Source organism: Coregonus clupeaformis, chromosome 7 (assembly GCF_020615455.1).
Source record: "Coregonus clupeaformis isolate EN_2021a chromosome 7, ASM2061545v1, whole genome shotgun sequence".
Classification (NCBI taxonomy): domain Eukaryota; kingdom Metazoa; phylum Chordata; class Actinopteri; order Salmoniformes; family Salmonidae; genus Coregonus; species Coregonus clupeaformis.
In genome coordinates this window covers 7,611,192-7,683,280 of record NC_059198.1, presented here as the reverse complement: position 1 = coordinate 7,683,280, position 72,089 = coordinate 7,611,192, and the positions used below count along the sequence as shown (strand labels likewise).

The window sequence follows — 72,089 nt, the reverse complement described above, 5'->3', positions numbered from 1 at the left end:
TCTCTCGCTCGCTCTATCGCTCTCTCTCTATCGCTCTCTCTCTATCGCTCTCTCTCTATCGCTCTCTCTCTATCGCTCTCTCTATCGCTCTCTCTCTATCGCTCTCTCTCTATCGCTCTCTCTCTCTCTCTCTCTCTCTCTCTCTCTCTCTCTCTCTCTCTCTCTCTCTCTCTATCGCTCTATCTATCTATCTATCTATCTATCTAAAATAATTTGGTGCACAGTTTGCTTTATTTTTATAATATATTACATTTGATCTTTCTTGAATAAGTTTCTCCATTTCTTTTTGTTTTTCCTCTAATTTATTCTGAGCCTCTATGTTACAGTTTTTATTGCTATCTATCTGTTCTGTTAGACCTTCTATTTCATTTGTTTTGGAGAATCTCTTATAAAATGGGTTAAAATCATGTATAGTAACCCTAGGTGTAAAATAGTAAATAATGGCTATTTCTCCGAAAGTTTTAAACTGTCAAGGGGAGTGAAACAAGGTTGTCCACTATCGGCATATCTATTTATTATGGCCATCGAAATGTTAGCTATTAAAATCAGATCCAACAATAATATCAAGGGATTAGAAATCCAGGGCTTAAAAACAAAGGTGTCATTGTACGCTGATGATTCATGTTTTCTTTTAAATCCACAACTTGAATCCCTCCACAGCCTCATAGAAGATCTAGATACATTTTCTAACCTCTCTGGATTACAACCAAATTATGATAAATGTACTATATTACGTATTGGATCACAAAAAAATATAATCTTTACATTACCATGTAGTTTACCAATAAAATGGTCTGATGGTGATGTGGATATACTAGGAATACATATCCCAAATGAAATAAATGATCTCACTCCAATACATTTTAATAGAAAGTTAGCAAAAATAGATAAGATCATACTACCATGGAAAGGAAAATACCTGTCAATTTGTGGAAAAATCACCCTGATTAACTCTTTAGTATTATCCCAGTTTACCTATTTGCTTATGGTCTTGCCTATGCCTAGCGAACAGTTTTTGAAATGATATGAGAAAAGAATATTCCATTTTATTTGGAACGGCAAGCCTGACAAAATTAAATGGGCCTATTTATATAATGAATTTATGACCTATCACTAAAAGCTTCAGTCATACAAAAGTTATAGTTAAATCCGAACTGGTTCTCTAGCAAATTAGTAAGATTGTCTCACCCAATGTTCAAGAAAGACCTTTTTCCCTTTATTCAGATTACAACCTCTCAATTTCAGTTATTTGAAAAGGAAATCATCTCCCAAATATCACTATTTCTAAAACAAGCCATAGAAAGTTGGTTGCAATTTCAATTTAATCCTCCAGAAACGACTGAACAAATAATGCAACAACTATTGTGGTTAAACTTAATAATTGATAAAAAAACTATTTTTTGAAAAAATGTTTTAAAAAGGTATAATCTTCGTAAATGATATCATAGGTAGGACTGGTGGAGTTATGTCGCACATGCAGCTAACAAAAACATATGGAAATGTCTGCTCTACCCAAAATTACAATCAAATAATTGCAGCATTACCGCAAAAATGGAAGAGGAAAGTGGAAGGGGGAAAAAGTAAGGAACTTGTCCGTTGGCACTGCATTAAAGAACATAATTGGTTAAAGAAAATTGTGATAAATAAAAAAGTATACCAGTTTCATTTAGGGACCAAAGGATTGACAGCCGTCCCATATAGATTGCAAAATAGTTGGGAAGAGATTTTTGACATACCGATTCCATGGCATAGTGTTTATGAACTGATGCGCAAAACGACACCGGATTCAAAACTTAGAATTGTTCAATTTAAATGATTATATAAAATTATTGCTACCAATAGAATGTTGTTTATATGGGGGATACAATCTTCCCAGCTCTGCAGATTTTTCTGCGAAGAGACAGAATCATTAGATCATTGTAGTCCCCTGTAGCTCAGTTGGTAGAGCATGGAGCTTGCAACGCCAGGGTTGTGGGTTAGTTTCCCACGGGGGGCCAGTATGAAAATGTATGCACTCACTAACTGTAAGTCGCTCTGGATAACAGCATCTGCTAAATGACTTAAATGTAAAATCATTTGTTTTGGTACTGTCCATTTGTAGCTTGTTTTTGGACACAGGTCCAGGAATGGCTAAAGGATTGCAATATTTACCTTGAACTAACCCTGCAGCTAGCACTACTGGGTGATCTGAAAAGTCATAGTCAATCGATCAATAATATAATATTACTTTTAGCAAGAATGTTTATTTTCAATTTACAATCTGTAGAAACAATGAGAATAGAAGGGTTCAGAACTTTTGTAAAACATCACAGTACAGTTGAAAAATATATGGCAAATAGAAATCCAATATGGATGGTGTTAAGAGATAGATGGGTGGTGTTGAATGGAGTTGAAGGATGGGACTAATAACAACTAATAACAACAATATAATTAATGTAAAGCATACTGTGTCCATAATAAGTATATAGGTTATTGGCTGAGAGCTTTTGTGAAAGAGCACAGTTAGAAAGATATGGCATATAGAAGCAAACCGGATGGACATCATGAAAATGATCGGAGAGGTTGAGGGTAGAGGAAGTTCATGAGTAAAAACAAACAAAATAGAATTATTGTCAAATTGACTGTGTCCATAAAATGTGTATAGTATGTATAAGCTGGAAGTAGAGGCCTAAGCATTGTTGTTCACTAGTTTGCTCCAATTAAGGAAGGGGTGGTGGGGTTGGAAAGTAATAAAGGGAAATATATTTGTAAAAAAAGGATATGTATATATACACTGCTCAAAAAAATTAAGGGAACACTAAAATAACACATCCTAGATCTGAATGAATGAAATAATCTTATTAAATACTTTTTTCTTTACATAGTTGAATGTGCTGTCATCAAAATCACACAACAATTATCAATGGAAATCAAATTTATCAACCCATGGAGGTCTGGATTTGGAGTCACCCTCAAAATGAAAGTGGTAAACCACACTACAGGCTGATCCAACTTTGATGTAATGTCCTTAAAACAAGTAAAAATGAGGCTCAGTAGTGTGTGTGGCCTCCATGTGCCTGTATGACCTCCCTACAATGCCTGGGCATGCTCCTGATGAGGTGGCGGATGGTCTCCTGAGGGATCTCCTCCCAGACCTGGACTAAAGCATCCGCCAACTCCTGGACTGTCTGTGGTGCAACGTGGCGTTGATGGATGGAGCGAGACATGATGTCCCAGATGTGCTCAATTGGATTCAGGTCTGGGTAACAGGCGGGCCAGTCCATAGCATCAATGCCTTCCTCTTGCAGGAACTGCTGACACACTCCAGCCACATGAGGTCTAGCATTGTCTTGCATTAGGAGGAACCCAGGGCCAACCGCAACAGCATATGGTCTCACAAGGGGTCTGAGGATCTCATCTCGGTACCTAATGGCAGTCAGGCTACCTCTGGCGAGTACATGGAGGGCTGTGCGGCCCCCCAAAGAAATGCCACCCCACACCATGACTGACCCACCGCCAAACCGGTCATGCTGGAGGATGTTGCAGGCAGCAGAACGTTCTCCACGGCGTCTCCAGACTCTGTCACATCTGTCACGTGCTCAGTGTGAACCTGCTTTCATCTGTGAAGAGCACAGGGCGCCAGTGGCGAATTTGCCAATCTTGGTGTTCTCTGGCAAATGCCAAACGTCCTGCACGGTGTTGGGCTGTAAGCACACCCCCCACCTGTGGACGTCGGGCCCTCATACCACCCTCATGGAGTCTGTTTCTGACCGTTTGAGCAGACACATGCACATTTGTAGCCTGCTGGAGGTCATTTTGCAGGGCTCTGGCAGTGCTCCTCCTGCTCCTCCTTGCACAAAGGCGGAGATAGCAGTCCTGCTGCTGGGTTGTTGCCCTCCTACAGCCTCCTCCACGTCTCCTGATGTACTGGCCTGTCTCCTGGTAGCGCCTCCATGCTCTGGACACTACGCTGACAGACACAGCAAACCTTCTTGCCACAGCTCGCATTGATGTGCCATTCTGGATGAGCTGCACTACCTGAGCCACTTGTGTGGGTTGTAGACTCCGTCTCATGCTACCACTAGAGTGAAAGCACCACCAGCATTCAAAAGTGACCAAAACATCAGCCAGGAAGCATAGGAACTGAGAAGTGGTCTGTGGTCACCACCTGCAAAACCAGTCCTTTATTGGGGGTGTCTTGCTAATTGCCTATAATTTCCACCTGTTGTCTATTCCATTTGCACAACAGCATGTGACATTTATTGTCAATCAGTGTTGCTTCCTAAGTGGACAGTTTGATTTCACAGAAGTGTGATTGACTTGTAGTTACATTGTGTTGTTTAAGTGTTCCCTTTATTTTTTTGAGCAGTGTATGTATGTATATGTATTTTTATGTATGTATGTGCATATGTATGTGTATGTGTATGTATATGTACATATATATATATATATATGCGAGAAAAAAACATGGGGGATTGGAAGTGATGCAGACAATTACATTGATGGAAGTTGCAATCTATCTGCAATATTAAAGCTGATCTACCCCCTAAAAAAAAAAAGGATCTGCTGTAGGCCCTCCTTGGTTGGGGCAGAAGCACCAGATCATCAGCAAACAGTAGACATTTGACTTAAGATTGTAGTAGGGTGAGGCCGGATGCTGCAGACGGTTCTAGTGCCGTCGCCAATTCGTTGATATATATGTTGAAGAGTGTCGGGCTTAAGCTGCGTTTTTTTTCCAATTTTAACCGCACACTTGTTGTTTGTGTATATGGATTTTATAATGTCACAGGTTTTTCCCCCAACACCACTTTCCATCAATTTGTATAGCAGACCCTCGTGCCAAATTGAGTCTCTCTCTCTCTCTCTCTCTCTCTCTCTCTCTCTCTCTCTCTCTCACTCTCTCCCTCTCTCTCTCTCTCTCTCTCTCTCAATTCAATTATCTCTCTCTCTGTCTCTCTCTCTGTATCTCTGTCTGTCTGTCTGTCTCTCTCTCTCTCTCTCTCTCTCTCTCTCTCTCTCTCTCTCTCTCGCTCTCTCTCTCTCGCTCTCTCTCTCTCTCCATGGACCACACTAACATTATCTCTGTCTACTCAGCTCTTTCCTCTGTTCTGGTTTGGTTGTACTTCTTCTATGGTTTTGGTGTTTGTTTTATCTGATCCATCTTTGCGGTCATCTTTGTCTACTTATTTTTGTTCCTACATTATCAGAGTTATGTGTAGTCTGTCGGTCTGTCTCCTTGGTAAAGTTAAACCTCTGATGGATATAGCTTTTATACCTGGTCTTTTCCACAGTTATCTCATTTAGTGAAGTCAGTATGCAATGTGACTGTGGTGCATCACAGTATCTTCTCAGAGACATAGAAGAGAATAACAGTGATAGGCCTACATGACTAAGAGATAGCAGGGTAGCAATGTGTTAGCAAAGAACTGTAGCCTCTAGTATTGCAGGCCTGGCCTGCTAACCCACTGACCGGCCTCTCTCCTCTCTGCTCCCCCCTGAGGGGGAAATGAAACTAATACCTATAAACGGCCCACCGCCATGTCACCGGCTGGGATGACCAGGGCGCTTAAATCAATTCCAGGCCCATCAATTAGACTGGTGATTTGTGTTGGACAGAAATCACTCGTGCACCGCCACTTGAACAGTCCCCCGCTTCTATCCCACAAACCCCAGGGGGCTCAGAGACTCATTGATTGGTTGAGCTTCCCACCCCCCAGACTGATCGATAACCGCCTTGCTCTCTCCCAGTGCTGTGGGAGGGGGAGCAGGGTGGGGGTGGAGGGGGAAGTCAGGGGAGATCTCGGGGAGCACGGAGAGTGATTAGCCCGTTCCCATGGGAACTGCTCTGTGAACATGTGGGTGCCTGATACAGACTCCTCATAGGGAAAGATACTGGAGCCCTCCTCTGTGTTGGTTTAACACCTTGGTACTGGAGCCCTCCTCTGTGTTGGTTTAACACCTTGGTACTGGAGCCCTCCTCTGTGTTGGTTTAACACCTTGGTACCTAATTGCTCCTGTAAGTCGCTCTGGATAAGAGCATCTGCTAAATGACTAAAATGTAAATGTAATACTGGAGCCCTCCTCTGTGTTGGTTTAACACCTTGGTACTGGAGCCCTCCTCTGTGTTGGTTTAACACCTTGGTACTGGAGCCCTCCTCTGTGTTGGTTTAACACCTTGGTACTGGAGCCCTCCTCTGTGTTGGTTTAACACCTTGGTACTGGAGCCCTCCTCTGTGTTGGTTTAACACCTTGGTACTGGAGCCCTCCTCTGTGTTGGTTTAACACCTTGGTACTGGAGCCCTCTTCTGAGTTGGTTTAACACCTTGGTTCTGGATCGTTTAACTCCCCACTAAAAGCCACTAGTAAAGACGAGTCAGGGAATAGAACTTCTGGAACTGTCTTAGTTGGCAGTATTGGACAGAAAACTTTGCTTTGTGACTATCCGGGCTGTCTGGCCTCTGTTTTCTGCCTTTCTGCAAGAAAACTATTAAATGGTAGGTTGCCAAAGTAATGCATTTCTCCTGATTGAAAAATTATTTTGGAGAGAGTGCGCTGAAAGCCTATTGATTTCCATTAAAGTGTAATCAAACTTTTCATGATGTTAGATGCGAGTGGGTATTTCTTCATTGTGAAAAACTCTTTGATTTGTATTTTTGGAGTGGCCTACACCACGACTCTACTCCAAGATATTTAGTCCTGAAGCATTTGAGTGATCATCCTCTGCTATAATAGATCTGAGTCCTGTGATCCATGAATCTCCTTCCAATATTGGTTGCTAATGGTCTAAACCATGAATTGCTAAAATATTGGCAGAGAATCGTTGAAACAATGAAACCGACCAAAGTTGCGACCTGTATGGTGTGAATTATCAATCTCTATACCAATATCCCTGAGCTGTCTGAAATATGAATCTCCCCTCAATATCAGCCCTGAAACATTTCAACCATGAATCTCTCTTCTATTAGACCTGCATGTCTGTCTGCTCCATGGCCATGTCTCCTCCCAGGAGTTATAGGGAGAGAGGGAGGAGGAGAGGAGGAGGTGGAGAGGAGGAGAGGAGGGGAGGAGGGGAGGGCTCTGGAACATGGAGGTACAGATGCTCTGTGTTTTTGGCAGAGTGACATGAGGGATGGTTATGTCTGTGAGGCCCTGCCCTCCTGTCCCGGCCTAGCGGACCCGACCGATCCGGTGGCTGTGTCTGCGGAGCAGGACCCATAAAGAGCATGGTGCGCCCCATGTTCAGGCCATAAAACTGAGTTAAAATATTAAATCTGTCAGGCCCTGTCCTCGTAAATAAAGTAACATATTACTCCATCCATATAAGTGAAAAAAGGTCTAGGGGTTTAACGAGTGGGAGAGGAGCGGGCCTATTTCGACTCTGATTGCCAACCCCCCCTCGCCATCACCCAACCCCTGTAGACAGAGCTAATTATTCAGAGCAGAGAGGGTGGATAGATAGATAGAGAGATGAAGGAGGGAGAGAGGGAGAAAGATAGAAGCAGAGATGGTTGAGAGATGGTCATGGTATGCAGGTACAGGATAAGTAAGGTGGGCTTGTTCCAGTGGTTCAGCACCATAGCAGAGGTTTGCAGTATAGGAGAAGTGGAATACTGTAAGTTGGCCAGGGTCTGGTTTGCCCAGGCAGTGTCCTACTATTAGCCCCTCCAGCACCCTCTCCCTCCAGCCCCCCCAGCCCCTTGCGCCCTTCAGTCCAGTCCCGGGGTCCCAGTAGTGAGCACAGTGATTAGCATTAGCAGGCGGTGGGTATGTTGGGCATGGTCGTCCACCTGCTCCTGTCCTGGGCAGCTGCTGCTGCTGCCCGCTCTACTAATTGGCTGGCAGGTGGCCGTGGCAACACTAGTGTGGCTCTGGGAGACAAAAAATAGGAGCACATCAAGTTTCCTGGTGTTCTGGACCAGAGATGTAAGTGTTGCTCAAGAATGCAGGCACTGCACATGTGCAAACAAACACACACATACACACACATGGATGTGCACACACACACACACACACACACACACACACACACACATAGTCACAGCCTCTCTCTCTCTCTCTCTCAGTATGGTGGGTAGAATAACATTGGTGCCAGCATGGTGCCTGCCTCACCAGTCTGAGAGATAGATGGTCCTCTGCAAAAGCTGGCACAGCTCCTCCTTATGTCTGTGTATTCTCTGCTCTCCTCCTTTCACTTCTCCCCTTTGCAATTTTCTCCTTCTCTTCTGTCCTCTCCTCTGTTCTCGTATCACCTCTATTTCCCTCTCTTTTTGCCTCATTCTTTTTTCACACTGTGTTACTCCTCTCCTCTCCTCTCCTCTCCTCTCCTCTCCTCTCCTCTCCTCTCCTCTCCTCTCCTCTCCTCTCCTCTCCTCTCCTCTCCTCTCCTCTCCTCTCCTCTCCTCTCCTCTCATATGCCAGTGTTAATGAGGATGTGGGGGAGCTGGTTGTCGGTTGAGTAAGCTCAGTATCAGATGATTAATTGCTGGAGGTGGGCATGGCGGCCCAGGGACAGTCTGGCGCGGGGACACAAGGTTGCAGCACGGTATACCCTCCTCTTTCTCTCTCTCCCTCTTTCTGTCTCCCTCAGTGACTTGCTCTCTATCTCTCTTTGTCTCTGTCTCGTTTACCCTCTCTGGTTCTCTCTCCACTCCCTCTCTTCTCCTTGTTGTTGACGTGTTGTGGAGCAGACTCCCCTGTCTGCTGTCTGACCTACACATGTACTGTAGCCAGCGAGAGCTGGGCTGGGGCGGGGCCGTGGTGTTCGGGATTGTGTTCCTGCACATATGTGTGCTGCTGTTAATTAAGATGAAAGGCCTCAGGAAGGTGAGCAGACCCACAACAGCTGTTCATCACTGTAATGATAATTACACGGGGGTCTGCAGTAGATGTGTTTGTCTGTGTGTGTTCTGTTCTGAGTGGTCAGAATGGGGCAGGATCTTGGCTGTGGTGGGTCAGCAGTAAGCCGACCTTGGCTCTCAGTGGCTGGAAGGTTGAAGCCTCTGACTGTGATTGGTTTGGAGAAAGACTGCCTTGCCCCTATCAGAAGTTACCAGGGCTTGGCTCTAATTAGCCAGAAGGGCAGTGTATCCTGTCTGTGATTGGTCCGGAGGCAGCAGGGCTCTTCTCTCTGTACCCAGCGATCGTGGCATCAGCAGGAGCAGGCGGGCGCAGGACTCTGCCTCTAAATTTAGATTAATGGAGGGAGAGCTGGGTACGTTTTGTAATTAATAGCAGTGACCTGAGGGGGCCAGCATATTACCAGAGCCTGAACAGAGCGGGAGCCCTGTCTGGCCCACACACACCTCACACACGCACTGCCTGGGGGAACTGAGACCTCATCTATTTCTCAGGGTCTGTTTTTATTTACCGCTTGTTTGACTTCATTTTCCCATCAGAAGCCTTGTTTCTGCTCCGACTATGGAGTGTGTTTCACTGCTCCTAACTTACCACTACTATTAGCTATAAAGGAGCCATATGGGGAGTAAAGTGAGGATGCAGCTCTTTGTGAGGATCTTTCTCTTTGTCCGTATTGTTGGTTCTTCTGCCAAACCCTTTGCTTGTTTTCATCGGTAATTGTACACTCTGTTGGCTACCTCTATCTGTCTTACTCGCTCTGTCTCGGTTTCTCCATTACTGCTGTACACTCCCTCCCTCCCCCTCTCTCTCTCTGTCATATTGAGCTGTCCGTCAGTGTGGGGTGGCTCTCTGGCGGTGTGATGGATGGGGAACACGTAGGAGGAGCAGCTGTCTTTAATAGACATGCGGATTGAAATGCTGGGGAAGTAAATGTTAAGGGCCTCATAAAACATCCACTTCCCCACCCTCACCTTCTTGCCCCCCCATACCAACCCCTCCACCCCCACCACCACCCCCTACCCAACCCTCTTCTACACACTGTGTTATCAGTTGCTCTGGTACTGGCAGTGTGTTTGTGTGCGTGCTTGCATTCGTGTGAGAGTGTGTTTGTACACGCTGTGCTTGTGTGTGTGCGTGTGATTGAATCACTGTGTTTCTGTGTATGAAATGTGACTGTGTCTCTCCTTGCACAATCCTTAACTGTTGCTGTGACGACAAGAGGTGGATGGAGTCAGGGGACAGAAGAGCACGTACCAACCCAATTAGGTGTGTAGGTCCCATACATCACATCCTAAATGAGGTATCAAGGATGATATGTTTTCTGTCACTGCACACATGACCCCATGGCAGCACCTCTGATGACCCCCTATAACCATCAGGTCCTAATGTTAGAGGGCTGGAGGAATGGGGGGTGCAGGCCAGGGTGATTTATTTCCCTAGCTGGGCTGTAGAAACAAACTAACAATATTAAAGAGGGTCCATCAATAAGCACTGTTCCAGCTGCAGGATTGTCTCCGTGGCAGGAAGGTAAGGTGGTAAAGTGATGGCTGCTGGGTGATGTCCACAGGGCCGAATAACTTAATCCCCACGGAGGAGAGGTCAAAAGCGGTCAAGGACAAAGGCCAGGCAGGGAGAGTGATTTTAGTGGCAGAGGAGTCTCTGTGTCTTATGTGAAGCATTGACCCTGCTCATAATTCCAATTGGCTAGCTTGTTTGATGCAGTCCCAAATCCCCTCAGTGTGAGAAGGGATTGGCTTTGCTTGAGCGGCTGGAACTGGCTGTGTGTGTGTCTGTGTGTGTGTGTGTGTGTGTGTGCGTGTGCATGTGTGTGCGTGTGTGTGTGTGCGCGCATATGAGCAGTCATACTGTATGTGTGTTTTATCGTGCAACTTTCTCTCCTTAGTTGCTCTTTACTGTATCTCTCTCTCTTCAAACCATCTCCCAATTTAACATTGCGTATCAGAGGGGTACATTTAAGCCAATGGTTTTTAGGTCTAAAAAGGAATCAAGTCAACTCAACGGGCCGCCCTGCACATTCAGCCATTAATCATAATAATTCTGTAGAAGTTCAACGATGAATTGGAATCCTGTGGTCCATGCGACCTCTACAACCCAATAAAAAATGCTAGTATTCTAAAATGCTAAAGGTAATGAGCAGACGCACACACTGTATCTGGACAAATACCACCAGGACCCCAGTCTCTCAGTATCCACAATGGAAGCACTTTATAGCCAGCATCAAGACTTTGTCACCAAGGTACAGTCAAGGTCATGGAGAGAGTTGAGGGCTATATGATAATATATAGACAGTATTGGGGCTATAGGATAATATATAGACAGTATTGGGGCTATAGGATAGTATGTAGATGGTATTAGGGCTATAGGATAGGAGGCCGTCATGGTGTGCCGGTGTCCAAAGATTGTATGAAGACATAAGCAATTCATATGAGCTGCAGATACCTGATGATGTATGAAGGTTTGGATGAGAGTGGCAATCATGACTAACGCCATGGTTATTGTTAGAGATAAGGTCTGTGAGACTGGAGACAAGTATGCTCAGGGTAATGAGCAGTAAAACATTTGCTGAACAGAGATATCTATCATGAAAATGAGCGGGCTGTCAGCACACTGTAACGCTCTGAAAATAGACACTGACAAAAGTCATCTTTCTGCCAGGACCGAGATCTAACAAGGATGGAAGCATTGGTCTTTGTTTGAGTGTTTTTTTATTGGGAAACAAAGAGCTACATGGTGATGGCTAGAGGCATGGTATTAGCTGCTGTGGTTAAAGGTAGGCCTGAGCTTTTCTAGGACTAGCTATGATGACAGACAGTAGCTCACAAGGGTTATAGGACACAACAATAGGGTTAGAGCAGTGGTATTCAAATTCGGGGTCACGACCCCACTGTAGTGGGGTGCCCCCGCCCAAATAGACTTTTGTTAAAATAAAAATAAAAAGTATGTACTTACTTTAATTAAGAGTACAGATTATTGTATGGGACAATATACAACAGTTTTTGAGAAAGATAATTTGACAAATTAAAGGTTGAGTAAATGCATTTATTGCTTTCTTTTCATTTTGATAAGAGATGAAAATGCAATGAATTGAAGGTTATTTGTTGATGTAAACATCAACATTTACAGATTTTAAGGTTGTGTCATTAGATTTGGGGTGGAGTGGGGTCGCAATAAATTATTGGGGAAAGAATGGGGTCCCCAGAAATCCTGGCAAATAAAATGGGGTCCCCTCTGAAAAAGTTTAATTACCACAGGGTTAGCGGATGAACCCATAGGCCCAGTGTTAGTGTTATGGCCTCAGTTCTACCAGGTCTGGCTTCAACCTCCTTGGGACCTGCAGGTTTCCTTTCACAAATCATACATATAGAGTAACTTCATGTCAAAAAGTAAACTATGAAGGACTCAAAAAGTCATTGCCTGTCACAGTAAAATAGGCCTCCCAATGATTTCCCCGCAACAATCTCCCTCTCTCTGGCTTTCTTCTTTTACTATGCTGTAAACGAGATGACCCAGGCACAAAATGCAATCCATTCACAGCAATAAAAGAGACAAGTCTGTCAGCAAGCTTTCTATTCAGCCATTTTATACAGGGAACATGGCCAAACTTCTCATCTTTACATCTAATGGAATTCCAATAATGTCCTAGCACTGCAAAAAGAAAAACTCCTCTTTCCTAAATTGTAGCTGGTTCTGTGGATGTGGCGTTTCATTAGTGTGTAATATTCATGATTGAAATGGTGCCTGTAGGGGGATATCTATGGATGATATCAGTATTCCTCCAGTGCTCAAGGCTTACTTTCTGTTTTACTAACAGTCAGCCCAGCAGGACACATGACTCAAACTACTTTTTAAACCTATTTTCTATTTTAGAAACTGTCCAGGGAGAAAATGTAACACTTTCTATTCTGTTTACTAAGAGTGTAAAACGAAAGGAACTAACGTTTCTCACTTGAGAAATCTGTGTCCCCTACCAAAAAAGGAGGAAAAGAGGCAAATGAAGATGGATTGAGGAGTGGCGAAGGGTGTTGCACGTTGACTGCAGCTGACTCTGCACATTGCCTGATGAAACCCATTCAGGGGTGCCGATAGTGATCCGAGCCCAACCCTCACACGGTGAGGGAAGGGAGGGGGAGGTACGAGGGGGGCGATCAGCCCCAAAGATACAACCACCAACCACCTGACTCCCCACATGACTCCTATCAAGAACCCCACAGTAGGCGGGACAGATTGTCAGCAGAAACACACCCAGAGAGGTGGGAGAGGGAGTCACAGAAAGACAAGAAGGAGGGAAAGTGGGAAAGAAAGGAAACATTTAGATTTTTTTTTGTCAAGCTGCAGTTTTTGAAGGACAGCTTCCCAATAAGAGTCTCATCCCATCAGGCCTTGGGCTGTAGTCTAGGTCTCAAATCGGACAGCACGTCCTCAGTAGATCATATCAAACCTGGTTCGCTTGGAGGTAAAAGAGGAAAAAAGATGGAAAGAGAGATGGAGGGCTGGAGAGGCTGAGACAGTGATGGAGCGGTAGAAAGCTAACCTTTACCAGTTCATGTCTCTCTCTTCCTCTCTCCCTCCTCCCTCTCTGTCTCTCGCTTGAGCTCTTTCTTTCTTAATCTCTCTCCCTCGCTCGCTTTCTCTCTCTCTCACTTTCTCTTTCTCTCTCTCTTTCTCTCTCTCTCTCTCTCACTTTCTCTTTCTCTCTCTCTTTCTCTCTCTCTCTCTCTAATGTCCTTATCTCACATTTATCACCCTATTAAAGGCCCTTAGCAAAGCTGTCTGTCGCGGCATTACTGAGTTTGACACAAACACTTCTCACATCTAGACTGAAAGAACAGATACTGTTACTTGTATTTCACATTTCATAAACACACCGCCTAAAAACTAAAGTCTCAAACTCAGACCCCCCCCTCACACACTCATACAGACAGGTGCACACACACACATACACACACACACACACACACACACACACACACACACACACACACACACACACACACACACACCTGACGGTCTTTTAGCGGAGTGAATAATTACCTTGCCAAAGGGCACCACTGTCATCCCTGGCTGGTATTTAAAGGCCTGTCACTGAATTTTAATCACACATTTCCTCAGCTTCCCTTAGTTAAGTGGAAATGTCCTCTTTGTTGGCTGATCCAGAGATCAGAGACCTGATGCCTTCATCATAGCCTACAGGTAACACTGTCTTATTGGCTAACGCAGACAGATATTATCCTTAATGTCACCACTGTGATGGACACATATCTCTCTTTGTTGTGCACATATGAACAGTTGACCCCATTGAGACACACTGGAGTGGGCTCATATTGTTGGCACAGTAACATTATGTATTTATTAATCATGGTGGTCATGGTGATAATAAGTTCGAGGACCTTTAGGTTTGCTGTGACACGTCCATGACCAGAACAGAAAGCCAACTGCATCCCAGATGACTGAGTGACATGAAATGTCCAATGGAAACGTTAAGCATGGACAACTATTATTTGAAACTGCATCTACAAGGTCAGTTGAAATGTAGCAGGATTATATAACTAGTGACTAGCCTAGTATGTGACCCCTGATTGTAGCTTCACTATATTGTTGATGGTAGTTCATGTTTCTATACTAATGGCTTTATTTTTCTCTTCACAAGAATAATAGGATAAAATAATGATTTACAGTGGTGTCACTTAATTGTCTGAAGCCATTGTGAAATGATTCTAATCTAATTAGTTGATTCAGTTTGACTCCACTGTATCCCCCAGGCTGTTCCTGTTCCTTTCCAGCAATCTCTCACTGCGTCACATACTCACACACACGCGCATGCACACACACACACAGTTTGAGTGTTTCTGTATCTTTCCATATCTGCATCTTTCCATTTGCTTTGTGGTCTTAGGGCAACATTGAAAATGAGACCATGGTCTAAATTGTGCTCCCCTGATTAAATAGAAGTTAATAAATAAAATACACTGAGTCTACAAAACATTAAGAGCACCTTCCTCGATTCGTCGGGACATGGACTCTACAAAATGTCGAAAGCAGACCACCGGGATGCTGGCCCATGTTGACTCCAATGCTTTCCACAGTTTCCTTTGGGTGGTGGACCATTCTTGATACACACGGTAAACTGTTGAGTGTGAACAATCCAGCAGCGTTGCAGTTCTTGACACAAACCGGTGCACCTGACACCTAGTACCATACCCCGTTCAAAGGCACTTAAATATTTTATCTTTCTCATTTACCCTCTGAATGGCAAACATACACAATCCATGTCTCAATTATCTCAAGGCTTAAAAATCCTTCTTTAACCCGTCTCCTCCCCTTCATCTACACTGATTGAAGTGGATTTAACAAGTGACGTCAAAAGGGATCATAGCTTTCACCTGGATTCAACTGGTCAGTCTGTCATGGAAAGAGTAGGTGTTCTTAATGTTTTGTACACTTAGTGTATACCAACCCCCCTGCCCTTATTGTTCAGTATCCCTTTCTCCACCCGTCTTTTCAACACAATGTATTTCCATCCCTCTCTCTCCCTCAGTGTCCTTCTGGCCTGTGCTCTCTCACAGCCTCTGTCACTGCCTGTGTAAGTGATGAATAGTGCATAAGGCCCAGTTAGTGTTCCATTAGGGGGGCATGGATACAGAGCTGGGGGCTCATGCAGACTCAGGCACAGAATCAGGCTGGCTATCTTAGCCTCTGTTTGTCCTTCCCCTCCATCATATGAACCAGCTACGAGGGCCTCTAATCTAACACACTGGGCTAATAACCTCCAGGCCCCACACACCCACTGCTCTGCATGATTGGCATGGCAGCCCAGAGAGACCATTAGAATGCTGGAACATGAAACCACTTACAGCATTTGTGTGCAGGGCCGGTCCTAGCTTTTTGGGAGCCCTAAGCGAGATTTGGTTTGGGGCCCCCCCCACTTACTGGGTTTTAAAAAATGGTGATCCCCCTCTTGACTGGGGAGGAAAAAATTGACATTTTAAAGTTAATTTCCTAAAGTTAATTTCCTGCAATTCTACGTGTTTTGCCATGCGGTGGAGAGAAAATGTTGCAGTTTTAAAACACATTTCAAGCAATACTACTCATTGTGCCATGGGGCGGACAGAACATTTCACAGTTTTAAAGGCAATTTCCTGGAATTCTACACATTTTGCCATGACTTATGTCATGTTCATTTGATATCTGAGTGAGAGTGACAAACAAAATCAATGGCGCCCTGGAGGTCAAGGCACCTGGGCACATGCCCTGCGTGCCTGGTCATTAATTCAGCCATGATTACTACAATTTGTAGATAGCAGAAGAATGTGTTTGTTTTCTATGACTGTATCTCTGTTTTTCTTTTCGTAGTGCATTGATGTGTGTCACACCCTGATCTGTTTCACCTGTCTTTGTGCTTGTCTCCACCCCCCTCCAGGTGTCGCCCATCTTCCCCATTATCCCCTGTGTATTTATACCTGTGTTCTCTGTTTGTCTGTTGCCAGTTCGTCTTGTCAAGCCTACAAGCGTGTTTTTTGTACACTTGTTTTCTTGAGCCGTTTTCTAGTTTTCCCGGTTTTGATCTTTCTGCCCTGACCCTGAGCCTGCCTGCCGTTCTGTACCGTTTGACACTGCCCTGGATTACTGACCTCTGCCTGCCCCGACCCTGAGTCTGCCTGCCGCTCTGTCCCTTACCGACTCTGCCCTTGACCTGTTATTTACCTGCCCCCTGTTTATATAATAAACGTCTGTTATTTGAACTGTCTGCCTCTGAGTCTTTTCCTGAGCCGTGATAGATGTGTATATTTTTGTAATTACAGGGCTCATCTGTAAAAGAGACTGTGGTCTCATCATGACTCCTTTTCAAAATAAAATAAAGGTTAAATAAATAGCTCGCTAGACTAACTTACCCAATTTGCTAATTGAGTGACTGTCAGTGATTGACATTACAAGAGAAAAACTGCTGATGCACAACCACATTTCGAAATTGCAAGTTGAGACCCCGATGGATTGGGGGCCCCTAGCAGCCCGGGGGCCCTAAGTGACTGCTTATATCGCTTATGCCCAGGGCCGGCCCTGTGTGTGTGTGCGTGCATGCGCTTGTGTGAGTGCGCACACAAACATAAAATATATTTGAATTCAATGACCACGGTTATGTTAATAACCGGCTTCTGAACAGGGTTGCTATCCAGGTACCTGTAGCCTAATGAACTTCCATAAGACTGGTGGTCTTCGAAGCCAAGCTACCAAGCTACCATGCATGGTGTGTGGAAATAGATCCTAGGGCCAAATAATGTCACAGCTCACAGATACATCCGCTGATTATAGAAAGGATAGTCTTGATATTGGTGTTAGTAAAGTGAATGGGATATAGAACCTGTAAATAAATGAACCTGTGATAGATTTAGTATTGTTGGGTAACATATACCTCTATGGAAGGATGATGTTGCAAATTGAGATACTACATTTGGGGTACTACAGTTGAGGCCATGTTCCTAGGCAGGTGAGGTACAGTATTCTGTTGTTGACTCAGACAATAATGGGCAATCAGTGATTAGCTGGTAATATTATGCGTATAGAGGGCATGTTGGGTATAATTAGGAGGTGGGCGGCTTATAGTACACATGCCCTGCAAATAATCTCTCTCTCTCATTTGCTCTTCATGTCTTGTCTGGCTCTTCGGACACACTTTTACAAAGCTCAAGGTTACTTGTGTGAATGTCTATTTATCACTTTTAGCTTTGCACGCCTCCTCCCGCCTCCTCATGCCATCACTAGTTATTTTCTCAGTTGACTATGGTCCTGTTCCCAATTACTCCTGCTGAAACACCACTTCCCCAACCAGATGCTCGCACTCGCTAATTGTTTTCTCTTCCCAGAGAGCCAAACGCCTCAGTCTGTGCCAGTACAACAACACTGGTGGCCGTTGTTTCTCTCTCTTTAGATTGTTCCATGTAAACCCTCCTCACTATATTCCCCTTCACCACCAGCAGCTTCCTCTCTCCCTGTGTGTCAGCCACTACATTGCTGTTATATAGATTTCACATTCACAAGAACCCTGGCTTCCAAAGGAGATGTTCTGTTCTTCTATCTTGTTGACTTCTTCCCTTTCCTTTCATCATCTCCATCAAGGTTATCCTGAGGCAGGCGGCGCTTTTATGGAAACAAGGGGGCGTTGGCAGCGGGATAGGGAGATGGAGGAGAGGAGAGGGGGATGGAGGAGAGGGGCTTTGCCGCCAGCCATGCCGTAATCGATCTTGTTTAAAGGGATGTAGTGAGCTGAATGTTTGAACTCATCTCCTCATTAACAGTTGTCTGGGATTTAATTAAGAAGCCAAACGGATTTAATGTCAATTACATTCCCAAAATGAAGGAGAGCGAAAAGTCACAAATAAAGAAAGAAAGAACGAGGCTCATTAAAGAAGGAGTTGTGTGCATGCATCATCCTAGTTGAAACATTACCCCCCTTTCTCCCTCACCCCCTTTTCTCTAGTTTAGTATTTCTCTTTTCTCTTTTCCTCTCTCTTGGTGTCTCTGTAAGGGCCATTAAGGGCCATTAGCACACATTGTCACATTCTTTCTTTGCCGTTGGCACACAATATGAGTATGAGCAAATTAGACAAAATAAAGATTTCATCGACATTGACACTTTCTGGCTCCCAGTGAATTTGTCAAGCGAAACAAGATATAAGACTGGAGCCTGTTTCTCTACAATTGAAGTGATAAGTTATTTTGTGTACTTTATTGATTTTTAGAATGTCGGAAACCACAATTAATGCCATCATATCATCAACATGACACTGAAACAAAAGAATGTGAAAAGAAAAGATAAAACAGACAACTCCACGGCATGACCCACATTAAATACAACTTTATTTAGGTCGGAGGACTTGTAGTTTGTATATTTATATAGATATCTGACGGTCAGTTCTGTTTCTATTCTGTGCTGAGCGGACAAGCATTGTCCTGTGGCCTGTGGAAGGCCAACTGTCCACAAGTCTGTTGGCACTCCATTGGACAACGATAAGACTGTCACCATAACAACACTGCCCCATCCTACAGCAACATTATCTCTTCTTCCAACCAGCAGCACCCTCTGTTTGAGCAGCCATAGAGGGGCACGGTGGAGTCTCAGTGATATATTGCTGTTAATTTGCGAGGATGGGGTGAGGATTGGAGCGAGGGACTGAGGAAGGGAGGGAGGGTGTACATATGACCCAGCAATCATAACAGTCCAGGCAGTGTCTCTGTTCGTTTCCTAGTTGGCAGGAGGGGGGTGGGGCTCCAACTCAATGCGTTTTACTCCTTATCTCCCCTGAAAGGTGTGTCCAGATGTCTTATCCAGATGTCCTACTGCAGGGCAGGGTGGAGGGGTGGAGGTATAGAGGTCAGTGGGGCGTCAGTAGGTCAGGCAGGTTGGCACACCTCTAGGCCTAAGCTTGCTTTCCAGGAAGTCTCCATGTCTTTAATCTGACAGATTGGAAGGAGGCTGAAGTAAGATACTTTGAACAGGGGGGGTAGGAGAAGGAGCACACATACCAACCTGTGCGTGTGCATGTCTGTGTGTGAGTGTGTTCTCACTGTGAGTGCTCAGTTGGCCCCACTGTTAAGCCGAGAGAGATTAGCCAGATGAGCTCCGAGCTGGACTCTGGCGGGCGGGGATAGAGGGATGGATGAGGACCTGCCCACAGTGGAGTTCAGCGGGGAGGTAGCCAGGACACAAGGACATGGGGACATGGAGGGTAGGGTAGCTGGCCAGGTCACAGTGAGAGGAGAGACACAGAGAGGATAGGAGGGCATGTTGTGGGTAGGGGAAAGAGAGCCCAGATGGGCAGAGAGGAGTAGGAAGAGGAGTGGGATGAGTTTGGGCCAATGGCACTAGTTGGTAAACCCCAACATTACAAACTGAGACATGAGGCCTATATACTAATAACTACTAATAATACTTCCCTGCATGCCAACTCTGAGATGGAGAGGGACAGGGTCTTGCCAGGCACTAGTTGCATCAGTTTACTGTGAGACAGGGACATACTATGCTTACATGCACAATTCTGTTGGGTATTCAGATGAACTATTCCTGTGGACCCCAGGAAGAGTAGCTGCAGCTTCTTCAAAAGCTAATGGGGATCCCAATCAACAAACAAATAAACTGCATTTGGACTCTAATATGTTCTGAATAACGTCTAGGCTGTTTGCATGCTTACTACTATTGATTATTCCATTGATGGTTGCATGAGGCATGCATTCCCAAAATGTAGGAAGCACTAACAACAAATGCAGAGCATTACATCATTTTCTGTTTTCAATCGCTTTCTTAAATGTATAATTTAGGTCCAAAACTGCCTCTTAACAAATGCAAATATTCAACAGAAAGCTGACATGCAAACAACAGTAATTTGAATGTAATGTTTACATGCCAAATACTAACTTAATAATTATCAAACACATTGTTTAGGAAAGGAGTACTGTACACTCGTTTCACTTGAAATTAGCTCATTGGGATTACTGGACTCTTCTTGTCCAATACGGGTGTTTATTCAGACAAATGTAATTAGTGTTATTTTAAACACAGCAGGTGTGACTATAAGGATTGACTGTGACACTAGTCATGAACCAGACAGATCTATTTTATAAACATCATCTCAACAAGGGAGAACCACCACAGCCAAACCACTGCATATTTTCTTTTCAAGTAAAACATTTGCTCAGAGAAAAAAAATAAACATCAGTAAGCATCAGAGGTCTGAAGAGTAGATTGGGGTTTATGCATCTGGATAAACAGTAATATCTTAAAAGATAATTTAGTCTTTGTGATGTTAGTGGTTAATGTTCCCTGCCGGCCCCTGCAGGGCTCTTCTAGCAGCAGCAGCAGAGAGAGAGAGAGGCAGTCTGAGAGAGGCAGCAACAGCAGAGAGAGAGAGAGGCAGTCTGAGAGAGGCAGCAGCAGAGAGAGAGAGAGGCAGTCTGAGAGAGGCAGCAGCAGCAGAGAGAGAGAGAGGCAGTCTGAGAGAGGCAGCAGCAGCAGAGAGAGAGAGAGGCAGTCTGAGAGAAGCAGCAACAGCAGAGAGAGAGGCAGTCTGAGAGAGGCAGCAACAGCAGAGAGAGAGGCAGTCTGAGAGAGGCAGCAACAGCAGAGAGAGAGAGAGGCAGTCTGAGAGAGGCAGCAACAGCAGAGAGAGAGAGAGGCAGTCTGAGAGAGGCAGCAACAGCAGAGAGAGAGGCAGTCTGAGAGAGGCAGCAACAGCAGAGAGAGAGAGAGGCAGTCTGAGAGAGGCAGCAGCAGCAGAGAGAGAGAGAGGCAGTCTGAGAGAGGCAGCAGCAGCAGAGAGAGAGAGAGGCAGTCTGAGAGAGGCAGCAACAGCAGAGAGAGAGGCAGTCTGAGAGAGGCAGCAGCAGCAGAGAGAGAGAGAGGCAGTCTGAGAGAGGCAGCAACAGCAGAGAGAGAGAGAGGCAGTCTGAGAGAGGCAGCAACAGCAGAGAGAGAGGCAGTCTGAGAGAGGCAGCAACAGCAGAGAGAGAGAGAGGCAGTCTGAGAGAAGCAGCAACCTGACAGAGATGTTGTGGTTATGGCCTCATAAAGACAGGAGCTACCCCCCTCTTTAACAGTAAATTAAACACCCAGACACTTTGATGTTCAGATCTACGGGCCACTCTCTCTCTCTCTCTCTCTCTCTCTCTCACTTACTTCCCATATATAGCCTTGTAAGTGAGTCTGTTTTCTCTCTTTTATTCTGTCTCTCTATTCTATTCTACCTCCAGTCAAATCGCTCCATCTCTGCCTGGCGTGATGCTCCCGTACCCCCCACAGGAGGAGGACTTTATAGTGAGTGGTTCCTGATGGTTTGCTCAGGACAGACTTGGTCTAGGTCACACACTGGCGTCCCAGGCTTCAGTGCTACAGAAACCTCACTAAGCTCTCTCCAGACCAATCAGAGCACAACAGTGCCAAAGGCCATGGGGTTCAATCACTTCTGTTACGTTGAGGTTTTTCCTTTTTACAAATACATTAGTAATACCATATATTATGCATTCAGTGTTCAAAGTATGACACCTAACGTTAGAAAATACATAGTCAGGAAATTAATACATAATCTTTATATAGGAGCTATGAATCTATTTCCAAACAGCCCATATTGTCAGTACAGAATCAGTTTTCACTAAATTAGATATATACAGTATTTTGTCTAGTGTTCAGCCAGCCAGTGGCTATTCATCTTGATGAGAGAGCTGTTAACTGGGGGCTAAGCTGCTGGGCCAGGGAACCATAATGGAACTATCCGCTATACTCCTCTCTGTGCTCCTCGCTCGCATCCTAATAACCCTAACTTGATTTCCAGGAATACATTTCGCCCTCTCTCGTTGAAGCCTTAATTAGTTGTATTTTAATTTATTCCAGATAACGATCAGACTTTAGTGAACACACAGCGTTTGTCAGGAGAGAGAAATCTCCCACACACAGCCAAAGTTATCAAAGCTTGAAATCAGGAATCCTGACGGCAACTAAATGTAATCTTTTTCATACAGAGGGGACAATAGAAGGAGCTGAATACTCTACATCTCCTTCTCTCTCCTCCACTTTAATTAAAAGAGCTCTTTGAATCTCTCATTTCTCTCTCTCTCTCTCTCTCTCTCTCTCTCTCTCTCTCTCTCTCTCTCTCCCTACCTCTCTCTCGTGTGGAGAATCAATTATTTATCTCACGTTGAACTTAAGCCCTGTCCCATATATTTGTCTGGCGATTGCTTTTGCTTTCTCTCTCTCTCTCTCTCTCTCTCTCTCTCTCTCTCTCTCTCTCTCTCTCTCTCTCTCTCTCTCTCTCTCTCTCTCTCTCTCTCTCCTCTCTCTCTCTCTCTCTCTCTCTCTCTCTCTCTCTCTCTCTCTCTCTCTCTCTCTCTCTCTCTCTCTCTCTCTCTCTCTCTCTCTCTCTCTCTCTCTCTCTCTCTCTCTCTCTCTCTCTCTCTCTCTCTCTCTCTCTCTCTCTCGCTCCCTTTCTTTCTCTCACTCTCTCTCTCAATCTCTCTTTTCTATGTCATTGAGGTGACATAATTCAGGGAAAGAGAGAGATGATGTTTGATAGAATGTCAGACCTTTAGAATAAACATTGGGTGGGATAGCCTATCGGGATGCTATAGAGGTGTGGAGAGAGAGAGGGTGGGGGAGAGGGTTGGGGTGGGATATGGGAGTATTGGGAAAGATGGGAGGAAGGGTCCATACAGAAACAAATGGAAGTTGCCCTTTTGAAAGTAGTGTTACCTCACCTGAATGACAGTGTGCAGTAGTTCACGAAAACATTCATAGATGTTTGTAGGTGTTTTCTGTATTTAGCGAAGTATTTAGCGAATTAGCGGTTTGAGTTGAGGTAAAAATGTGCGTGATGATGTTGGGCGTGCTAGTTACTACTGTTCCTGTCGAAGAATGCTTCATGACAGCACTCTAAATCTAAATGCCTCACTGTGTGCATACTGTATTTTTTGCATATATACGTTTTTACAGGGAACAGTAGTCTGGCTACAGCGAGGGGTTGTCTGGTGAGGTTTTGCAGCAAATGACAGAAAAAGTTTATCCAGCTCAATTTAGTGGCCCCTCACCCTACAAAGTCACTCCTCCCCTCATCCCTCCTCTGCCCCTCCTGTGTGCCCCTCTCTAGCCCGAGGGCAGGTAGGGCATCTCGTTGTGGTAGTTGTAGTCCGGGCAGACCTTCTGGACCAGGCGGTAGTCTGTACTGTAGAAGGAGATGTAGATACAGATTACCTTGAAGGGCTTGGAACAGATCCAGGAGACATGGCTCTGTGTCTGCTCCTGGAAGCAGGTCTTGGACGGGTCGTAGTTGCACAGTGACGTGCGCTTGCTGCGGTCCACCTTCTCATAGTCCACGCGGCAGTTGAAGATCTTGGAGTCCTTGGGGTAGACCACGCTCTGGCGCTCCAGGTCGAACTCCACCGCCTTGACCGGCGGCACCAGGCTGACTGAGATGTTGCCCTGGCCCGTGGAGTTGTGGCGGAAGTAGACGCTGAACGTTCCGTTGCCGTGGTCTACGATCTTGCCGGTGATCAGCAGGTTGAGGCGCACCGTCTTGATGTTAGAGTAAAAGTCTCCCCAGCCAAACATCTTCTTGAACTTGCCCGTCTTGACAATGGGCCGGCGTTTGACGCGGGAGGAAGAGGAGGTGTCTGGCTTCATCAGGTCACTACCCAGCATCTCCCAGAACTCCTGCTTGGAGAAGGGAATGGGTGAGCGGTAGGGCAGCTCCAGGGAGGTGGCATTGGCTGCCCGGCTTTTACTCTGGAGCATCCAGCGACTCAGGGGGGAAAGGGGAGTCTGGCTCCCCAGGAGACCCACCGTCTTAGAGGACGACCTGTCTGCTGAGGAGCTCTTGGGGCTTGGAGAGTCATCTTCTTGACCCAGGGCCAGCTGGAGATAAAGAGGGATAGAGAAAGGGAGAGAGCGAGAGAGAGAATGAGAGAGAGAAGGAAAGATAGCGAGAGGGGGAGAGGGTGAGAGACAGAGAAAGAGAGATGGAGAGCGAGCGAGCGAGAAAGAGAGGGGGAGAGGGTGTGTGTGAGAGAGAAAGAGAGTAAGAGAGTGAACGAAAGACAGAGGGAGAGAAGAGGGAGGGAGAGAGAGAGAGAGATGGAAAGAGGAGAAAAAATAGGAAAAGGGAGTTATTAGCAAGGGAGTTAGAAAACAGAAAAGGAATTCAAGATTTAATCGATACTTAATTTAGCTCCTGACACTATAGGTAGCAACTGTGACATTCTATCAATGTTGTAATAATAATAATAATAATATGCCATTTAGCAGACGCTTTTATCCAAAGCGACTTACAGTCACTCGTATAAATGAATGTTTGAGTATGCAGGTATATATACACTGCTCAAAAAAATAAAGGGAACACTTAAACAACACAATGTAACTCCAAGTCAATCACACTTCTGTGAAATCAAACTGTTCACTTAGGAAGCAACACTGATTGACAATACATTTCACATGCTGTTGTGCAAATGGAATAGACAACAGGTGGAAATTATAGGCAATTAGCAAGACACCCCCAATAAAGGACTGGTTTTGCAGTTGGTGACCACAGACCACTTCTCAGTTCCTATGCTTCCTGGCTGATGTTTTGGTCACTTTTGAATGCTGGCGGTGCTTTCACTCTAGTGGTAGCATGAGACAGAGTCTACAACCCACACAAGTGGCTCAGGTAGTGCAGCTCATCCAGGATGGCACATCAATGCGAGCTGTGGCAAGAAGGTTTGCTGTGTCTATCAGCGTAGTGTCCAGAGCATGGAGGCGCTACCAGGAGACAGGCCAGTACATCAGGAGACGTGGAGGAGGCCGTAGGAGGGCAACAACCCAGCAGCAGGACTGCTACCTCCGCCTTTGTGCAAGGAGGAGCAGGAGGAGCACTGCCAGAGCCCTGCAAAATGACCTCCAGCAGGCCACAAATGTGCATGTGTCTGCTCAAACGGTCAAAAACAGACTCCATGAGGCTTACAGCCCAACACCGTGCAGGACGTTTGGCATTTGCCAGAGAACACCAAGATTGGCAAATTCGCCACTGGCGCCCTGTGCTCTTCACAGATGAAAGCAGGTTCACACTGAGCACGTGACAGACGTGACAGAGTCTGGAGACGCCGTGGAGAACGTTCTGCTGCCTGCAACATCCTCCAGCATGACCGGTTTGACGGTGGGTCAGTCATGGTGTGGGGTGGCATTTCTTTGGGGGGCCGCACAGCCCTCCATGTGCTCGCCAGAGGTAGCCTGACTGCCATTAGGTACCGAGATGAGATCCTCAGACCCCTTGTGAGACCATATGCTGGTGCGGTTGGCCCTGGGTTCCTCCTAATGCAAGACAATGCTAGACCTCATGTGGCTGGAGTGTGTCAGCAGTTCCTGCAAGAGGAAGGCATTGATGCTATGGACTGGCCCGCCTGTTCCCCAGACCTGAATCCAATTGAGCACATCTGGGACATCATGTCTCGCTCCATCCACCAACGCCACGTTGCACCACAGACTGTCCATGAGTTGGCGGATGCTTTAGTCCAGGTCTGGGAGGAGATCCCTCAGGAGACCATCCGCCACCTCATCAGGAGCATGCCCAGGCGTTGTAGGGAGGTCATACAGGCACGTGGAGGCCACACACACTACTGAGCCTCATTTTGACTTGTTTTAAGGACATTACATCAAAGTTAGATCAGCCTGTAGTGTGGTTTTCCACTTTAATTTTGAGGGTGACTCCAAATCCAGACCTCCATGGGTTGATACATTTGATTTCCATTGATAATTTTTGCGTGATTTTGTTGTCAGCACATTCAACTATGTAAAGAAAAAAGTATTTCATAAGATTATTTCATTCATTCAGATCTAGGATGTGTTATTTTAGTGTTCCCTTTATTTTTTTGAGCAGTGTATATATATATATATATATATATATATATATATTGTGATGTCACGAGAGGCTACACAGCTTTCAGCGGGATTGCTCAAGTAGTGCAAGGAGACCAGGTTCAACCAAAACAAGGATTTTATTAAAGGTCTTGGGAAACTAACGAAAGTATAACACAATTCTGTTCTCTGGTGGCTCTTTAAGGGTTAACAGTTCAGGGATGTCTCTTCCACATCCAAAATCATAACTCTCCCTCGCTCGCTCAAATACTTTTCCCCAGTCTTACTGTATTCCACGTTGCAGCTAGTGGCCAACCCAGCAAAACGTCCTTCCAAATGTCCCACACGTATTTCCACAGGTGCATATATCCAAAGGTGAGTATTTCCCAAAGGTAAGTATCTCCAAATCCTTATATTTCTCATGGAAGTGGACGTGCAGCACTCTTGTCCTCCAGAGAGCCCAGCTTGGAGACCGTGTCTCTTCCCTTCAAAAAACCTTCAGCTCATCAGCTCCTGATTGGTTTCAGCTGCGTGGGAAGATTGGCCATAGAGGGTTGGAGTTCCCGACCATACCAGCAGATGGAGCCATAGCTGTCTGGGTTTGCAGCCATCTCAGGGGTATGAACATCCCTCCAGGACACAGCCTCTCGTGACATCACCAACATCCCCTCCTCGGGACCGACGTCCTCGTCGGGTAAAAGGCAGCGAAGAAGGCATCACGCCGGGAGAGGCGTCCGCCATTGCCGTGGTGCTTGCCAGCCTGCTCTCTCTTCAACTCCTCCAACTCTAGGACCAGGGACTCAGCCTCCTGTTGTCTCTCCTTGAGTTTCTTACTGAACCCATCAGCCTTGGTTTTAGCAGAGTTTAGCTTCTGTTGAGCAGCTTTCAGTTCCTTCTCTCTCTCTGCCTCCGCATTCTTCATCTTGTTCTCCAACACCTTGTACTTCTCCTCTGCCTTCTTCTGGACCTCCTTACTACTGCGCAGGGTCTCCTCACACTCCTCGATGGTCCTGCGCAGCCTCTCCAGCTCCTCCTGTTGCTTAGGAAGGAGCTCTGTTGGAGTTTAGCCTGGAGGATATCTAACTCTTCTGTCTTCATGTCTAACTGTTGCTTTAACAAACGATACCTCTCAGCGGTCCCCTTCAGACCAGACAGTTCTTTGTCCAGATTCTGTAGCTCCGTCTCTGTGTCGGTCTGGACACCTGCCATCCCTATCAGAGCCCGGGCGGGAGTGAGTAACTCGGCGGATTGCACCGGAGCCTTCCCAGGATGAGTCTTGCTTCTCCGTTTCCGAGGTACTCGGGTTATCCTCTCCTGAGACTCTCTCCAGAGTGGGTAAAAGGCTGGTCTCGTCCAATTAGGACAGGGACGGGAGGGAATCAACCACCCCCGCCGTCGTGTGTATGGTTCCCCTGTGCTGGTCATTGTAAGTTCAGTAATGGGGTATTCTCTGGTGTCCCCATGGACACAGGAAACTGGGAGGACTTTCCCCGGGGTCAGACACGTTGGGCCCACCCAAATCCTTACGCACCAGGGTGCCGGCCCAGAGTCCAGTAAGGCCTCCACATCATGGGTGATTCACAGTTACCGGGCAGGTGGGGGGTCGATCTGGGCCGCCATCTACGACTCCCAAGAGCGAGGCAAAGCGGTGTGTGGGTGCTGCGCTGGAGGACTCCGCAGTGGGCATAGGTTCATCGGCTGGTTTCCCACACTGCCAGGAGATATGTCCCATCTCCCCACACCGGACACACTGTCGGAGTTTCCCCCTCCTGGTGTACTCTTCTTGGACCCGCCTGGTTTCTGGCTCCCCCTGGAGCCGGGATGAGTCCTGGCTGCTGGGTTCGAGACCTTGGGGTCCTTTGGACGGGTTCTTCCCATTTGTGGTGGGGCCGCACTCCTGGGGTCTTTCCGGGAAGCATTCAGCATCTCCGCTGTGGCCTGGTACTTTTCCACAGCTTCCACGGTCAGATCAGCCGTGGTCAAGGCCTGTTGACTGATGAACCGTTTTGCCTCATAAGGCAGGGCGCGAAGGTAACGATCCACCACAACCGCTCCCCCTGCTGTATTCCTCTCGGATCCAGCCATTTCCTTGCGGTTCAGTCCGGTTCATGCATCTGCGCCCGAGGAGGTTGGTCTGGTTGGAAGGTCCAGCTGTGAAAGCGCTGGGCCATACCAAACTTTGTGAGTCCATATCTGCTGAGGATCTCAGACTTCAGGGCATCATAGTCAGTAACCTGGTCAGCCCGGTCCCGGACAGCATTCAGCGATTCCCCGGTTAGGAAGGGGGCTAACAGACCAACCCACTGTTGCTTGGGCCAGGCTTCCCTAGTGGCCGTGGCCTCAAATGCATGCAGGTATGCCTCAATGTCATCGGTAGCTCCCATCTTAGATATAAAGTCACTTGCCTTTATTGGGCGGGTATTTTGGACAACCATCTGTCTCTGCAACTGCAATTCCTCTGCCTTCAGAAGGTTGGCTTTCTTTTGCTCCTCCAAGAGAGCCACGTTTGCTTGCATCTGGGCTTGCTGGCCAGCAACAAGGGCTTTCAATATGTCCTCCATTTCAGTCGGGAGACCTACGGCCAACTTGGAAAACTGGGTGATCAAACCTTCGGTATCCTCCTCTGACATGCACTATTCAACGCTTGAGCGTGCCTGTATTCTCCACCATCTGTGATGTCACGAGAGGCTACACAGCTTTCAGCGGGATTGCTCAAGTAGTGCAAGGAGACCAGGTTCAACCAAAACAAGGATTTTATTAAAGGTCTTGGGAAACTAACGAAAGTATAACACAATTCTGTTCTCTGGTGGCTCTTTAAGGGTTAACAGTTCAGGGATGTCTCTTCCACATCCAAAATCATAACTCTCCCCCGCTCAAATAACTTTTCCCCAGTCTTACTGTATTCCACGTTGCAGCTAGTGGCCAACCAGAAAACGTCCCTTCCAAATGTCACACCGTATTTCCACAGGTGCATATATCCAAAGGTGAGTATTTCCCAAAGGTAAGTAATCTCCAAATCCTTATATTTCTCATGGAAGTGGACGTGCAGCACTCTTCTCCTCCAGAGAGCCCAGCTTGGAGACCGTGTCTCTTCCCTTCAAAAAACCTTCAGCTCATCAGCTCTGATTGGTTTCGCTGCGTGGAAAATTTGGCCATAGAGGGTTGGAGTTCCCGACCATACCAGCAGATGGAGCCTTGGCTGTCTGGGTTTGCAGCCATCTCAGGGGGATGTAACATCCCTCCAGGACACAGCCTCTCGTGACATCACAATATATATATTTCTGCTGTTACATTCTTGTGTCTATTCAAGTTGAGAGCAGATATACCTTTATGTCTGGTTTTCAGAGAAGCTACAGTGGGGAAAAAAAGTATTTAGTCAGCCACCAATTGTGCAAGTTCTCCCACTTAAAAAGATGAGAGAGGCCTGTAATTTTCATCATAGGTACACGTCAACTATGACAGACAAAAGGAGGAAATAAAATCCAGAAAATCACATTGTAGGATTTTTTATGAATTTATTTGCAAATTATGGTGGAAAATAAGTATTTCGTCAATAACAAAAAGTTTCTCAATACTTTGTTATATACCCTTTGTTGGCAATGACACAGGTCAAACGTTTTCTGTAAGTCTTCACAAGGTTTTCACACACTGTTGCTGGTATTTTGGCCCATTCCTCCATGCAGATCTCCTCTAGAGCAGTGATGTTTTGGGGCTGTCGCTGGGCAACACGGACTTTCAGCTCCCTCCAAAGATTTTCTATGGGGTTGAGATCTGGAGACTGGCTAGGCCACTCCAGGACCTTGAAATGCTTCTTACGAAGCCACTCCTCCGTTGCCCGGCGGTGTGTTTGGGATCATTGTCATGCTGAAAGACCCAGCCACATTTCATCTTCAATGCCCTTGCTGATGGGAGGAGGTTTTCACTCAAAATCTCACGATACATGGCCCCATTCATTCTTTCCTTTACACGGATCAGTTGACCTGGTCCCTTTGCAGAAAAACAGCCCCAAAGCATGATGTTTCCACCCCCATGCTTCACAGTAGGTATGGTGTTCTTTGGATGCAACTCAGCATTCTTTGTCCTCCAAACACGACGAGTTGAGTTTTTACCAAAAAGTTATATTTTGGTTTCATCTGACCATATGACATTCTCCCAATCCTCTTCTGGATCATCCAAATGCACTCTAGCAAATTTCAGACGGGCCTGGACATGTACTGGCTTAAGCAGTGGGACACGTCTGGCACTGCAGGATTTGAGTCCCTGGCGGCGTAGTGTGTTACTGATGGTAGGCTTTGTTACTTTGGTCCCAGCTCTCTGCAGGTCATTCACTAGGTCCCCCCGTGTGGTTCTGGGATTTTTGCTCACCGTTCTTGTGATCATTTTGACCCCACGGGATGAGATCTTGCGTGGAGCCCCAGATCGAGGGAGATTATCAGTGGTCTTGTATGTCTTCCATTTCCTAATAATTGCTCCCACAGTTGATTTCTTCAAACCAAGCTGCTTACCTATTGCAGATTCAGTCTTCCCAGCCTGGTGCAGGTCTACAATTTTGTTTCTGGTGTCCTTTGACAGCTCTTTGGTCTTGGCCATAGTGGAGTTTGGAGTGTGACTGTTTGAGGTTGTGGACAGGTGTCTTTTATACTGATAACAAGTTCAAACAGGTGCCATTAATACAGGTAACGAGTGGAGGACAGAGGATCCTCTTAAAGAAGAAGTTACAGGTCTGTGAGAGCCAGAAATCTTGCTTGTTTGTAGGTGACCAAATACTTATTTTCCACTATAATTTGCAAATAAAATCATAAAAAATCCTACAATGTGATTTTCTGGAGAAAAAAAATCTCAATTTGTCTGTCATAGTTGACGTGTACCTATGATGAAAATTACAGACCTCTCTCATCTTTTTAAGTGGGAGAACTTGCACAATTGGTGGCTGACTAAATACTTTTTTCCCCCACTGTATATTGCTCCCCAAGCAGCAGATGAAATAGAAATAGACTCCTATACCTTCAGCTACTTGAGAGGCCTTGGGGGGATGAAGGTAGAAACAATTATTGCTTTGGTGTGGAGGTGGAGGAGGGGTAGGCGAATAAACCTTGATGTGCAATTAAGGCACACACATCTGTATTGGCACACACACAAAGCTGTCAGATGTTAACAGTGAGTGAGGAGAAAGGAGAAAGGAGAGAGAGATAAGATAGTCGTGCTCTGCTCAGCTATGGCTTTGTGGAGTGTGTCAGTGTGTGTGAGAGCAGGCTGTAATGGGTAATTATTAGATGGTAATGATCTAATAACAGGTAGGTGCTGTCGGAGAGCCCAGAGTGCTCTTCTGTCCTTGTGATCTAACTGTGGAGAGGATGTGAGTCTGTTTGTGTCGCCGTTTCTTTGTTTGTGTTAGTGTCATTATAAAATGGATGGTTGCCGAAATGTGTGTGGACAGTACCCTATTAGCGATTGTGTGTGGGTGTGTGTATTTGTGTGTGTGTGTTTGTGTGCATGGTCTCTCTCTCTCTCTCTGCCAGATAGAGCAGGGTTTTTCCCAGTGATCCCACTGTTATACAGTGATACATAATGCATGCTGCTCTGTCTGTGCTCTGATCCATCCACTGTCTTGACTATCAAGGCTTCCTTATACCGGCTTAGTCAGGATTATTAAGTCTTACTCATTCTTACTCCATTTTATACAGATTTCTACAGGCTCACTCAGATTTGTTCTCTTGCATTTCAGACAGTCTTGTAATATTGATTTTCTGTCACTCTAAGACATGTATTTCCTTTCGTAACAACTTGCATCGCATTGTAGCAGTCTGTAGAGGATTCCCACTGATGTGGTTGTGTTGTGGTCTAGCTATGGACTCAGACTCTGGAGGAGATGAGGAGTCTCCAGACCTCAGCCTTTCTGTCTGGTCCCTGTAGGGCTGTTTGAGTTACCTGGGCTGGGCCACAGTCAACACTACACACTCCTGGTCTGGTTAGCTGGGCTGGGCCACAGTCAACACTACACACTCCTGGTCTGGTTAGCTGGGCTGGGCCACAGTCAACACTACACACCCCTGGTCTGGTTAGCTGGGCTGGGCCACAGTCAACACTACACACCCCTGGTCTGGTTAGCTGGGCTGGGCCACAGTCAACACTACACACCCCTGGTCTGGTTAGCTGGGCTGGGCCACAGTCAACACTACACACCCCTGGTCTGGTTAGCTGGGCTGGGCCACAGTCAACACTACACACCCCCTGGTCTGGTTACCTGGGCTGGGCCACAGTCAACACTACACACCCCTGGTCTGGTTAGCTGGGCTGGGCCACAGTCAACACTACACACCCCTGGTCTGGTTAGCTGGGCTGGGCCACAGTCAACACTACACACCCCTGGTCTGGTTAGCTGGGCTGGGCCACAGTCAACACTACACACCCCTGGTCTGGTTACCTGGGCTGGGCCACAGTCAACACTACACACCCCTGGTCTGGTTACCTGGGCTGGGCCACAGTCAACACTACACACCCCTGGTCTGGTTACCTGGGCTGGGCCACAGTCAACACTGTCCCCCATGTTTCCCACAGGGACTGGAGCTGACTCTCATTCAGACACAAACACATCAGCCTGACAAGGAACCCTGCCGGCTAAAATGTGATATTATTTGACATTTCTGATAGCGTCCCTGAGAATTCCTCCTTGGCTTCATTAATAATGAATAAAAAACAGGGAGCAGTAGACATATTGATTTTAATCTATTCAGACGCCTTCTCTTGCCTCGAGTGCGTGCCAGGCGCTGTGACTGTGATGACAAATACACTATTCCCCCTTGTCCCTGAATGATGTGCCACTTTGGGTTTGACTCCTTTCCCTTCATGGGATGATGTTTGGTGGGCAAAGAGCAGCACGCTGCCTGCCTGCCTGCCAGGCTCCATAGGTGGCACTGCAGAGTCTCAGTGGTGGCCATCACAGTGCCCTCCAGGGTTGTGTGGAATATACCACTGTATGAATCCTTATGATACTCTATGTCTCATACGTTTACATTGAGCTAATTTCCCAGACACTCAGTGGTTCAGTGACTCAGACAGTCAGTGCCGGCAAGGAGAAGAGCTGAACAACAAACACATTGTCCCCTCTATAATACAATCTCACTGAGCCATAACTTGCATGAGATGTGTTCGTTTAAGGAGCTGAATATGTGAACAGAGCATTCAGGGTGAGACAGAACAGGACGTGTGTGTTAGTTAGAGGTTAGGGAAGACATAGTGCTGCTGTGGAACAAACTATTGAAGCCTTTCTAACTGCTGGAGGTGTCAGAGGTGTCATTGAGCTCACAGCATCAGTGTGGGAGACATGTTAGAACGGGCTTAACGGATGATTACTGGGGTAATAAAACAATGAGGATGAGATCCCCTCGCTTTAGAGCAGATGGTTAACGGCTTGAAGGAACACTTCTGTAGAGTGAGTCACCGTGCTGAAGGTTATACACTGGACTGCTTATGTTGACTGATGTCTGAAGTGAAAGATGGAAAATTATATGAGGCTGAATAGTGCTGTATAAGACGGACATAGCATGGCACAGCAGTTTGAAGAAGCTGAATAGACCTGTTAAACAGCAGCTGTATTAGGCTGAGTTGTAATCCGAGGTACAATGTTGGTGTTAGGTTTCAAAGTACTTTATGAAGCTTCATAAAGAGCACTTATCAGCTGATCTGAGCTACATGAAGTTGAAATGCGGGCGAAGGTGCAATCAGGTCAGAGTCTAGGGTTGTTGGCGGGGGGTGATTTTGTTGTCTGTCTGTCATGTGTGCAGCTGTGTGAGTCAGTGAAATGGTTGGAGGGAATGTGGGAGGTCTGCAGGCTCCATCGCTGTGGTAATTGTGACGCATTAAGCGTTAGTGAGTACAGGCCTGGGGCCTTCCTCGCGGCAGGGGGTAGAGGAACGGGAGAGGATGAGAGGGAGGAAATGATCAACAAGAGCCGCCAGCTCCACAGGAAATATTCAGACTGTTAAAGTGACAGGTACACCATTTTACCCTCCCTTTCCCCTGGCGTCACCGGCACACAGTTGCTAAAATACAGAACAGAGATTAGGGAGAAAGTCAGCTCAAATCTCTGAACTAACTGTTCTGTTCTGTCACAGTGCTCAGGTGGTGATGAGAGGCCATAGTGTCAACTAGAGAAATACTGCTACTGAAAATAGATTTTTTGAGAGTTTCACCTATTCAGATGTGTCTTCTCATCAATATCCACATCTACAGAGACGTTGTATATGGTATTTGGTCATATAGAGCCACAAAGCAGGTGCTTATTAAAGCACATCCTTCTCCTGGGCAGCAGATGGCTTCAATAAGCTCTCCATTTTCCTCTGGCTGTTGAGTTGAAATCTTCATCTCCAATATGACATACATTTTTAATTAAAGGCTCGAGCGCCTGCTCAGATTTCCAAAGTGTTCACCGATGCTTTGTGGTTTTTTTTCCCTCCCACCAAACTCCAGACCTAATGTGCTCACTGTAGGAATATTCTCCTTCTGTTACATGATTAAAATCAGAGAGCGTCTGTGCCCTTATAACTAATTATTCCAATGGCTAGCGTGGAGGGGAGGGCCGGGGGAGGGAAAGGTAATTTCACAAGAAACAAGGCGTTTGACTCTTAATTAATAATTTACGTCGGCTTCAAGGGGGTCACCGGAGCTTAGCTCTGCGCTGGGTGGATGAATTCACTACGTTCAGCCTCTTTCTCTCTTTTTTGAGCTCCTTACTCATTTTGGACAAGTTCAGTTCTACCATCCCACTGGACCTGCAGCTGAATTTAGTATGCTGAGGGAGAGACCTTGCTCTGAATTGGCTATCGAATTTTTACATTATAAGATATCGACAAGGCGGCTGAGTGGAGAGCGGTGCTGGAGCAGGATAGCAGGAGGAGAGAGAGAGCAGGGGTTGATGGGATAGAACTGATTAAAGCAGAGTTCTGCTACTGTATATGCCCACCTGTCTGAGAGGACCTGAGAGGGGACTGGACTCTCTCTCTCCCTCTCCCTCTCCCTCGCTCTCTCCCTCTCCCTCCCCCTCGCTCTCTCCCTCTCTCTCCATCTCTAACTCTCTCTCTCTCTGTGGTGATGCACTGTGTAATACTGGGCTTAACTTTCATTCGAGGTCATATCAGTGGACAGAGATCAATCTGGGAGTATTAACTATCTGGCTTTTGTGTCTGGTTATAGTACCAACACAAACATCAACAGTGTGTGGACATCGCCATTGACATTGTCATGGCTCCAACCTACATCTTACATCTCCTTTAAGCTACAGTACAAACTCAGTCTGTTCTAGTACAGTAAACAGAAAACCCTTCCAGAGCAGAGCACTAGCCCTGGAGACATACACTACTCGAGTCCTTCAGATCACTTCAACATCTCGGGACCACACACTGGAGGCCCCTAAGTCAGCTGGTTGATGGAGTGAGTAGATACTTGTTTGTCTTTTCTCCCCCCTACTCTGCACCAAACAGCCCGCCCATCACCCCCTGATGATGTCACCAGGAGCCCCCGTCACAGCCTGGTGGGGTCAGCATGGGACCCATAGCCCACTGCATCATCAGGAGGACATCACTAGTGGTCTCTCTGTAGTAACAGATGGTGACAGATGTCCCCTCTTCAAATAAACCTGCTTATATTTACAGTAAAAAGGAGTTCCGCCTCTGTCCGCTCTCTAAAGCTGTTTGTTCTTGAGATAACTTTTTATTTACATAAATACAAGTCTATTCAGCACAAATAGGAGGAAGCTCTCAAGTGGCTAGCATTCTCAGAGGAATACAATTGTGTGACGCTTCCTTCCTATTACTGGTTGAAATAATCAAAGGTGAAATTACTTCTAATTCTATGGATGCAACACTGACTTACAGCCAATTTATGCTTGATCTGAAAATGTGGTCAGAGGCTTTGTATGGAGGGTGTGACGCAATTGCAGAGCCTCTGGAGGCATGCAGAGGCCAAATCAAGCTCTCTACCGCATCGCCATGTACCTCTCAAATGTTGTTACAATGAGGAGGGCTCTGTATAACTCCGCACTGACATGATTGGTTGACAGTAGGTGGGGGCGGGAGGTCCTGTATAAACACAAACTCACTTCCTTGACAACTTCCTTCACAACAGCTCTGCTCTGCCGAAGCGCAAAACGTATGTTTGCTCTGACTTCTGCGGAGGCCGCATCGCATTAAATGCTGTATTGACCATTGCAGAGCCTTTTACAACCTTTGTATATCATTGTTGTGTGGTTCAAACAATTCCTGACAGACACATACTGTAACATATTCTCTAGCACAACAGACCAACATAAATTTATCCAAGGCCCTTTCTTTCTATGTGTCCCAGTGTTTCAGAGGGGAATGCCACAGCTGGGTGGGCAGGATAAAGGTGCACTTCTAGGGTCATCCATGCCACACAATGGCGCCGGAGTGGATGGCTGCCGTTTTACGGGATCCTAACCAATTGTGCTATTTTTTTTTTTTTTATTTTTACCATTGTTTGTAACTTATTTTGTACATAATGTTTCTGCTACAGTCTTTTATCACTGAAAAGAGCTTCTGGATATCAAAACAGCGATTACTCACCTCGAACTGGATGACATTTTTTTCTTTAATGACTCTGACGCAAAGGATATACTGCTGCTTCATTCACATGAAGAGGAGACAGAGATACAGGGGCAGCAGATCCGGGTGCCTTGTGAGAATTCGTAGGCGAGTGGGTAAGCCGCCTCTACCATCTGTCCTATTGGCCAACGTGCAATCACTGGAGAAAAAACTGGATGAGCTCTGTTCGAGACTATCCTACCAATGGGACATTAAAAACGGTAATATGTTATGTTTCACCGAGTCGTGGCTGAACGACGACATGGATAATATACAGTCGGAAAGACAGAACAGTTACCTCCTGTAAGACGAGCGGTGGTGGTCTGTGTCTATTTGTCAATAACAGCTGGTGCTCAATCTCTAATATTAAGGAATTCTCTAGTTTTTGCTCTCCTGAGGTAGAGTACCTCATGATAAGCTCTACCAAAATAGTTTTAATCTATATTTTTCGTAGCTGTCTATTTACCACCACAAACCGATGCTGGCACAAAGACCGCACTCAACAAGCTGTATAAGGCCATAAGAAAACAAGAAAATGCTCATCCAGAAGCGGCGCTCCTAGTGGCCGGGGACTTTAATGCAGGAAAACTTAAATCCGTTTTACCTCATTTCTACCAGCATGTCACATGTGCAACCAGAGGAAAAAAAAAACTCTAGACCACCTTTACTCCACACACAAAGATGCGTACAAAGCTCTCCCTCGCCCTAAATTTGGCAAATATGACCATAATTATATCCTCCTGATTCCTGCTTACAAGCAAAAACTAAAGCAGGAAGTACCAGTGACTCGCTCAATACGGAAGTGGTCAGATGACGCGGATGCTAAGCTACAAGACTGTTTCGCTAGCACAGACTGGAATATGTTCCGGGATTCATCCGATGGCATTGAGGAATATACCACCTCAGTCACAGGCTTCATCAATAAGTGCATCGATGATGTCGTCCCCACATTGACCGTATGTACATATCCCAAACAGAAGCCATGGATTACAGGTAACTTCTGCACTGAGCTAAAGGCTAAAGCTGCCGCTTTCAAGGAGCGGGACACTAATCCGGACGCTTATAAGAAATCCCGCTATGCCCTCAGATGAACCATCAAACAGGCAAAGAGTCAATACAGGACTAAGATTGAATCCTACTACACCGGCTCTGATGCTCGTCGGACGTGGCAGGGCTTGCAAACTATTACGGACTACAAAGGGAAACCCAGCCGAGAGCTGGCCAGTGACGCGAGCCTAACAGACAGGCTAAATGTTATGCTCACTTTGAGGCAAGCAACACTGAAGCTTGCATGAGAGCACCAGCAGTTCCGGATGACTGTGTGATCACGCTCTCAGTAGCCGATGTGAGTAAGAACATTAAACAGGGCAACATTCACAAGACTGCGAGGCCAGACGGATTACCAGGACGTGTACTCGGAGCATGCGCGGACCAACTGGCAAGTGTCTTTTTCAACCTCTCCCTGACAGAGTCTGTAATACCTACATGTTTCAAGCAGACCACCATAGTCCCTGTGCCCAAGAACACCAAGGTAACCTGCCTAAATGACTACCGCCCCGTAGCACTCACGTCTGTAGCCATGAAGTGCTTTGAAAGGCTGGTCATTGCTCACATCAACACCATCATCCCAGAAACCCTAGAACACTGGAAACCCTAGACCCAATTCGCATACTGCCCCAACAGATCCACAGATGACGCAATCTCAATTGCACTCCACACTGCCCTTTCCCACCTGGACAAAAGGAACACCTATGTGAGAATGCTGTTCATTGACTACAGCTCAGTGTTCAACACCATAGTGCCCACAAAGTTCATCACTAAGCTAAGGACCCTGGGACTAAACACCTCCCTCTGCAACTGGATCTTGGACTTCCTGACGGGCCGCCCCCAGGTGGTAAGGGTAGGCAACAACACATCTGCCACACTGATCCTCAACACAGGGGCCCCTCAAGGGTGCATGCTTAGTCCCTTCATGTACTCCCTGTTCACCCATGACTGCGTGGCCAAGCATGACTCCAACACCATCATTAAGTTTGCTGACGACACAACAATGATAGGCATGATCACTGACAACGATGAGACAGCCTATAGGGAGGAGGTCAGAGACCTGGCAGTGTGGTGCCAGGACAACAACCTCTCCCTCAACGTGAGCAAGACAAAGGAGCTGATCGTGGATCGAGAGCTTCAAGTTCCTTGGTGTCCACATCACCAACAAACTATCATGGTCCAAACACACCAAGACAGTCGTGAAGAGGGCATGACAACGCCTATTCCCCCTCAAAAGATTTGGCATGGGTCCCCAGATCCTCAAAAAGTTATACAGCTGCACCATCGAGAGCATCCTGACCGGTTGCATCACCGCCTGGTATGGCAACTGCTAGGCATCCGACCGTAAGGCGCTACAGAGGGTAGTGCATACGGCCCAGTACATCACTGGGGCCAAGCTTCCTGCCATCCAGGACCTCTATACTAGGCGGTGTCAGAGGAAGGCCCTAAAAATTGTCAAAGACTCCAGCCACCCAAGTCATAGACTATTCTCTCTGCTACCGCACGGCAAGCGGTACCGGAGAGCCAAGTCTAGGTCCAAAAGGCTCCTTAACAGCTTCTACCCCCAAGCCATAAGACTGCTGAACAATTAATCAAATAGCCTTTTCATTATCTATGCATAGTCACTTTACTTCTACCTACATGTACATAAATTATTACCTCAATTACCTCGACTAACCTGTACCTCCACACATTGACTAGGTACCAGTACCCCCTGTATTGTTATTTTATTGTGTTACTTTTTTTTAAAACTTTAGTTTATTTAATCAATATTATTTTCTAAAAACTGCATTGTTGGTTAAAGGCTTGTAAGTAAGCATTTCATGTAAGGTCTACACCTGTTGTATTCGGCACGTGACAAATAAAATGTGATTTGATTTGACAAATTGCGCTATCTTCAGAAAAGTGTTTTCTGTCTGTGGACAGGCAGCTCTGTGGGTCAGTACTATGAACGCCTGCCTGTCTGGTGATGTGTCACAGAACACAATTTCCCTCTACCCATCATGCCTCTCTCTGCTGCTGTATGTCAGGCAGGCAGCAGGGGATACTGAGGGCCTGGGGGGCTGAGAGGGGCCTGAGGCCCAGCGCTGGGGTACTCGCTTGGTGGTCATGAGAAAGGCGCACCTCTAGGGTCATCCATGCCATGCCCGCGCATAACTCAAGTTGTTTTATAACCCGAGCAGGAAGTAACAGCCTGTCCATAATAACACCACTGACCCTTTTCTCTGCCTCTTCTCTAAAGCTCCTCTCATTCACCGTAGTGTGTCTGTCTACCTCTAGACTGTTGGAGGAATTATTGAAGTACAGTAAGAGTCCATTGAGTCAACAGGGAGGTGTTTTAATGTCTGTAACCTCTTGTTACACCATGACCCTGCCTGCCTGCTCTTGTCTTGGACCTGGTCCGTCTTGTAAAAGAGTTTTGACCTCAATGAAACCTGGATAGATAAAGGTTAAACAAAACAATCAATAAAGAAAGTAGGAGACAGAGATATGGCAATACGGGGTACCAGAGTGTTTGTGTCTCAGGTAAAGAGGGTGGAGCTGATCTCCATCACCTAGGACTTGACATAGATTAAATAGATTAATCAAATCTCACATTGTTGTCAATTTTTGCTCAATCTTGCATGCTTTCTCAAACAGCTGTAACTGTTTATGCATTCTTAAATCAGGTCCTTTCTTGAGTTGGGCTCTGAGATTTACATTTTCTTTTACATTTTACGTCATTTAGCAGACGCTCTTATCCAGAGCGACTTACAGTTAGTGCATACATTATTCTTTTTTTATTTTCATACTGGCCCCCCGTGGGAATTGAACCCACAACCCTGGCGTTGCAAACGCCATGCTCTACCAACTGAGCTACCTCCCTGCCGGCCATTCCCTCCCCTACCCTGGACGAATTGTGCGCCGCACCATTGGTCTCCCGGTTGCGGCCGGCTACAGCAGAGCCTGGATTCGAACCAGGATCTCTAGTGGCACAGCTAGCACTGCGATGCAGTGCCTTAGACCACTGCGCCACTCGGGAGACTGAGATGTAACAGCCATTGAGCATCTGATCTTATGATTGATTGTGGAGGAAAGGGGTTGAGTGTGTTAGAGTATGTGCGTGTATGTTTATCCCACATCTGTTGCAAGGGGGTAAGGATGCTAGGGAGAATATAGGATGAACCACAATAATTGTTTGCTAAAATAATAATTGCTTGACAAAAATGTAATGTAATACAATGGCAATCCAGGTTATAGGTTAAAATCCTACGCATGAACTGCAGACATTTTACGCATATTAATAAAAAATGATGGAAAATAAGATATGCAAGATATTTTAATGGATATATATTTTTAAATGGCTATATATATATATATATATATATATTGAGGTGAGAGCATTGGAAATGCTTTTGGCGGATGACCTGCTTCTGTTTTGTGGGTGGCACTGTGTGCTGTTTTCAATGGATGGGTCCTGGCCTCTCAGGGGCCTAGGGATTCGGGGGGACGGGGGTGGTATGCTGAACACTGGGATGACGGCCCAACTTGGGATGGGGAGGGGCTTTAGCGGGGGAATTAGTGGAGAACAATTGGAGGGTTACTTAGTAGCAATGCAAATATCATGGTACAGCTATATGGACAGTCAATCGCTATGGTATTTTTTATTGGTAAATTTACAAACATATATAATGATAAATAGATTTGAAACTTGTATCCCATTGTGGTATGTGGTGAAATAAGTATAGCCAGTTATAATTGTAATGGCTTAGCAGATAATAACAAAAGAAGAACAATATTTACATGGCTCCAAGAGAAGGAATATAATATATATTGTTTACAGGAAACTCATTCAACAATTCTAGATGAAGTTGCGTGGTAAAAGGAATGTGCAAATTGTCCAAACAGATACGCAAGGTAGATGGATTATTTTAAATATGTTATTGGACCATAAACAGATATGGCTCATTAACCTTTACGGACCAAATAGTGATGATCCACACTTCTTTGACAATATATATAATAAATTATCAACTCTGCAAGCAATTCAAGACTCTATTATTATGGTGGGAGATTATAATACCGTTTTAAATAGCTCAATGGACTGTAAAGGAAATCACACTACAAACAATCACCCTCATGCTCTTAAGGAAATCGTGAAAGTCATGCATACATTAGAACTAGTAGATATATGGAGGCTTAAATATCCTGATCTAGTGAGATATACAGTGGGGGAAAAAAGTATTTAGTCAGCCACCAATTGTGCAAGTTCTCCCACTTAAAAAGATGAGAGAGGCCTGTAATTTTCATCATAGGTACACGTCAACTATGACAGACAAAATGAGAGAAAAAAATCCAGAAAATCACATTGTAGGATTTTTAATGAATTTATTTGCAAATTATGGTGAAAATTACAGGCCTCTCTTATCTTTTTAAGTGGGAGAACTTGCACAATTGGTGGCTGACTAAATACTTTTTTTCCCCACTGTACATGGCGGAGACTCAATCAAGCTAGTCGTCTTGACTTCTTTCTTATGTCATTTTCGTTGGCACCACAAGTTAAAAAAGTGTTGATAGGGGACAGAATGCGGTCGGACCATCATATAATTGGCATATACAGTGGGGAGAACAAGTATTTGATACACTGCCGATTTTGCAGGTTTTCCTACTTACAAACCATGTAGAGGTCTGTAATTTTTATCATAGGTACACTTCAACTGTGAGAGACGGAATCTAAAACAAAAATCCAGAAAATCACATTGTATGATTTTTATGTAATTAATTTGCATTTTATTGCTTGACATAAGTATTTGATCAGAAAAGCAGAACTTAATATTTGGTACAGAAACCTTTGTTTGCAATTACAGAGATCATACGTTTCCTGTAGGTCTTGACCAGGTTTGCACACACTGCAGCAGGGATTTTGGCCCACTCCTCCATACAGGCCTTCTCTAGATCCTTCAGGTTTCGGGGCTGTCGCTGGGCAATACGGACTTTCAGCTCCCTCCAAAGATTTTCTATTGGGTTCAGGTCTGGAGACTGGCTAGGCCACTCCAGGACCTTGAGATGCTTCTTACGGAGCCACTCCTTAGTTGCCCTGGCTGTGTGTTTCGGTCGTTGTCATGCTGGAAGACCCAGCCACGACCCCATCTTCAATGCTCTTACTGAGGGAAGGAGGTTGTTGGCCAAGATCTCGCGATACATGGCCCCATCCATCCTCCCCTCAATACGGTGCAGTCGTCCTGTCCCCTTTGCAGAAAAGCATCCCCAAAGAATGATGTTTCCACCTCCATGCTTCACGGTTGGGATGGTGTTCTTAGGGTTGTACTCATCCTTCTTCTTCCTCCAAACACGGCGAGTGGAGTTTAGACCAAAAAGCTATATTTTTGTCTCATCAGACCACATGACCTTCTCCCATTCCTCCTCTGGATCATCCAGATGGTCATTGGCAAACTTCAGATGGGCCTGGACATGCGCTGGCTTGAGCAGAGGGACCTTGCGTGCGCTGCAGGATTTTAATCCTTGACGGCGTAGTGTGTTACTAATACTTTTCTTTGAGACTGTGGTCCCAGCTCTCTTCAGGTCATTGACCAGGTCCTGCCGTGTAGTTCTGGGCTGATCCCTCACCTTCCTCATGATCATTGATGCCCCACGAGGTGAGATCTTGCATGGAGCCCCAGACCAAGGGTGATTGACCGTCATCTTGAACTTCTTCCATTTTCTAATAATTGCGCCAACAGTTGTTGCCTTCTCACCAAGCTGCTTACCTATTGTCCTGTAGCCCATCCCAGCCTTGTGCAGGTCTACAATTTTATCCCTGATGTCCTTACACAGCTCTCTGGTCTTGGCCATTGTGGAGAGGTTGGAGTCTGTTTGATTGAGTGTGTGGACAGGTGTCTTTTATACAGGTAACGAGTTCAAACAGGTGCAGTTAATACAGGTAATGAGTGGAGAACAGGAGGGCTTCTTAAAGAAAAACTAACAGGTCTGTGAGAGCCGGAATTCTTACTGGTTGGTAGGTGATCAAATACTTATGTCATGCAATAAAATGCAAATTAATTACTTAAAAATCATACAATGTGATTTTCTGGATTTTTGTTTTAGATTCCGTCTCTCACAGTTGAAGTGTACCTAGGATAAAAATTACAGACCTCTACATGCTTTGTAAGTAGGAAAACCTGCAAAATCGGCAGTGTATCAAATACTTGTTCTCCCCACTGTACATTACTCTTACTGAATTTCCACGTGGGCAAGGATATTGGAAATGTAATCAAAGCCTATTGGATGATAACTTGTTTTTAACCAGGACAGAGGAATTTATAACTGATTTTTTTCCGACATAACATAGGTACAGCAAATCCCCTTTTTGTATGGGACACCTTTAAATGTGCCTTTAGAGGCCATGCAATTCAGTGCTAATCTCGAAAACAAAAGCAATTTAGGTCAGGAGTCCACACTAACAAAGGAAATAGAAGGTTTAACAGAACAGATAGATAGCAATAAAAACTGTAACATAGAGGCTCAGAATAAATTAGAGGAAAAACTAAAAGAAATGGAGAATCTTATTCAAGAAAGATCAAGTGTAATGTATTATAAAAAATAAAGAAAACTGGATGGAATATGGGGAAAAATGCACCAAATATTTTTTTTTATCTTCAACATAGGAATGCTACCAAAAATAATTTATTGAAACTGGTTACAAATGACGGAGTCACCCATGATTCACCAAATAATATTTTGAAGGAGGAAACAAAGTACTTTAAGCATATGTTTTTGTTTCAGTCGCCTCCATCTCCTCTAACTGAAGCAAATTGTACACTACATTACCATGTAGTTTACCAATACAATGGTCTGATGGTGATGTGGATATACTCTGAATACATATCCCAAATGAAATAAATGATCTCACTCCAATAAATTTTTATTGAAAGTTTGCAAAAATCGATAAGATCTTGCTACCATGGAAAGGTAAATACCTGTCAATTTGTGGAAAAATCACCCTGATTAACTCTTTAGTATTATCCCAGTTTACCTATTTGCTTATGGTCTTGCCTACACCTAGCGAACAGTTTTTTAGATTATATGAGAAAAAAATATTCCATTTTATTTGGAACGGCAAGCCAGACAAAATTAAACAGGCCTATTTACAGTGAGGGAAAAAAGTATTTGATCCCCTGCTGATTTTGTACGTTTGCCCACTGACAAAGAAATGATCAGTCTATAATTTTAATGGTAGGTATATTTGAACAGTGAGAGACAGAATAACAACAAAATAATCCAGAAAAACGCATGTAAATTTTTTTATAAATTGATTTGCATTTTAATGAGGGAAATAAGTATTTGACCTCCTCTCAATCAGAAAGATTTCTGGCTCCCAGGTGTCTTTTATACAGATAACGAGCTGAGATTAGGAGCATACTCTTAAAGGGAGTGTTCCTAATCTCATTTTGTTACCTGTATAAAAGACACCTGTCCACAGAAGCAATCAATCAATCAGATTCCAAACTCTCCACCATGGCCAAGACCAAAGAGCTCTCCAAGGATGTCAGGGACAAGATTGTAGACCTACACAAGGCTGGAATGGGCTACAAGACCATCGCCAAGCAGCTTGGTGAGAAGGTGACAACAGTTGGTGCGATTATTCGCAAATGGAAGAAACACAAAAGACCTGTCAATCACCCTTGGCCTGGGGCTCCATGCAAGGTCTCACCTCGTGGAGTTGCAATGATCATGAGAACGGTGAGGAATCAGCCCAGAACTACACAGGAGGATCTTGTCAATGATCTCAAGGCAGCTGGGACCATAGTCACCAAGAAAACAATTGGTAACACACTACACCGTGAAGGACTGAAATCCTGCAGCGCCCGCAAGGTCCCCCTGCTCAAGAAAGCACATATACAGGCCCGTCTGAAGTTTGCCAATGAACATCTGAATGATTCAGAGGAGAACTGGGTGAAAGTGTTGTGGTCAGATGAGACCAAAATGGAGCTCTTTGGCATCAACTCAACTCGCCGTGTTTGGAGGAGGAGGAATGATGCCTATGACCCCAAGAACACCATCCCCACCGTCAAACATGGAGGTGGAAACATTATGCTTTGGGGGTGTTTTTCTGCTAAGGGGACAGGACAACTTCACCGCTACAAAGGGACGATGGACGGGGCCATGTACCGTCAAATCTTGGGTGAGAACCTCCTTCCCTCAGCCAGGGCATTGAAAATGGGTCGTGGATGGGTATTCCAGCATGACAATGACCCAAAACACACGGCCAAGGCAACAAAGGAGTGGCTCAAGAAGGAGCACATTAAGGTCCTGGAGTGGCCTAGCCAGTCTCCAGACCTTAATCCCATAGAAAATCTGTGGAGGGAGCTGAAGGTTCGAGTTGCCAAACGTCAGCCTCGAAACCTTAATGACTTGGAGAAGATCTGCAAAGAGGAGTGGGACAAAATCCCTCCTGAGATGTGTGCAAACCTGGTGGCCAACTACAAGAAACGTCTGACCTCTGTGATTGCCAACAAGGGTTTTGCCACCAAGTACTAAGTCATGTTTTGCAGAGGGGTCAAATACTTATTTCCCTCATAAAAATGCAAATCAATTTATAACATTTTTGACATGTGTTTTTCTGGATTTTTTTGTTGTTATTCTGTCTCTCACTGTTCAAATAAATAAACCATTAAAATTATAGACTGATCATGTCTTTGTCAGTGGGCAAACGTACAAGATCAGCAGGGGATCAAATACTTTTTTCCCTCACTGTACAGTATTGTCTTAGCTCTACCAGTACAGTTCACTTCTTATCACTGACATTGTAGAATGATGGCGCCGGAGAAGATGGCTGCCGTTTTACAGCCCTCTAACCAATTGTACTATTATGTGTGTTTTTCCGCGTTATTTGTAATTTATTTTGTACATAATGTTTCTGCCATCGTCTCTAATAACCAAAAAGAGCTTCTGGATATCAGGACAGCGATTACTCACCTCGTATTGGACGAAGATTTTTTCTTCAACGAGGCGGCCGCGAAGGATATCCTACAGACACCCGACAAGGCCCAAATCCCTGTCATTCGCATGAGGAAGAGACAGAGATATCGTGGACGTAGGTCGGGGTGCCTTGTAAGGATCCGACGGCGAGCGAGTAAACTGCCGCTCCCATCAATCCTATTAGCCAATCTTCAATCATTGGAGAATAAATTGGATGACCTAAGATTACGGTTATCCTACCAACGGGACATTAAAAACTGTAATATCTTATGTTTCACCGAGTCGTGGCTGAACGACGACATGGATAACATACAGCTAGCGGGCTATACGCTACATCGGCAGGATGGAACGGCTGACGTGGGTAAGACAAGGGGTGGCGGTCTGTGTATATTTGTAAACAACAGCTGGTGCACAAAATCAAATACTAAGGCTGTCTCAAGGTTTTGCTCGCCTGAGTATCTTATGATAAGCTGTAGACCACACTATTTACCAAGAGAGTTTTAATCTATATTTTTCATAGCTATCTATTTACCACCACAAACCAATGCTGGCATTAAGATTGCACTGAATGAGCTGTATAAGGCCATAAGTCAACAGGAAAACGCTCATCCAGAGGCAGCGCTCCTAGTGGCCGGGGACTTTAATGCAGGGAAACTTAAATCCGTTCTACCTAATTTCTACCAGCATGTTAAATGTGCAACCAGAGGAAAAAAACTCTAGACCACCTTTACTCCACACACAGAGACGCATACAAAGCTCTCCTTCGCCCTCCATTTGGCAAATCTGACCATAACTCTATCCTCCTGATTCCTGCTTATAAGCAAAAACTAAAGCAGGAAGCACCAGTGACTCGGTTATAGAAAAGTGGTCAGATGACGCAGATGCTAAGCTACAGAACTGTTTTGCTAGCACAGACTGGAACATGTTCCGGGATTCTTCAGATAGCATTGAGGAGTACACGACATCAGTCACTGGCTTCATCAATAAGTGTATTGATGATGTCGTCCCCACAGTGACCGTACGTACATACCCAAACCAGAAGCCGTGGATTACAGGAAACATCCGCAATGAGCTAAAGGGTAGAGCTGCCGCTTTCAAGGAGCGGGACTCTAACCCGGACGCTTATAAGAAATCCCGCTATGCCCTCCGACGAACCATCAAACAGGCAAAGAGTCAATACAGGATTAAGATTGAATCGTACTACACCGGCTCTGACGCTCGTCGGATGTGGCAGGGCTTGAAAACTATTACAGACTACAAAGGGTAGCACAGCCGCGAGCTGCCCAGTGACACAAGACTTCCAGACAAGCTAAACCACTTCTATGCTCGCTTCGAGGCAAGCAACACTGAAGCATGCATGAGAGCACCAGCTGTTCCGGATGACTATGTGATCACGCTCTCTGTAGCCGATGTGAGTAAGACTTTTAAGCAGGTCAACATTCACAAGGCCGCAGGGCCAGACGGATTACCAGGACGTGTACTCTGAGCATGTGCTGACCAACTGGCAAGTGTCTTCACTGACATTTTCAACATGTCCCTGACTGAGTCTGTAATACCAACATGTTTCAAGCAGACCACCATTGTCCCCGTGCCCAAGGACTCTAAGATAACCTGCCTAAATGACTACCGACCCGTAGCACTGACGTCTGTAGCCATGAAGTGCTTTGAAAGGCTGGTCATGGGTCCCATCAACACCATTATCCCAGAAACCCTAAACCCACTCCAATTTGCATATTGCTCCTAAACAGATCCACAGATGATGCAATCTCTATTGCACTCCACACTGCCCTTTCCCACCTGGACAAGAGGAACATCTACGTGAGAATGCTATTCATTGACTACAGCTCAGCATTCAACACCATAGTGCCCTCAAAGCTCATCACTAAGCTAAGGATCCTGGGACTAAACACCTCCCTCTGCAACTGGATCCTGGACTTCCTGACGGGCCGCCCCCAGGTGGTAAGGATAGGTAACAACACATCTGCCACACTGATCCTCAACACGGGGGCCCCTCAGGGGTGCGTGCTCAGTCCCCTCCTGTACTCCCTGTTCACACATGACTGCATGGCCAGGCACGACTCCAACACCATCATTAAGTTTGCCGACGACACAACAGTGGTAGGCCTGATCACTGACAACGATGAGACAGCCTATAGGGAGGAGGTCAGAGACCTGGCCGTGTGGTGCCAGGATAACAACCTCTCCCTCAACGTGACCAAGACAAAGGAGATGATTTTGGACTACAGGGAAAAAAAGAGGACTGAGCACGCCCCCATTCTCATCGACGGGGCTGTAGTGAAACAGGTTGAGAGCTTCAAGTTCCTTGGTGTCCACATCACCAACAAACTATTATGGTCCAAACACACCAAGACAGTCATGAAGAGGGCACGACAAAGCCTATTCCCCCTCAGGAGACTGAAAAGATTTGGCATGGATCCTCAGATCCTCAAAAAATTCTACAGCTGCACCATCGAGAGCATCCTGACTGGTTGCATCACCGCCTGGTATGGCAACTGCTTGGCCTCCGACCGCAAGGCACTACAGAGGGTAGTGCGTACGGCCAGTACATCACTGGGGCCAAGCTTCCTGCCATCCAGGACCTCTATACTAGGCGGTGTCAGAGGAAGGCCCTCAAAATTGTCAAAGACTCCAGCCACCCTAGTCATAGACTGTTCTCTCTGCTACCGCACGGCAAGTGGTACCGGAGTGCCAAGTCTAGGTCCAAAAGACTTCTCAACAGCTTCTACCCCCAAGCCATAAGACTCTTTTTACGCTGCTGCTACTCTGTTAATTACTCACTTTAACTCTACCCACATGTACATATTACTTCAACTACTCAACTAGCCGGTGCCCCCGCACATTGACTCTGCACCGGTACCCCCCTGTATATAGCGCCTCCCTACTGTTATTTTATTTTACTTCTGCTCTTTTTTTCTCAACACTTTTTTGTTGTTTTATTCTACTTTTTTATTAAAAATAAATGCACTGTTGGTTAAGGGCTGTAAGTAAGCATTTCACTGTAATGTCTGCACCTGTTGTATTCGGCGCATGTGGCCAATACAATTTGATTTGATTTGATTATATTGCACCGAAACCCTCATCCATGCCTTCACTGTCCTCACTGGTATCCCCACCAAACTCACCAACAGATTCCAGCTGGTCCAGAACTATGCTGCCAGAATCCTCACCTGCAGCAGATCAACTGAACACATCATACTATTCCTCATCAATCTACACTGTCTCCCTTTGCAATCCTGTACTAACTTTAAGCCTCCCGAGTGGCGCAGTGGTCTAAGGCACTGCATCGCAGTGCTAGCTGTGCCACTAGAGATCCTGGCTCTGTCGTAGCCGGCCGCGACCGGGAGACCCATGGGGCGGCGCACAATTGGCCCAGCGTCGTCCAGGGTAGGGGAGGGAATGGCCGGCAGGGATGTAGCTCAGTTGGTAGAGCATGGCGTTTGCAACGCCAGGGTTGTGGGTTCGATTCCCTTGGGGGGCCAGTATGAAAAAATAAATAATAATGTATGCACTCTGGATAAGAGTGTCTGCTAAATGACTAAAATGTAAGACACTCCTCTTCACCTACCTCCTGGCATCCACCTACCTCTCTGACCTTTTCCCAGTCTATGCCCCCTCCCATTCCCTCCGCTCCTGCTCTGCTGGTCTCCTTGTCAACCCCTCATTCTGCCTCTCCACCATGGGTGCCCGGGCCTTCAGCTGCTCGGCACCCAGGCTCTGGAATGCTCTCCGCCCACACATGCAACATGCAGCCACAGTCATCTCATTCAAAAACCTCCTCAAAACACACCTCTTCATAGGAAGCCTATAACCTGTAGCCTGTGGTCTATGATTGACTCTGTCCTACCTCTCCCTTCTGTGTCTTCTCAGTATCCCCCAAACCCTAACCCTTACCCTTCCCTTTCCCTATTCCCAACCCTACCCCCTAAACCCTTACCCTAAACTGGGACTGTATCCTCTACCCAACCCCTCCCTCCCTCTTTTTATTTGTCCTGTTTCGTCTAGTCCTTTGATTTTAAATTGCACTTTGATTGTTACACTTGATTTTATGATTTTATGTCCTGCACTTGATTTTATGTAGACCTACTGTTAATGGAAGATGTCCTTGAGTGTCCTGAAAGGCGTCCGACAAATAAAATGTATTATTATTATTATTACTACTGTTACTCCTCCATCTATTCTACGCTCTATCCATTCCAATCCCTCTCTCCTTCCCTCCATATGTCTCTCCCCCACCTCTTTCATTTCATTCTGTCTCTCTCCATCCTCTCTGTTCTCGTTGTATACTGTTCTACACATTTCTCTCCTTGTCTTTTTCTATCCTATTTACATTAGGCTGTCCCTCACCCTGTAGTTGACTGCTAACTCTCCCTTTCTGCACTCTCTTCCTTATTCAGCCCTTTTGTAACCCCGGTCATTATGACCATGGGCACACAGTACACAGTGGATATGCTAGGAGCCAGACTCCCCTCACCTGTCTCTCTCTCTCTGTCTTTCTCTTTCTCTCTCTCGATCTCTCTGTGTGTGTGTGTGTGTGTGTGTGTGTGTGTGTGTGTGTGTGTGTGTGTGTGTGTATGTGTGTGTGTGTGTGTGTGTGTGTGTGTGTGTGTTTTGTGTGTGTGTTTGTGTTTGTGTGTGTGTGTGTGAACCTGTAGAAAGTAGAAAGTATGATTTTATTTCTCACCACAATAACCCCTGACATTGTCTGTCTAACTGTAAGGACCTAATGATATTGCTATAAGACTAGTGATGGATTAATAGCCCTAATATAAACATTTAACAAACAAATTAGTTGTAATAGGCTCTTGACTGTATGACACTGAATGCTCAAGCCATTTAGTCCATTAAAAACAAATGAATCCAATCTCTGAGCTGCATGTCATAGAATGAAAAATTGCTAAACCCTCGCCAAAAACGTACTATAATTTCTTAGCATAGCAGTCAATTACAAAGCACTCTGACTGAGACTGTTTATATTATTCATCTCAACCAATGCATGGCATATTAATTAACATTTGAGACGCTAAATCCATCACATTATTGTTGCTTTCTTCGTGTTGATAGTGTTTTAATAACCTTATTTCCATCCAGACAGAGTGGGCTTATACACCCTAGAGAGTAAAGCTACACACTAATATTGAGTGGGCGGTACAATAGGAAATCAGCAGAATTTGAATATAAATGCATGGTCTATGATTATTAATCCCAGCTCTATTGTGTAATAAATTGGATAATTTATTAATTGCTCTATAATTTATCAATGTCATTCTGCTAATGAATTACCCACGATTCCCTGCTGAGAGAGTAGTGCGCCATGGTTTTTAGATAAGCAACATGGTAGAATATTGATAGAAAGCGCAATCCTGCTGCGTTTGAGAGTATGTGGCAAGCATGTGTGAACATACACCTTGAAGTGTAAACATGCTCTCCGACTTCAAAAATCTCTCTCTTAGATTAGAGGAAATGGAAGGGGAACATTTATTCAATTTGTCAAGTAATAGGGCCAATGTCATACAACCTAAATCCTTTGTAAGACCTGCAAATGTTCAATCAATGAAGAAAAATAGTTTTAAGACGGTGGTACATTTGGCCTAATGATGACACCTGACTGGTCAATGTTATTATTCTGAGTTATTTTGAATTATCCATAACCTCATTTTTATTTCACGTAGGCTAAACAGTGGCCTATGACTTTATTTAAAATAGGTTACCTACTTTAAGATGCACTCTCAAACGTTTGTATAATTTCAGCCAGTAGTTTTGAAAGTGGTGCTCAAGAGCCAAAAGTTGTCCCCGTTTTTTGTGTACTATGTCATCAAATTGTGTACCAAGTCATCCATTTCGTATAATATGTTACATCAAAGACAGTACAGTATGAAGATAGGCAGAAACTGCTTCTCCGATAGAAATCCCTAATCACACGTATAGGCGATGTCATGGTGATGTTGGCTAGTTAAGCTCATTTGCTGAATCAAGTCACTGGGCCTAATGGGTATGGCCATATGCTGGCAGTCAAATCAAAGGCACTCCTTCAATGTAAAGCTGTTTTTGACTAAAATTAAAACGTGTCAGTTTGTCACTTTCACGAGGTTGGAGTAATAACGTTCAACTACTTAAGACGTTGGCTCGAATTTAGGTTGTGCCTTTAGACTTCAAGAAAATTAACAACTAAGGAAAATAATGTAACTTGTCTCATTGACTTCTCAAACCCCAAACCCCCAGCCTGATCTGCTTGAACTTGTGATGTTGCACCTCTGGGTTTAGAAACTCTGTGGTTACATCCTGCAATTATAATTTTTAATTTTTTGCAATTCTTATATGTTAAAAATCAAATTCTTACTATTTTTTTATGATTTTGCTGTGCTTAAGATCCTGGAGTGCATCTTTAATTAGGCAACTACCCACTGGGCAAAAACTGGTTTAATCATCTTGTTTCCAAGCCATTTCAATGAAATAAATCAATGTGATGACATTGAAACGTGGAAAACTGATTGGGTTTGAAAAAAGTATTCAACATAAGGGGATTTCGTCTTTTTTCACCAAACTTTTAACCTAAATTGTTGTTGATTTCACGTTGAATTTACATTAGTTGTCAACTCAACCATTAGTGCCCAGTGGGTAATAACTCTTTGAATACTTTATTATAGTCTACAATTCACATGTACGCTACAGTCTTTGTTCAGTTAGAAGCGCCCAAGGTTATTTACAGTGTGCGTGCCTTTACAAAGCCACAAGGTCGGCGGCTCTGACACAAAGGTGTCACAACAGAACAGAACACAACACATCAAAGAAGCAACCTTCCGACAACACTTGAATTTAGCCTACCTCATTCCGTTTTTGTTCTTGACGCTATAATTTGCTCTACGTATAGATCTAAATGTAAAGCATGATGACGTAATGTTGTTTAGAGAATTAAAGTTTAGGCTAAAATAGTGCACACAACATGGTCAATAAACATGCCCAATAAGGCACTTAGTTTCATGTTGATGTTAGTCATGTTTATCTCATTAAAAACGTGTAATTTACCAGGACTCCTGTGGTTATTGAAGATCATTAATCACAACATCATTTTGATTGAGTACATCAGGTTTAACAGTGTGGTACCTGAAATGCCATAGGCTATAGTGCACGAACATCGAATTGTGTAGCCTGCGAAAGAGGCTATGATATAGGCCTATAATAATCAGATAGTGGTCAATATAAAAATCTAAATTCTTTTTTTTTTACTCAATGTTGCACAATGAAACATTAAAACATTGACCAGACATGAGCACCTGTATGGGGGACACGTTGCGCTGTGTCTCATGCCAGGTAGCCTATTCTTCTCACCTTTGTACAGTTATGAAGTTATCTTTCAATTGTTTCAAAATAACATATAGTAATGATCGGTCAAGGAGAGTCTCCTTTCGTTGTTCATCAACACATAACTTCAGCAATGGATAGAATACGCTTCAACCGTGGAACTCCAATATGGAGATTCGAGGCACACTTAATGCAAGGGACCGTCGTCCGTGGCGCAGCATGCTATCCATGGCAACCGCTCACAGCATACTCACTCACGAGGGTCTCTGCCCTGGGAGAAGGAACCTTGTCGGGTCTGGTAGCTCGTGCGACACAGTATGCACGGTTATTTCCCTTCACTTTTCGCCAAACAAATGAGTGGCACATGTCTGAATGAAGAGATAGCCTAGTAACGACGGGGGTGAATGCTATGGAGACAGACACACATATGACTGGTGTAACTTTTTTACACTGCTGGGCACTGTCGCCCCTTCTTGCTTACCAAGCACGCTGTTCCGTTTAGGAGAAGCAAGATAAAGCCGTGGTTGGAATGCATTTTTCTGGCGCCCCCCGTGTCTCAGCTTCCCGCTTCAGCCCGAAGTCAGCTTTCCTTCAGGAAGACGCTATTCCTTCGGCACTGTATCCCCAAAAGCTAAGATACCGTCCCATGTCCAACGCAGGCTCAACTGCTACACCTGGGCACCTTCAACACCCGCCTGTCCCTTTACCTTTCCCGGGTTTGAGTCCAATCGCTAGAACATTGGAAATCCATAGATGGGTTCATGAGAATGTACCGCATTACCATCCACGAAAAATAGTGTATGAAATTCCTGCTCAACCTGCAACAGTGTGAGTGAGAATGAAGTAGATCATATCTGGTCGGCTGTATCAGTGTATATCCACCGGGATGAAGCCTAGTTGATGAATGGAATTCTTGGCGTTGCTCATGTCAGCGCGTGTAGCAAGGAATCATATACTTGCATTGACGTTTAAACTCTCTCTCTCTCTCTCTCTCTCTCTCTCTCTCTCTCTCTCTCTCTCTCTCTCTCTCTCTCTCTCTCTCTCTCCCCCTCTCTCTCGCTCTCCCCCTCTCTCTTGCTCTCCCTCATGCGTGTACCCCCAACTATCTCTCTCATCCCCTCACACTATTTCTCAGCAGCAGTCAAGCAGAATAGAGTCAAATCCACTGTGGTTCTACTAAAGTAATTGACTGGTTTGCACTTTTGCACACATTATATCAGTGGAACCAAGCATGTCATTATGTATGATAATGATGTTTGTTGTTTGGAAACCCATTTAATCCATTTAGGGAATTAAGCTATTGATGCAAATTATTGGAATCAACTTTTCTAGCATCTTTTGTAGACTAACAGACTGTCCCTGACCAGTGTGGTTCACCTGCTGTGTGCAACAGGTGGTGATCATGACTATGTCACAGTCACATTTCAGTGTTAACCAATGACAACACACATGGGGCATACATAACGTTTTCCTCGTTGACATCTGAAGGACAGGAACTTTCCTTTTTGGTTTGGGCCGGTTCTGACTTTGTGATGCCAGTGCCACATATTTTGTACCAAAGCTGAATTGATCCCTTTTCATTCTGATCGACACATGAACGCTGTGAGCAGCTTGTTTGGCCCTGATGGAGTTTCCCGCAGGGTGTCTAGTCAATCTACAGCCTTGTTTAAGCTTATTGATGTACACAGTGAGCCTGGAGAGCACACATGCGTCACCCCGGCGCTGTGTGATTAATAAAAACATTTCCTATAACACAGTTCATTAGGAGCAGGCTAATGGGCCGGACTACTGGATATCTGGCCACTTCAGCATGTACTGCTGCTGCTCACTGCTCAGCTCTATTTCCACTTCATTAGATAGAAAGATAAAGTTCTGTCTGTCTGTCTGGTTCAGTCGGTCCGGTTCAGTCTGTCTGTCTGTCTGTCTGTCTGTCTATCCGTCTACCTTTTAAAAAATCCGATAGATGATAGATTTTCCTCAGCTTCCGGTTCTCCTCTGGATCTCTAATGCTAGTTTACCCTTTGACCTTCGTGAACTTTGGGATTATCTGTATCTGCTAATACAGCTTGTTTGGCTATCTATTAAGGCGATGTTACGGGGTTAATTGATCTCAGTTCAGGGGTTAATTAGCTATACATTGTGTGATGGCCAGAGACTCTACCCTCGTACAACACTGAGGTCAGAGGTGAGAGGTCACTGGAGGATAAGGCCTCTGTGGAGTGTGTCGATCAGCCATATGACTGAGACATCAAACGGAAGGAGGTCTCTGACATGTGCTCTCCTCTATCCATCTGACACACATCTGACACACACACACACACACACACACACACACACACACACACACACACACACACACACACACACACACACACACACACACACACAATAGTCCCCCTTTCTATTCTCATAATGCATCACTAAATGCTGATGAAGGTTAAGAATGAGATCCCAGGTTCAGGAGGGCTCTAGATGTCTGTTAGATTATTTTAGACTCTATAAACGTCCCTCTTTTTAATTGTATTCTGCCTCAGAGGCAGCTCTGTGTACCAAAGAGGGTCATGGAAGAAGCAACAACCCGTCTATAAAGGGAGATCAGCTCCCCAATCCACTATCTAGTGGAACACCAGCCATAATAAAGTGTCTTTAAATCAGCACTGTTTCATTTATACACATGCATTCACCAGCACACATTATTATAGGCTCATAACTCACAGTATGTCATCTCAAGGGAGGAGCCAACCAAGCAGTTTCTTTACTCACTCAAGATAAGCAGAGGCTGAATGCTAAAATAAGTAATCATGCTACACCAGGGAATAGCATGTGTAAGAATATATTCTCCCAGTCTAGTTTTATTCAAGACTTGAATCAGAATGCCAGACAGGAATGTGTGTTTGTGTAATATGTACTGAGTCTACTTTTCTGCCAGACTCCAACAATAGTGCTCTATCATGTAATCCTATTTTACTGTATAATTCAATTTGAATGAGGCGCTGCAGGCGACAGCCAGGCAGAGAGAGGAGCATGGTGAGAGCTGTCTGGGGACTACTGGTGTGATCAGTGAGGTGTGGGCGCCCTCTAGTGTCCAGGTCTGGACACACCCTGCTGACATAGTGGCTTAACGGTCAAACTCAAGCTCTCAGATGCATTTTTTATCAATGGAGCAAGAACCTAGAATAGAAGATAAATTGTTCAATACCAATGTTTTGGTTGATACTATATACTGAAACATTTATCATTTTAACTGAATGTTCTCCTTACTAAGTAAATTAGTGTCTTAGTTTAGTCCAGTCCACACTCTCTAGAAAATAGTTGCCATTTGATCAATTGACACTAGGGGGAGCTATTGTAGCATGTGAATCTATCAGGCATTGAACGGCAGTGAGGCTGAGGTAGGTACATGTAACTGCCAAAATAATGGAAACACTTGAGTAAATGAGGGACACAAAGTATATTGAAAGCAGGTGCTTCCACACAAGTGTCGTTCCTGAGTTAATTAAGCAATTAACATCCCATCATGCTTAGGGTCATGTATAAAAATGTATGCACTCACTAACTGTAAGTCGCTCTGGATAAGAGCGTCTGCTAAATGACTAAAATGTAAAATGTAAATGTAAAAATGTTGGGCAAGCCATTATTTTGGCTACCATGCCTATGCCCCCATAGGATGACAATACCCCCATTCACAGGGCATGAGTGGTCACTGAATGATTTGATGAGTATGAAAATGATGTAAACCATATGCCATGGCCGTCTCAGTCACCAGATCTCAACCCAATTGAACACTTATGGGAGATTCTGGAGCGGTGCCGGAGACAGCGTTTTCAACCACCATCAACAAAACACCAAATTATGGAATTTATTGTGGAAGAATGGTGTTGCATCCCTCCAATATAATTCTAGACACTTGTAGAATCTATGCCATGGTGAATTGAAGCTGTTCTGGTTCATGGTGGCCCAACGCCCTATTAAGACACTTTATGTTGGTGTTTCTTTGGTTTGGCACTAACTTGTATGGAAGTATAGTGTGTATGTGCAGTGTGTATCTGACATGGGATAATTTAATCTGTTACATGAACAAGGTAATACGTCTGTGTATGTTCTGTCTAACAGTATCTCCTGCTGTGAGAAACACATAAATTGAAATAGTAGGAGAGCATTTCTTTTTGGCTGGGCCTTGGGTCGTTGGTTGGGATGTATCAAACTTCAAGAGTCCCTGCCAAATCTTCCAGCTAAGTGCTTCCCTCACCGAGAGTCTGTTTCATCTGCCTTCTTCAATCTACAAGTCGATTTTTTTATGAAAGGAAAATGCTGAGGAGAAACAGAATATAGCGGCAGTAGAGCGGAAGGTGGTCTAGTTGTCATCAGCAGCAGTAGCAGAGTTACACCTGGGTCTCTCTCTCTTTATCTCTATCTCTCGTTCTCTCCCTTACTTCCAGTCTCTGACAATCTCCTGGGATTTCACAACTATATGATCCACTTTAAGTACATCACTGACAATGAGTTCTTATGAGTTGTTCTGTAATAACACAGTAGTTCATCCTGCCCTGTGTTATTCCACGTGTGTCTGACTTTAAAGGAGAGGACAAGGGCGGCAGGTAGCCTGGCGGTTAAGAGCATTGGGCCAGTTACTGAAAGGTCGCTGGTTCGATTCCCTGAGCCGACTAGATGAAAATCTGTCAATGTGCCCTTGAGCAAGGCACTTCACCCTAATTGCTCCTCCTGTAAGTTGTTCTGGATAAGAGCATCTGCGAAATGACTAAAATAGAAATGTAAAAGCGGGGAAAAAGAAGAGTGGAGAGATGGAATTTAGAGGATGGAAGGAGGTCTAAATCTCCAGCTCTGTTGAGGCTCAGGCTCCATTAATCCTGATAGATCCCTCCTTTATTTATGTTCCGTTTCCTCCTCTCTTCCTCTGAGAGAACAAGGGAAAGGAAACCCACCAGCCGTGGTTCCGCCTTTACTCTCTCTTTCACTTTCCCATAACCACCGCTGGTCCCTGCTCTGACAGCCTTCCGTCTTTCTATGTGGTTTATGAGCGATTGTGTCTGTGCATTGAGTGCCTGTGTGTGTTTTCTTTGTGTTTCCCTCAGAGGTCTATTTTTCCGAAGCTGTCCCATGTTGAGTATCAGCCCCCTGTCTCCCCTTTGCTCTGCCTGCAGATCTAATCGAAAATTGATGTTGGGTAAGTGGACCATGGTGGGTTAATTGAGTCTAATAGAAGGTTCATGTTGGGTAAGTGGACCACGGTGGGTTAATTGAGTCTAATAGAAAGTTAATGTTGGGTAAGTGGACCACGGTGGGTTAATTGAGTCTAATAGAAAGTTAATGTTGGGTAAGTGGACCACGGAGGGTTAATTTAATCTAATAAAAAGTTAATGTTGGGTAAGTGGACCTCAGTAGGTTAATTGAGTCTAATAGAAAGTTAATGTTGGGTAAGTGGACCACGGTGGGTTAATTGAGTCTAATAGAAAGTTAATGTTGGGTAAAACGGACCACGGTGGCTTAATTGAGTCTAATAGAAGGTTCATGTTGGGTAAGTGGACCACGGTGGGTTAATTGAGTCTAATAGAAAGTTAATGTTGGGTAAGTGGACCACGGTGGGTTAATTGAGTCTAATAGAAAGTTAATGTTGGGTAAGTGGACCACGCAGGGTTAATTGAGTCTAATAGAAAGTTAATGTTGGGTAAGTGGACCACGGGGGGTTAATTGAGTCACAACAGGGAGGACAGAGGATTTTGGGGGATTGTCAGCTTTTTTTCCTCTCATTTTGTCTTAGGAGTGGATTACTTCCATTCACACTGACACAGTCCGACCCAGTGCACTGTGTGAAATGGCTCCTTTAATTTAATACAGTTTTAGTTTTCTCTTGTTCTATGAAATCTATAGTCCAGATAGAGCTGTTACTGTGTGTGGCGGAGAGAGAAGAAGTGAAAGGGAGGCATATAGAGAGAAAGATGGAGAGACAGAGAAGAAGTTAATACTCTCATCCCCATGTGCTTCTGATCAACACCCTGTCCTTGCTCATAATACCTCAGTCTGGTGTTTAGCGTCTGGTTTTAGTGTCTGGTGTTAGTATCTCATAGCGTCTCAGCGTCGCGTTGGTGTTTGTTTGGGTTTACACACTATGGGAGAGAGAGGGGCTCAGTCTTAACACTAGAGGGTTATTTTTATTCCACCTCTGCACAGCCTAAACCATTTAACCTCCCTCTAATACCAACAACAAACATCTACTGGAGGAGAGCTAGCTTTCCATTTCCCCCTGAGGGTTTGCTGCTGAGGTTCATTCAAACTCCGTTATGTCTCTATTGAGTGACACGGCTTAAACCAATCTAGCATTTTCACGACCTTTAACCCTAAACATGGGAACTACTCGGCTCACAAGCATTTCCTGGTTGGTTACTAAGACCATGCATCACAGTGGTGCCACTCAGGGGCGTATACTCAGTCCATTTGTATTTTTGTCACAGGCTCTTCTATGGGAAATCCATTTGACTGGGTAGCATGCTAATCAACGTGACTGATTTTCCTCGTAAGTAATTAAGGATAATTCAGTCCCATGCCCTTCTCTCAGATAATAACTATGTGTGACAAGGTTGCAATGCTAGTTTTCTAGTCCCTGTGGTGATTTTGAGTGGTAATAACCCCTCTCTATTTAAAAGAGATAGAATTACAGTCTGTTCATAATAGAGATCTGTCAGCATCACCCCTCTCCTTGTGGAGGATCATCCTCACTCAGCCCTTCCCTCACCACATCCCTCTGACATGCACAATCATAAACCACAGAACAGGTGAACCCTTGTTCTAATGGCCTAGTCATTGTGCTTCGGGCTTTTGTCAACACCTGATATCCATTAAAAAGCCATGGTCTACAAAATGTCTTATGCTGTTTGGTCAAGTTAATTCCATGATCCATATGCTCATCTTATCTAAGTTAGTGCTCAGTTCTATGGCATCAATGAAGTTACCATAGTTCCCATCAGTTCAAAGTATGGCCCTGCTCAGCTGGGTTGCTCTGTGCCTCACAGACAGTGAAGGTCTTAGGGACCATGGTGTGGAGGTGTCAGACTTCAAGGTCTGTCTGAGCGCTCTGTGTCACCTGGCATTGTGGTCCAGACAGGGGGGCTGGAGAGGGGAATGGAGGGAGATGCAGCAGGGTGTCCTCAGGGGGTGGACTGGCACCCTTTGAAGAGGGTTGGTTTGAGATGCTGTGGCTGTATGGCCTCCATAGAACCGCTACCCTGCTTCCAAATTTGATCCCAGAGTAACATGAGAGGTTGTGTAGCAGCCAGTCAACGACGGACAGACTCGCCTGATTGGTCGGAACAGGAAGCAACCGTGAACCAGGGGTCAGACACAGAACACTTTTCTTAGAGCGGTGACTATTGGATTAGTGTTTTATGTAGACCAGAAAGCCAGAGGAGCGTAGATAAACAAACACACAGTCAGCACGCACGCACGCACGCACACACACACACACACACACACACACACACACACACACACACACACACACACACACACACACACACACACACACACACACACACACACACACACACACACACACACACACACACACACACACACACACACACACACAGTTTTCTCCCCCTGCTGTGCCTGTGAAGTTTACTCTCAGCTTGCTCTCATACACGGTCACAGGTTCATGCAACTTAATGCAACACATAAAATATGGCAGTGACATTTTCATGTTTATTTCATGGTCAGGGCATATGCGTATAAATGAAAATGGAAATGTGAAGTACACTTATCGCTCTTCAATCGTTGAGTCACACTGTCGACCATATTGCCCTTTCTATATTTCGATGCATTTATTTTTTGGGACTTTTTTTTGTGCACAGTCTACCAAAGCGAGACGTATCCACCTTAGAGGGAGATGCATAGAAACATCTGGGTTTATTGCGCTCTGTCTCTTTACCTCTCTCCCCCCTCACTCTATCTTTCCACAGATGAGCGTCCAGCTCACATGGAGCAGGTCAATGTCACTGCAGGTTTTTTGCCATCAAGTCAAAGCAGGACAGTTTGTGTGTGTGTCCATGTGCGTGTGCTTGTCCATGTGCACGTACGCATGCATGCCGTCTGGCCCCAGAAGCAGCGGCGAGAGCATCCACTAACATCAGTCAGGGCAGAGCAGAGCGGAGCAGAGAGCCAGCACAGCTCTAATGGCTGCCATAATTAAAAAAGCTTTTAGAGCAGGGTGTGCCTCTGGGAGAGGAGGCAGGCTGCAGGGTGGGGGGGCTGAGTGATCAAAGCAGGACAATTTCAGATAAAAAACACAGACTCATCTATGGACAGGACGGGAGGGGTAGAGGAGAACTAGAGGATAGCTTCAGACTTGGTCTAAGTGACTTGATCTGTTTTTATACAGATATTGGCGTGGGGTCATAGTGATGTCTCTAATAATGTCCACCACTAGAGGGAGTACTAGTCTCTGCCCCATGAGAACACTGCAGTTGCTTCATTCCGTAACATACAGTATCAATCCCATGACATAATCACTAGCATGTTGATTATAGGCCCAGACCCATTGCCACCGGGGCCCCAATCAAACCCTTCATGTTTGCATGTCCAAAAAACATTTATTTTGCTGGCAAGCCACTGTAAATATTGTGTGATGAGCTTAGACATGGTTCCTCAGCCTTTGAAGTTGTCTCCAGCCAATGATAACGGCACCACAGTCTAATGCAAACATGGTCAATAAATATTCATCAGGACCAGAAGAGAAAAGACGCTGTGCTAGACAGTGTGGAAATGGATTTCTGAATGAGGTACAGTATGTTTGTATGAGGTTGGTAGGTACTAGCTATGAGTCATGATGGGGAAATATGTATTAGACTGCAAGCCTGTGGTGCATATACACACCGGTATATGAATGCATGATCATATTGGCACTGGATGGGAATGTGCATTTGAATGAATCAAATTCCATTTTATCAACCTCTTTTGAGTTGTGAACTGGATCAGAATGGTTTTATAATGATGTGATCTGTTTGATTGTAGTTTGAGATAGTGAGTGTGTCTCTGCGTTAGTCTGTCAGATTAGACTTGGCCTTGTGGTTGTGATTAGTGGGTTATGAACTCTAACTCTCACAGGCTGGAAAAACATTTGAAAACACTTTTAATTTCCTCAGGTTGAAAGGAAAGCATCTTCACATGCACACACACACACACACACACACACACTGTCCAAAAGTTTCCTGAAGACCCCTAAGACACCTCAGTGACTTGCCCCCAGGGTCACACGTGAGGTCATATGGCTAAACATCATAGAACCCGGTTGGTGTATACAGTATCCAATCGTCTCTCCAGTGGACCTCCACTATCCAATATCACCATAGCAAAACATATCCCTCTGTTTACTGTTACTGGGGGGCTGGTGTGAGTTTTAGGTCTGGGTTTGGAGTGAGCTTAGGGTCAGAAACTATAGGTTGCTCTATATCTCCTCTGCGCCGTAGTATCAGCCCCGGTCGATGAAACTGCCTCAACTCTATTTGACATATTGGGGTTTTGATGCAAGCTCCATGGGATGGATGTGGCAGTAGACCCCCTGCCTGGATCCAGGAACAGGAGAGGAGTAGGGGACAGGGAGAGGTGTTAAATCTAGGCTCTCCTTTCCTCCGGCACGGGGTGTGGTGACCCCACTCTGCTGCAGGACTCCATGGCTGGTCCTCATGTTCAGGAAGAGAGGGGGGTGGGGTGCAGGATCTGAGCAATTACACTATTTGGGTTCCAGGGGAGCTATTTATTTGTGCGTTTTGACATGTTTCTGTCGTCTGGGGGGTCAGAGCGGCACGGAAAACCGATATCACTGAAGTGTATTTATTTGCACTGGAGGCAAGGCAACCAAACAGAACAAGCTTAGGGAGAGGAGGTGGAAGTGAGAGAGAGAGTGAGAGAAATAAAGGAGAGAGAGAGAGAGAGAGAGAGAGAGAGAGAGAGAGAGAGAGAGAGAGAGAGAGAGAGAGAGAGAGAGAGAGAGAGAGAGAGAGAGAGAGAGAGAGAGAGAGAGAGAGAGAGAGAGAGAGAGAGAGAGAGAGAGAGAGAGAGAGAGAGAGAGAGAGAGAGAGAGAGAGAGAGGGAGAGAGTGAGGGTATGGGAGGTAGTGAATGTGTCTGAAGGGTATATCTTATCCTTAATGTTGCTCCTGTAAATAGATGTGATCCTCCTCCTCTAACTGATCTTGTCCCAAATGCAGTGCTCCTGTGGTGGTGCTGATGGGAGTGATGACCGATCTGTCCATCTGTCTGTCTGTCTGTCAGCTATGACCCTCAGAGACAGCCTGACTCTTAGACCTGGCCCCAGACCAAAGGACAGGAAGGGCACCACTGACTCATGGGCCAGCACAAATGGAGGACAGTATCACTCTTTTTCATCTGTCCAACTAACATTCTCTACACTCCTCCCATCCCCGTTCCTACTCCCTCTCTCGCCCCCTCTCTCTGTATTCCCCCTCTCTGCCTCTCTGATAGTGCTAATGTTGTCCATGTGTATCCATCCACCAGTTATTTTAAACCTCAAACCTTTTCTCTCAAACAGTACTCAGACCAGACCTTTATAAACACAGCTAATCCAATACAGCAATGAATACAGATACTGAAGAGGAGAGTGGGGGAACGTGACTAGTGCCTGCACTACAGATGTAGGATCTTAATTTGAGCAAGTTTGCTACAGCAAGAAAAGAATCCTGCAACAACAGGAAATGTGAATTATTATGTGGATTATAATTAATGGACATTTTTGTAAGAGTTGATAGACTTTTCATAAGGGAAAATCAAGTCTGAAATTTTAAAGTAGAAATTACAAACTTCAGAAGCCTTTTTAATTCTCAAATACACTACAAGTTTGTATGTCCCTGCATTGCAGGAAAGTTCTCCTGCAACAGGGTGATCAAATTTGAAAATAATGTGTTATTTTGTTAGATCCTAAATGCATTAACAGACTGACAAAAAACTGACAAAAAGCCCAGGGCACATTTCCTTATGAGAATTAGTTATTTCTCATTGGCGCAGTGGTCTGGTCTTGGTGAGTGAGAGGCATGAAACTGGTTTGGAGGATAAATCAGTCCGTGATGGTCGACCACATGAAGATCCCAGTTATCCTGTCAGAGATGCCCTGAAGATGCCTCCCAGAGCTAGATTACCTCTAGATTACCTGCAGATTACGTGCAGATTACAAGTGGATTACTGCAGAGCACCACCAAAAAAAACAGGATATGAAACGCTTTGCTCTGTTCTGCCCATAATGTACTCACACACACCATACATACACTCAGTCATTCCAGGAATAGTTTCCATTTATATACAGTCACTTTCTCCGTGTTTATGAAAATGTCTGTTTATTGGGAGAAAAGTGACTTTGAGGAGGAACAGAGCAGACTGACGTAGTCCCTCTCTGTGGTCCTTCTGGTCTCTCTGAGCTGCTGTGTGTACATACAGGCCTGTGGTGCTGCTGATTAGACCAGGACAGCATAGTGACTGACTGATACCAGGGAGGGAGGTAGTGAGGGAGAGAGGTGGACAGTCTGATTGATGGGAGTTAGAGTAGCTTGTGGTAGTGCTCTGTCTAATTCTGATTTTTTTGACCTACAAGAGAAACAAAATACATGACAAACAAGAGGGCGAGACGGAGGATGTTAAGAAATAGGACCCGGCAGCCTATTTAGTTGGTTGTGGAACAACAACTGTTGAGACAGTCAGAGGTTCAGGTGCAAAAATAGATGGTATTTATTTACAATGCAGGCAGTGATGAAGAAGACTGGATCCAGAATTGAGAGTTCTGTTTACAAAATGTACAGATGGCAAAAATGATTAAAATAGTTGATAAACTTACTTGGCCAAGGCAAAAACGCCCTAGAATTGACAGTGTCAATAGCAAACGCCCACAGCTGAGTAATAGCAAAGCTTCTAGCAACATGTGGAGAGATTGGGCATCCTTAAAGGATCTGCCCTAACTTGGCATAAACCATTCACACCTTTAAACAGGTAGACTACATTTTTTATGAACAGTAATAATACACTTTAACGGCAATACTATTGGACACTTAACATTACAATGGTCAATAACTAACTCCTTAATGAAAACAAAGGCAAACTTTGCATAAACATTCAAGTTTCTAAGAAACTATGAAAACACCCCTTAAACGTAAGAAACCGAAATAACGAGAGAGGTGCAACCTGTGGCTAACGGTACCTCTTAATGGAACACGATAGGGGGCGATGAAACATCGGAAGCCATTCGCTTTCAAGGAAGGGAAGCGAAGTGGCAGGGGGACTGTTGGGCGATGCGAGCATGGGCGAGGAAGCATGAACAGGGCAGGACCAAAGTTGGGAAAGCTGAACTCTGCGACATCGCGGCGCTATTGACCAATCGAAGCTCACTATAGCTTCCAGCCTCTACTGGATTGGCTGTTGATACCTAGCGCTACCTAGTATGCTTGCTACTGTAGCACCCACATGAGGGCGAAGATATCGTGGTTATCCACATTTTTGCTGAAAGTTAACATGAACTGTAATGCTGTGAACTAGATCAGCTTGTGCTCATCTAGGAAGCCTGGGCCTAGTACAGGCTAGTGATACCAAACAACAATGCTTAACATTTTGTGAATAATGGTAAACAAACGCTGGCGTTTTCTGTTCACTATATATAAAGCACAATGTTTGATGTGACTAGCGATAGCGCAGTTCATTTAGCAAGCAATGTTTGTACCAAAAAATCAGTAGGCCTACGTTTGTGTTGGGAGAATTGGAGGGAAATGTCCCACTTCATGTGACACATCAGCAGGGTTGTACATGTAATCAGTTACGTTACCAGCAAAAATATTGTAATCAGATTGCAGATACCTTTGAAAAACTAGATGATTACTTCTTGGATTACTTTTAAATTCAGAAAGAATGTTTGCGAAAAAAAACATGAAAAACTGTTTGTTCCACCTGAGCGAGTCTGACCACAAGTCAGAGACCACTTTGATGACACACCGAATGTGTTTGATGGATCCTTTTTGTCTTCCTCTAATGCCTCTTAAGGTGAAAGTCATCCACAAGTAATGGAAAGTAATCAGATTATGTTACTGAGTTTGGTAATCCAACAATTACTTTACTGATTACAATTTTGGCCAGGTAACTAGTAACTGTAATGGATTACATTTAGAATGTAACCTACCCAACCATGCGCATCGCCACAAAGAGTGATGTACAAAAACTGTTGAGGAATTGGAAGGTCAAAGGGCCTTAGTTCAGACCTCAGACCATTTGTTAAGTGATCATTCAGCTCTAATAGTATAAGGATCAGATGTCCCTGATTACACCAACCTTCTGTCAACACATTCCAGAGATGACTCCCTCACATCCACTCTGTCCCCCCCACCCAGACTCACCCACTCGGACTCATGTCCAACCACCCTTCAGGCATCCATCTCTTATGGGGGGACAGCCTAGGGGTATGAAGGAACCCTGGCTCTGAGGCCCACACGACAGACAGGTCAGACCCATGCTGCTGCTGCTTACAATAACCAACCGGAGGAGGTGGTGACACCATTAACCCAGTCAGCTAGTTGGCCAGGCAGCCACTGACTGATGAGCTGAGTGACTGACTGAGTAGGTGAGAGAACGTTTGGTCGGTGGAGGTTTATTTCCAGAGTGGAGCGAGCAGCTCCTTTTGTTTTGCCATGTTATAGTTGAGCACATTCATCACTGTGATTAATACTCCTTCAGAGAGGGAGAGGAGGGGGGTTATGTAATGCAGCACCACACAGCCTGATCCTGTCTCTACCTGGGAAGAGAGAAAGCTCCTGTTCCTCTGGCGCCAGCGGTTCTTTCCGTTGCGGTGCTATAATACTGTACATTAGCCCTGCTCTTTGATATCCATAGGCAAGGTGTAATGTGAACTGGCATTACTTGCAAGACTTTCATTATTTCATGTTTAAACCTAGAATGATTAATGGCTGTGAGCGTTGCGAGTTTCATGACGAAGCATGAAATGCTGCCAGAACATCAAGCAAACACATCAAACCAGTGTTCTGACAAGGCAAGTAATGTCTCCTCCGGCCATTTATTTTCACACCCCCAAACGTTGTCGGCCATTGTGTGTTTTTCCATCACTTCAAATGGCCTTGACTGCACCATGTTGGCCTAATCACTGCCCATGTAGCTGACAGAATAAAAGGGAGAGAGAGAGAGAGAGATTGATCTGTGCATGGTGGAACCCGGGTGGGCGAGAATAAAGATTAAGAACATGAGGACTTTGTGTTTACAAAGGGGGGAGAGAGTTAATGTTGCTATAGTGAAGCACAGAGGCTAATTTGTCTGGTTAATGCTCTAATCTCGCTCTTGGTGCTGGTCTGGGATGTGTCTCCTCCTGCCTCCTGTAATGCCTTCCAGGCGACTGTCAGAATGAAGGGGTATTATTTTAATTAATGTGTTTATAAAGGCAGAGGAGGCACCGCTAGAAAAGATAGCAATCTGACTGAATGATGATCAGTGAGAGACAATGGGGTTAGGACACACATCATCCATCTCTCTCGCTCTCTCTCTCTGTCTCTGTCTCTGTCTCTGTCTCTGTCTCTCTCTCTCTCTCTCTCTCTCTCTCTCTCTCTCTCTCTCTCTCTCTCTCTCTCTCCAGTACCTATCTCATGGATGCATACACAGACACACACATGCAGATGTGGCAAATTCCTCATATCAACACTCGATCATAAATCGTCATTTGAGACGTGAATGAAATTATTCTCCCTAGTGGAAAAATACTTTGGATTAGTTCCATGTCATCCCATTGTTTAGGAAAAACACTCAGCTTGTGTTATGACCGCCTGTTTCTATTTAAGTATTGTTCTGAACGCGCTCCAAGACCCAGCAGATCAGATGCCATACAAGCTGGCAGCTCCATTTGTATTTATTCAACTTTATGAAAACGTAACTCTGTGTATTTTTCCTTCCTGGTAATCCCTCATGTTATAAACCTATATTAGACAATGTTATAACTTCACACCTGCTGCAGCATAAGGCCAGTATGCCTTTGACCTCTGTAAAGCTTTTCTAAGAGTTCCTGCCTTTGAACCTCATCTCAGGGTTGAGCTTGTTGAAGTACTGGTCTGTGTTCAGTTGGAAATAAGGTTGACACTGTTATGGCTGGGTTGGTTTATTGACTGGGCCAGAATAAGAAACTGGGCTGGAATAACCGTGACTGTGTCTATCAGTCTATTGGCCTGGTGTAATAGTGAAGGGACTGTTTTCAGTCTGTGTACATTGAAATGATAAGAATATGTATTTCATTTGCTCTGCGACCTCCACGCTTCCGCTCCCTCCTTCACTTCTGCTTTAACTCTTGCTCACAGGATGAGATTTACTGCCAAACACATTCCAACAGCCCTCCCTGAATTCAGACTAATCTGTCCCAACAGTCTATTCTTGTATTTCTCTCTCTCTCTCTCTCTCTCTCTCTCTCTCTCTCTCTCTCTCTCTCTCTCTCTCTCTCTCTCTCTCTCTCTCCCTCCCACAAAGCGCAAACCAGATGGGATGGCGTATCGCTGCAGAATGCTGTGGTAGCCATGCTGGTTAAGTGTGCCTTGAATTCTAAATAAATCACTGTCAGTGTCACCAGCAAAGCACCCCCATAACATCACACCTCCTCCTCCGTGCTTCATGGTGGGAACCGCACATGCGGAGATCATCCGTTCACCTACTCTGCGTCTCACAAAGACTCTGCGGTTGTAACCAAAAATCTCAAATTTGGACTCATCAGACCAAAGGACAGACTTCCACCGGTCTAATGTCCATTGCTCGTATTTCTTGGCCCAAGAAAGTCTCTTCTTCTTATTGGTGTCCTTTAGTAGTGGTTTATTTGCAGCAATTCGACCATGAAGGCCTGATTCAAGCAGTCTCCTCTGAACAGTTGATGTTGAGATGTGCCTGTTACTTGAACTCTGTGAAGCATTTATTTGGGCTGCAATCTGAGGTGCAGTTAACTCTAATGAACTTATCCTCTGCAGCAGAGGTAACTCTGAGTCTTCCTTTCCTGTGGCGGTCCTCATGAGAGCCAGTTTCATCATAGCGCTTGATGGTTTTTGCGACTGCACTTGAAGAAACTTTCAAAGTTCTTGACATTTTCCGGATTGACTGACCTTCATGTCTTAAAGTAAGGATGGACTGTCATTTCTCTTTGCTTATATGAGCTGTTCTTGCCATAATATGGACTTGGTCTTTTACCAAATAGGATTATCTTTTGTATACCCCCTCTATCTTGTCACAACACAACTGATTGGCTCAAACGCATTAAGAAGGAAAGAAATTCCACTTTTAACAAGGCATACCTGTTAATTGAAATGTATAAAATATATTTTGATTTGTTTAACACTTTTTTGGTTACTACATGATTCCATATGTGTTATTTAATAGTTTTGATGTCTTAAATATTATTATACAATGTAGAAAATAGTAAAAACAAAGAAAAACCCTTGAATGAGTAGGTGTGTCCAAACTTTTGACTGGTACTGTATAGGCTGCGGGTCATTAACATATGGCAGATATGCACTGTAGACTAGACATAAGCTATGTACACCATACCATATGCATCTTACATGGGGCACTCTGACTACGTACACAGCCATTTCCATTTACACATGTGGACTGTCACAACAGCCAATCCTCCAGCCTGAACACATGTGGATCATACAGTATGGTGGCGGGTGGTCGTGTGGGCGGGTATGTAAACAGTTGTCACACCCAGTTTTAACTGATCTCCCACAACCCCCATGGCTGCTGATGTGAAAGTTGCACACAGGAATGCCAAACCACAGTGCATGGATACACTTGACTTCAGCTCACTACACTACAGTACGCATGGCCTGGTTTGTTCTGTATTGGTGGTCTAGTTGGGTCCTTTTGTCACACCCTGACTCTGGGGACTGGTATTTGTTGAGTCAGGGTGTGTATTTTCTGTGTGGTATGTTCTATGTTGTATTTTCTAGGTTTAGATCTAGATCGTCTAGATCTATGTTGGCCGGTTTGGTTCCCAATCAGAGGCAGCTGTCGCTCGTTGTCTCTGATTGGGGACCATACTTAGGTAGGCTATTGGCACTAGTGGGTTGTGGGATCTTGTTCCGTGTGAGGTATGTTGTTTGTCTACCTTGGACTTCACGTTTCGTTTCATTTGTTGTTTTGTCGGTTGTTTATTCATATAAATAAACATGTATGCATATCACGCTGCGCCTTGGTCTGACCCGTCCATGAACCAACATGACACCTTTGTTAATTTAGCACTTTGCAGTCGCTTGTGGTTGATTGGCAGGACCTGTCTGGGTATACTACTGTACACACAACATGCATAAACTTACACTGTGTGATGGTGGTCCATATGACTTTATAATCACATGCAGCCCACCAACATCCAGCATCCAAGGCATTTATACTGTGATTGGTGAAGGGGAACAGAGAAGACTGGACACTTATACAAGGGTCCACTGCTGATTGGTTTGAGCTGATGGCCGTTTGATTGTGCCATGTAGTACAGTGTGTTGTAGGTTTAAGGGTGTTGAGCTGATTTCATAGGGCTTCGTGAGGTGGAAATGGAGGTAATGATCTTGCTCCACTGCCTCTCAGTGTGTGCGTGTGGTGCTGCTGGAGCGTGACCTTTGTGTGTACGTGTGTGTGTGTGTGTGTGCCAACCCTCACCTGTGGGTTTATTGCCCAGCATGGGGCACAGTGTAGAGTAATGCAGAGCAGGAGCTAATGTGAGAAGCTACGTTAGCACCAGAGGTTCAAGAGAAAACACTGGAAACTTCAAAACTCATTAACATGAAGTATGTGAGTGTTATGTTGTTGGTTTGTGTGTGTGTGTGTGTGTGTGTGTGTGTGTGTGTGTGTGTGTGTGTGTGTGTGTGTGTGTGTGCGTGTGTGTGCGCGTATGTGTGTAGAGCCCCTTGTCTGGGTTGT

General features: G+C 45.1%; 1 protein-coding gene across 1 annotated transcript; it reads right to left on the bottom strand.

Annotated features, from left to right (window-relative positions):
* Window positions 1–22,810: 22,810 nt before the first annotated feature.
* Window positions 22,811–55,113, bottom strand: LOC121570379 (neurexophilin-1). Its single transcript, XM_041881838.2, has 2 exons — window positions 54,623–55,113; window positions 22,811–24,244 (listed from the first exon to the last, which is right to left on the bottom strand). Exons 1-2 carry the CDS (start codon window positions 54,674–54,676, stop codon window positions 23,477–23,479), a joined length of 822 nt encoding a protein of 273 aa, XP_041737772.2. The 5' UTR covers window positions 54,677–55,113; the 3' UTR covers window positions 22,811–23,476.
* Between the last annotated feature and the right edge of the window lie 16,976 nt (window positions 55,114–72,089).

Excerpts from the sequence above, each read along its gene's own strand:
- LOC121570379 (XM_041881838.2), bottom strand. The coding sequence starts at position 54,676 with ATGCATTCCAACCACGGCTTTATCTTGCTTCTCCTAAACGGAACAGCG. Across the intron at positions 24,245-54,622 it reads TAAACGGAACAGCGTGCTTG|CTGGCCCTGGGTCAAGAAGA; the intron begins GTAAGCAAGAAG and ends CTTTATCTCCAG.